At 41.0% G+C, this 72,089-nt stretch overlaps 2 protein-coding genes across 2 annotated transcripts; both read right to left on the minus strand.

Moving 5' to 3' along the window:
- Positions 1–757: 757 nt before the first annotated feature.
- Positions 758–38,238, minus strand: LOC135507516 (interphotoreceptor matrix proteoglycan 1-like). Its single transcript, XM_064927026.1, has 18 exons — positions 38,172–38,238; positions 35,393–35,614; positions 21,551–21,717; positions 21,392–21,426; positions 20,523–20,563; positions 20,389–20,438; positions 20,121–20,279; positions 18,982–19,040; positions 18,508–18,710; positions 16,525–18,432; positions 15,855–16,399; positions 15,413–15,499; positions 5,189–5,408; positions 4,469–4,679; positions 3,988–4,173; positions 3,686–3,875; positions 1,750–1,833; positions 758–841 (listed from the first exon to the last, which is right to left on the minus strand). The coding sequence occupies exons 1-18, from the start codon at positions 38,236–38,238 to the stop codon at positions 758–760; spliced, it is 4,518 nt and encodes a 1,505-aa protein (XP_064783098.1).
- Positions 38,239–66,103: 27,865 nt separating this feature from the next.
- On the minus strand, positions 66,104–67,258 carry LOC135507419 (5-hydroxytryptamine receptor 1D-like). Its single transcript, XM_064926961.1, has one exon. The coding sequence runs from the start codon at positions 67,256–67,258 to the stop codon at positions 66,104–66,106; it is 1,155 nt and encodes a 384-aa protein (XP_064783033.1).
- Between the last annotated feature and the right edge of the window lie 4,831 nt (positions 67,259–72,089).

Below are 72,089 nucleotides of genomic sequence, written 5' to 3' on the forward strand. Positions count from 1 at the left end.
AGGGTGAATGGGCAAGACAAAATATTTAAGGGCCTTTGAACAGGGTATGGTAGTAGGTTCCAGGCGAGCCAGTTTGTGTCAAGAACTTCAACCCTGCTGGGTTTTTCATGCTCATTAGTTTCCTGTGTGTATCAAGAATGGTCCACAACCCAAAGGACATTCAGCCAACTTGAGACAACTGCGGGAAGCATTGGAGTCAACATGGGCCAGCATCCCTACGGATTGCCTTCGACACCTTGAAGAGTCCATGCCCCGATGAATTGAGGCTGTTCTGATGGCAAAAAGGAGTGGGTGCAACTCAATGTTAGGAAGATACTCTGTGTATAAATAGATGGGTATACCTTAACACAACCTTCTAGTCCAGCATGTAATATCCACATGCCGTCTGCAATATGCATCCAATCCTAGGTACACTTCTCCATGTATGCAGTAATTCCAGTTACATCCAATTCCAGGTACACTTCTCCATGTAATGTATGCAGTAATTCCAGTAACATCCAATTCCATGTACACTTCTCCATGTAATGTATGCGGTAATTCCAGTAACATCCAATCCTAGGTACACTTCTCCATGTAATGTATGCAGTAATTCCAGTAACATCCAATCCTAGGTACACTTCTCTATGTAATGTATGCAGTAATTCCAGTAATTGATGAGTCCACTGCCATGACGTGAATTTCCAAGAGACAAGATATATTTTGAGTATACCGCTCAAGTTCAAAGCAACCAATAATCTTGGTGCCAAGAAATTAGCCATCAAAGAACAGTTACCTCAAAGCATTCGTTTTCTGATGCCCTTAACAGGCAACAGGTTCGGTACTCATTCGGTGGTCGCCACGTCTGAAAAGTGGACAAGTGGAAAAAAAGGTATATCAAATGTTATTTCACGTCAGAAATTGCACGTAACATTTGTAATCATAATGACACATGAAATATACCCTAAACAGTAGTAAATTATATAAATATAACGCAATTAAAATAGTTAAACAGTACATACTTACCGGTATGTCATTATTAACACCCACTTTAAGACAGATTCATAAGTGCTAAATGTTGTGAAATTATCCCTTAATGACTTTCAAGCTGCTGATTATAGCGTCCAGATTAATTACATATTATTTAACTATATTACAAACAATACATGTTATGAATGTTTATAGGTTATCTTGCACACAATCATTTGAATAATTTCATTTTTGCATGCAGTGATATTGCAATTATCATGTTTATTCCTATTAATAAGTAATTATGCTCACGTTAGATGGACAATGTCACTGCCAGTGATTTACATTGACGTTTTCTAAATCATAATCATGCTCAACAGCATTAGAAACTATGATTTGGTTAAGTAGTAAATCAGAATCAACCTTATCAACTGATGTCTTACCTTCTAATGCTTTGAAATGCTTTTCCTAGAAAGTATTTAATACAATATATAAACATATTGGACAACTGAGGTCTACGCAGGGTTGGGGAGTAACTGATTACATTCAATGTGATTACAAAACAAAACAGTTGCTGAAATCAGTTGTGTTGCCAGAAAAAAATATTGTAATCAGATTAGATCATTTTGAAAAATGATATGATTGCTTCTTGGATTACTTTTACGTTAATGGTTACAATTTTGGACAAGGTAGTAAGTAACTGCAATGGATTACATTTAGAATTTAACCTACCCAACCCTGCGTCTACCCTTAGACAATATGATACATTCAAACTGAGCCCAAGATCAGAATTGTTGCCCCTACCTCGTTGTGTGGTATACAGTGATGGAAATCGACCATTTCAGAGACTAGCTTGTCGGGTCTGGTTGTGTAGAGCTGTCTGGGGATCTGGGGAAAAGTGTCAGATAAACACAGCTTTACACTGTTCATGGGTCACAAGGAACACACTAGAAGCGTATTAAAGGGGTATGCAGGCATGCGTTTGTCACTAAATATAATTTCAAGGGAAGAAATCATTGAGGGTGAAGGTTGGGTAATATTAGTGCTCCAGGGAAGATCGTGAGTTTCACTGGACAGCTACAAGGTTCTATTACTCATTCACCAGCATGATTTGACATGGAGTATCCTGTTGACAGTCATCTACTGTAATAGTCTTCAAATGTCTGACCTCAAATTAACCAAGGATCTTTTGAGGTACAGTGCCTTGCGAAAGTATTCGGCCCCCTTGAACTTTGCGACCTTTTGCCACATTTCAGGCTTCAAACATAAAGATATAAAACTGTATTTTTTTGTGAAGAATCAACAATAAGTGGGACACAATCATGAAGTGGAACGACATTTATTGGATATTGGCTGCATCTCTGATCAGTCTTCTCCTTGTATGAGCTGAAAGTTTAGAGGGACGGCCAGGTCTTGGTAGGTTTGCAGTGGTCTAATACTCCTTCCATTTCAATATTATCGCTTGCACAGTGCTCCTTGGGATGTTTAAAGCTTGGGAAATCTTTTTGTATCCAAATCCGGCTTTAAACTTCTTCACAACAGTATCTCGGACCTGCCTGGTGTGTTCCTTGTTCTTCATGATGCTCTCTGCGCTTTTACCGGACCTCTGAGACTATCACAGTGCAGGTGCATTTATACGGAGACTTGATTACACACAGGTGGATTGTATTTATCATCATTAGTCATTTAGGTCAACATTGGATCATTCAGAGATCCTCACTGAACTTCTGGAGAGAGTTTGCTGCACTGAAAGTAAAGGGGCTGAATAATTTTGCACGCCCAATTTTTCAGTTTTTGATTTGTTAAAAAAGTTTGAAATATCCAATAAATGTCGTTCCACTTCATGATTGTGTCCCACTTGTTGTTGATTCTTCACAAAAAAATACAGTTTTATATCTTTATGTTTGAAGCCTGAAATGTGGCAAAAGGTCGCAATGTTCAAGGGGGCCGAATACTTTCGCAAGGCATGGATGTTGATCACGACTCACCACAATGAATCTCTACAGAAAATCACTTTAATACAATATATATATATATATATATATATTATCTGGTCAATTATGTGCAGGGGAATTTAAATACACTCACATTATCATTGAGGGTTCATCCAATTTCATGGATACTGAATAATGAGGATACTATAAAATGGGTTTAGGGTATGAAAGTATACCTCTCTGTACTATGGAGTAGAAACGCGTTCCTTCAGAATTTGTTGAAGGAACTAACCAAAGAAAAAAATGAGCTCAGAAGAGCTGATCATTCGAAGTAAAAGCAAGGAGAGCTTCTTTGGCGATTCAAAAATAAAGATTTAATGAAGAAAAGTACTGTGATTTACCTGTGGTGCATTTTTGAAAAAGAACAGAACAGATAATATTAGAAATACTCAGAACGCACCATGTTTCAGCCGACTGGTCTTCCTCAGGCAATGCATTGTCCTCTCTGAGTGTTTTAAGCCTTTGTTATATGATCTGTTCTGGAAGTTTTTAAGATGTACCACAGAACCTATGTAAGTACTTTACTTCATTAAAGTTTTACTTTTAATCACAAAGAAGCTGTAGTTTTTATTGTTTTGTCAGCCCTGTTTTTATTGTTTTGCCAGGATAGAAGGTTGTTTCTTGTGAATCGAAATGATTATTTGTCATAATTGGAATTAGTAAACATTAGGTGATGTTTGCATACGGTTTGGATTAGTGGTATTAGTTTGTTTAGAATATGGGGCCAATTGAGCTATACAGATTACCTCAATACTTAGATGTATATTTTCAATAGCGCGAAAAGCTTCTTGCTCTGATGTTTGAGAAGAACCAGCACCACTACTCGAGGGTGCTGGTGTACTTATGCTGGATACTTGAGTCAAGATGCCATCGTCATTTTCAAAAACAGGGTTCACTCTCAATGTGTTCTCAAAGGCATAGGGAGCAATTGTATGCCTATAACACAAAGGAGATAACAAGATCGTAACAACCAAGCTATAAAACAACAACTAGCTATTGTAGCAAAACTCTAAAACAATTAAAAAGGTTTTAAAAAAGGCCTGCTTACACCAAAGTCACAGTCTTTCGGTTCCCGAAACATTTCTTGTTTATGAATACCAAGATGCCTATGATGGCACAAACCAAGGTGAGGCTTCCCACCAGGCAGGCTATGAAAATGGCTGGATCTACAGGCAGTGACACCAGCTCATTGCAGCGCACTCCATGATAGTGCCAGTATTTCCCTACAGGACATCTAAAATGTTCGAGAGAAAACAGGATTAGTGTCAACCCCATTGGCTATAGTTTCTTCTACCTCAGTAAAAAAAAGTATATCTCAAAGTATATCTCAATATGTCAAAAATGCCTTTCAGATTCAACAAAGCCCGAGGGCACGTGCTGGAGCATTGTTGAACCCGAAGAGCTCTTGAAGAATTTCATAGATCTTTTTTTAGTGCAAGACAACATCAAGAGGAGCTATGTTGCTAGTGTTTCAGTTGGTGGAAAGTGAGGACCATAGCTTTCTGCTTGGCCGGTTAGCTCGTGGCTACCTGCAGGTGGCTCCATGACCCTGGATGATGTCACAAAGGCCCCCGTTGAAGCAGTATTCTTCCTCCAAGTTACAAATGCTCTGGCAGGGCAGACCGTCCGTAGTGCTGTAGCCAGGGTCACACAAACACTCAGCCTCCTGGGTCCAACTGTTTACCACACATTGGGAGAACTCATTGCAGGCCAAGAACTTGCAGGGATCTGCTTGGTCAGCTGAAATGAGTAAGAGGATAATTCATAAGCATTAATGAAATGCTGTTCACCTCTCTCTCTCCCCGATTTGTTCCTTCATTGTCCTCGCATGCAAAGGAGAAATGGTCCTATGTTATCCGAGATCGTTGGGGTGTCCATACCCCACATTGAAGTTGAAATGAAACGGTTAAGGTTAGGGTTTAGGGTAGGGACGTCCCAAGGATCCCGGATAGCACTGACCAAGGAGAAACTGGAGGGCACGTTGATTGATGTGAATAAAGGTGTCTGTTTTAAATAAGGTGCAGGTAATGAGGTTTTTGCCAGGGAAGTGCTTGTGAGACTAGAGAGTAATGATTTTTGACATCATCTGCAGAGGACAACGCAGTTATGCTGCTGTGGCATTCTTTTGGCCTTTCCAGATTGAGCATTCTAGAAGTATAATTAATCCTCCGGGCCCCCATCATTTAGATAGGAGCTGTTCCTGTCTATGACAGTGAGAACATTCTGAGGTCAATATAGAGATTGCTTACCAGGTTCTATGTCCAGGTAGCGACTGTCAATCTCAATGTCTAGTCGTTTGGATGCAGCGTTGCAGAAGTCTTCTAGCACACAGTGAACGGCCTGTGTCAGGTTATGTGGCACATCCTTTTCTACTTTCATCTTGCTGTTCACCACAACACTACCATTCCTGAAGTTGAGGATTTCCAATTGCTTAAATCCTGTCAAATTAGATTGCAGATATGGGAGAAGCTGGAAAAGAGGGGAGATTAACTAAATTAATGGGTATATTGCACACATTTGATGCTTCAGCACTTCCCTTTCATTCACATGTGGGATTCCACTCTCACGGTAATTTGACTAGTAATTCTGTTGACATTCAAAACTATCTGATTTGATTCTCTTTTAGCTTTAAGGGGGAAATGGTATTGGTTGGCATGGTAGCCCTCAAGACATCATTATGGCAAACACCATTTAAATTAGAAAACTATGTAATGGCCATTGTTATGGTAATTTGGGACAGAGTACGCCAATTTGGCATACAGTATTTTACATGAAAGTCATCTTAAAAGCATCACCAATGCCATCCCCATGAAGGACTAGTGAATTAATATGGGTATAAGAATTCAAATGAAGAGATTTGAATTCAAATGAATGTTTTATCCCATATTTCTCTCTCTTCTCACTATGAGTTTGGAGTCATTTAAACAGAAGTGCAAATTTTTTTACTGCTAAAATGTATGCATACATAATCTCATTCATTACAATAAAACCGTGCAAATTACAGGCTTGAAATTATCAACATTACTAAATGTAGCACAAAACCATGCATTAGTTAGTATCCCTTCTGTAAGAAGTTAGTTAGTTCCAAGTTAAAAGAGAAAAGGTTAAAATGTAAGAAACCGATAAGGCCAGGCCATTGAGACCTGTACGACGACAAATCTGTCAACAAAAATCTGTCCATGAAACAAATACAAAAACCAACAATACAACCGTTTTCAAATCCACCAGAACAATCTTCAAATCTGTCAAATTCTCTATTCTAGCCATATCTATGGCATCTCTCCATTTACCGAGTCCATTGAAAGTTTCTGATTGGCAATTATAAAAATGACCTTGACTGCCAGCAAGAATAATAGACTGAGCATCACTATTATAGCTGCTCGCTCGTCTTCAATAGTAAGGTACCTGCATTTAGACAAGCGAGAACTACAGGAAAACCAAATACTGTGAGAAGGAAACATGATGGTGCTTTAACACAGCTGTTCAATGCCTGTATACCAAGAGTTAAGAGGCATTATGGAGCTGTATCTGATTGGGTTACTTCACTTATCACCAGGGCCAGGTCACTATGGCTGAGTCTACACAGGCAGCTCAATTCTGATCTTTTTATCTCACTAATTTGTCTTTTGACCAATCAGATCAGCTCTGAAAAAGATCTGATGTGAAAAGATATGATGCGATTGGTCAAAAGACCAATTAGTGTGAAAAAAAAATATCAGAATTGGGCTGCCTGTCTAAACACAGCCTATGGGCCTCATACAACCTCATTCACCTCGCAGAGCACCATGCTCCATACTGTAGTAAGGCCCCCAGCAAACGTGCTGCTAGCAAGGGTATTGCTTAGGTACATCCATGTGTCTCAGCATTTCAAATCCAACAAGTTCGCAAACCTCACTGTGCTGTAGTCTTAACACCCTGCTTTGCACAAACTAGGTGCGTATAGCAATAATCTTTCAATGTTCATTTGAGTGAATAACAGAATACTTTTTACAGTACATTATGTCATCAAAATGCAGTTTTTCTTAATATTGAGTTAATTAAATTGTGTACACAAACCTCCAGGATGCATGACAAACTCGCTTAAACTTGTCTAGATGTTACACGTGTATCTACTGGTTCTTTTTTGGATGTCCTGGTGAAACCACCCTACCATATTCTCAATTATAGAAAATGTTTTGCAGTTAACATTTTCTAATCAAACAAATGGGTAGTATTTTTTTTATGAAGTTACTTAAACCTCCATTACCAATGTTAATGGTTGCTACACAAACCAGTAGAGACAGGAGTAAAATAAGTAGTATGACAATGGGGGCTCTAGGATACATCACAAATGGGGTACGACGTTTAACAGAAATTGATTTTTCGTTTAAATGGGCCTGAACTGGAACTACCTAATGAAATTAGTCAGAACTTGCCATAACTGGCATTTACATTGACTGACCAAGTGTTGCTTTCTATTGAAATAATTAAAACATTTGTTGACCTTTGTCTTGCTAGCCCATTTAAAGGACAGTCAAGCTATTATGAAAACATACAGTAGTAACTATACTTACAAAACTATTGTGAATACTTACCAATTCAAACTTCTGACCACATTCGTTTTTGGCAGAAAACATTCTTTTGCAGAATAATTGGACACACTGGTTAATGTTGAATCCCTGGTGTGGGCAACCACTTAAAATTGGAGATGGAGTATGGATGTTTTTATTAGATATGTAGCTGATTAAAATGACAAGACGTCTGGTTAACTTTAATGGATGCAGCTGTGTAACTACCTTTTTATCAAATTATAAAATAACTTAGTGAATTAACTGACTTGCCTAGTTAAATTGAATTAAATATTCTAAAAGTAATGCAGCAGAAGTTCACAATTTTCTAATAGATAAATCCAGGAATTGTCATGCATTTTGTCCTGCACCGCAACATTGCAATACATTAAATGTAGTGTGCCTTTAATAGTAGAAAGTGTTTCTGACACAAGTTTGTTCTATAGTATTCCAAACTTTTGTGCTGTGAATTTCGCTACACCCACAATAACATCTGCTAATCATGTGTATATGACCAATACAATTTGATTTGGTTTGATTTGAATTAGTATGAGCTGACAGGCTTATGTTTTTATGTATTTTATATCACAATATCAAGTAAACCTTACATAAACAACATGTTCCATTTCAAGACTGCACCAGTAGATTTCTGCCCTCCAGTACTCCCGCTTCCGTTCTACTCTGCAGTGTCTGGATCCCTGTTAGTAAGAGCAGGCAATCCAATTTGTATTGATATCCATCCCATGTTAAAGCCTGAGGACGTTACATAACACAAAGTTAAGGCACTTCTGTGGAATTCAAGAACATTTCCCACTACCAAACTCAAGTAGGGCAAGTTGGACAAGATTCATAACATTAGCTGCAATTGCAATTGGTATGAATTCAGATATCTAAAAGAAAGCAGTGTTTATCTTCGTTGGGCTTAAGTGATTATGGTTTGTACTTGAGGAGGCAGGGCTGTCCCAAATAGCAATGGTAATGCTGAACGTAAACAATGTGATGACGTACCAATTCCTTACGACCTATTTGTATTGGGAGGAAAGCTTGTTCTCTCTTGTGCTCTTGAACCGATTGTATCACCCATGCTATTAGCTGTAATCCTGCCTATATCCTGTAAAGACGTACCTGAAATCTCATACTGTACATGTACGGTTGAAGTCGGAAGTTTACATACACTTAGGTTGGAGTCATTAAAACTTGTTTTTCAACCACTCCAAAAATGTCTTGTTAACAAAACATAGTTTTGGCAGGTCGGTTAGGACATCTACTTTGTGCATGACACAAGTCATTTTTCCAACAATTGTTTACAGACAGACTATTTCACTTATAATTCACTGTATCACAATTCCAGTGGGTCAGAAGTTTACATACACTAAGTTGACTGTGCCTTTAAACAGCTTGGAAAATTCCAGAAAAATATGGCTTTAGAAGCTTCTGATAGGCTATTTGACATACTTTGAGTCAATTGGAGGTGTACTTGAGGATGCATTTCAATGCCTACCTTCAAACTCAGTGCCTCTATGCTTGACAACATGGGAAAATCAAAAGAAATCAGCCTCAGAACAAGTCTGGTTAATTCTTGGGAGCAATTTCCAAATGCCTGAAGGTACCATGTTCATCTGTATAAACAATAGTATGCAAGTATAAACCACCATGGGACCACGCAGCCGTCATACTGCTCAGGAAGGAGACACTTTCTGTCTCCAAGAGATGAGCGTACTTTGGTGTGAAAAGTGCAAATCAATCCCAGAACAACAGCAAAGGACCTTGTGAAGATGCTGGAGGAAACAGGTACTAAAGTATCTATATCCACAGTAAAACGAGTCCTATATCGACACAACCTGAAAGGATGCTCATCAAGGAAGAAGACACTGCTCCAAAACCGCCATAAAAAAGCCAGACTACGGTTTGCAACTGCACATGGGGAAAAAGATCATACTTTTTGGAGAAATGTCTCTGGTTGGATTACACAAAAATAGAACTGTTTGGCCATAATGACCATCATTATGTTTGGAGGAAAAAGGGGGATGCTTGCAAGCCGAAGAACACCATCCCAGCTGTGAAGCACAGGGGGTGGCAGCATCATGTTGTGGGGGTGCTTTGCTGCAGGAGGGACTGGTGCACTTCACAAAATAGATGTTATCATGAGGCAGGAAAATGATGTGAATATATTGAAGCAACATTTCAAGACATCAGTCAGGAAGTTAAAGCTTGGTCGCAAATGGGTCTTCCAAATGGACAATGACCCCAAGCATACTTGGCAAAATGGCTTAAGGACAACAAAGTCAAGGTATTGGAGTGGCCATCACAAAGCCCTGACCTTAATCCTATAGAAAATGTGTGGCAGAACTGAAAAAGCGTGTGCGAGCAAGGAGGCCAACAAACCTGACTCAGTTACACCAGCTCTGTCAGGAGGAATGGGCCAAAATTCACTCAACTTATTGTGGAAAGCTTGTGGAAGGCTACCCAAAACATTTGACCCAATTTAAACAATTTAAAGGCAATGCTACCAAATACTAATTGAGTGTATGTAAACTTCTGACCCACTTGGAATGTGATGAAAGAAATAGAAGCTGAACTAAATCATTTTCTCTACTATTATTCCGACATGTCACATTCTTAAAGTAAAGTGGTGATCCTGACTGACCTAAGACAAATCATTTTTACTAGGATTAAATGTCAGAAATTGTGAAAAACTGAGTTAAATGTATTTGGCTAAGGTGTATGTAAACTTCTGACTTCAACCGTATATTCGTGCACACAAAAACACAATTGACTTATGTTGAACTAGGCTGATTGAGACCACTAAAAAGTACTCTTGTAAGATGTGTGTGGTGCCTGTGCTAACCAGCATTACCTAAAGGCTCTTACTCAGTGATAAAACACCCTGAAGGTAACATTGTCTATAGTAGTCTATTGGGTTCTATGATTCAGACCAACCCGGGGCTGTCCACATACAATTAGCAATGAGGGAGTTTGGCGAGTCTCACCCCACAACTGTACAAAAGACTTTCCTGCTTTAGCAATATCAACTTCTTATTCAGTTTATCCACTTCTACAGTCATACTCACACACGCGGACACATAAGTAGCCAACATATGAAAATAATATTTTAATGTGGCTTGTGTTTTTTTAATAACTACCCAAAATTACCAAACATTCCTTTACCACAATGCCTCTTTCAAAGGTATGTAGCAAGCTAAAGCAAGCATGCACACTGGTCAGAATTTAATACAAACATTGTGATGCATATTGAGAACAAAAGGCTACAGAGCACAATATCAAAATGATTCCAAGCACATTTCTAAGCTGTCCACAATAGTTGGATGTTCCTAAAAAAACAAACAATGGATGTAAATAATTGTCTCACTGTGGTTTTTAAAGACTTAAACCTGGATATTGATAACAACATCTTATCTCTCGTCTTCTTGCGTAAGTGATAAGAGAGCACAATACACTGCTGCCCATATGGACATAATGCCACCCATATGGACATAATGCTACCCATATGGACATACTCCTACCCATATGGACATACTGCTACCCATATGGACATAATGCTACCCATATGGACATAATGCTACCCATATGGACATACTGCTACCCATATGGACATACTGCTACCCATATGGACATACTGCTACCCATATGGACATACTCCTACCCATATGGACATACTGCTACCCATATGGTCATACTGCTACCCGTATGGACATAATGCCACCCAAATGGACATACTGCTGCCCATATGGACATAATGTTGCCCATATGGACATACTGCTACCCTTATGGACATAATGCCACCCATATGGACAAACTGCTACCCGTATGGACATACTGCTACCCGTATGGACATACTGCTACCCATATGGACATACTGCTGCCCATATGGACATAATGCTGCCCATATGGACATACTGCTACCCGTATGGACATAATGCCACCCATATGGACATACTGCTACCCATATGGACATACTGCTGCCCATATGGACATACAGGGCAATCCACGTTTTGTTATGTTACAGCCTTATTCTAAAATGTATAAAATAATGTTTTTTTTTCCTCATCAGTCTACACACAATACTCCATAATGACATAGCCAAAACAGGTTTTTAGAAATGTTTGCAAATGTATTACAAATAAAGGACAGAAATAGCTTATTTACATAAGTATTCAGACCCTTTGCTATGAGACTCGAAATTGTGATCAGGTCCTGTTTCCATTGATCATCCTTGAGATGTTTCTACAATGGATTGGAATCCACCTGTGGTAAATTCAATTGATTGGACATGATTTGGAAAGATGCACACCTGTCTATATAAGGTCGAACAGTTGACATTGCATGTCAGAACAAAAAACAATCCATGAGGTCGAAGGAATTGTCTGTAGAGCTCCGAGACAGGATTATGTAGAGGCACAGATCTGGGGAAGTGTACTAAAAAACGTCTGCAGTGGGCCTCCCAGGTGGCACAGTGGCACCACCAGAGACTCTGGGTTCGCGCCCAGGCTCTGTCGTAACCGGCCGCGACCGGGAGGTCCGTGGGGCAACGCACAATTGGCATAGCGTCGTCTGGGTTAGGGAGGGCTTGGCCGGTAGGGATGTCCTTGTCTCATCGCGCACCAGCGACTCCTGTGGCGGGCCGGGTGCAGTGTGCGTCAGCCTAGGTTGCCAGGTGCACGGGGGTTTCCTCCGACACATTGGTGCGGCTGGCTTCCGGGTTGGATGCGCGCTGTGTTAAGAAGCAGTGCGGCTTGGTCTGGTTGTGTATCTGAGGACGCATGACTTTCAACTTTGTCTCTCCCGAGCCCGTACGGGAGTTGTAGCGATGAGACACGATAGTAGCTACTAACAATTGGATACCACAAAATTGGGGAGAAGAAGGGGGTAAAAATTCAACAACAAAAAAATGTCTGCAGCTTTGAAGGTCCACAAGAACACAGTGGCCTCCATCATTCTTAAATTGAATAAGTTTGGAACCACCAAGACTCTTCCTAGAACTCTAGAGCTCTGTCAGAGTGACCATCGGGTTCTTGGTCACCTCCCTGACCAAGGCCCTTCTCCCCCAATTGCTCAGTTTGGCAGGTTAACCTTCTCCCCAGTCGGAGGCCCTGTTCGCTCTAGAAACGGGTGGCCAAACTGAGCAATTGGGGGAGAAGGGCCTTGCTCGGGGAGGTGACCAAGAACCTGATGGTCACTCTGATGGTCACTCTGACAGAGCTCTAGAGTTTCTCTTTGGAGATGGGAGAAACTTCCAGAAGGACAACCATCTCTGCAGCATTCTACCAATCAGGCCTTTATGGTAGAGTGGCCAGATGGAAGCCACGCCTCAGGAAAAGACACACGACAGCCTGCTTGGAGTTTACCAAAATGCACCTAAAGGACTCTCAGACAATGAGAAACAAAATTGAACTATTTGGCCAGAATGGTGCTAGGAAACCTAGCACCATCCCAACGGTGAACGATGGTTGTTGGCAGCATCATGCTGTGGGGATGTTTTTGGGGGATGTTTTTCAGCTGCAGGGACTGGGAGACTAGTCAGTATCGAGGGAAAGATGAACAGAGCAAAGTACAGAGAGATCCTTGATGAAAATCCATTTCTAGGGCGCACAGGGCCTCCGACTGGGGAGAAGGTTAACCATCCAACAAGACAACGACCTTAAGCAAACAGCCAAGACAACGCAGAAGTGGCTTCAGGACAAATCTCTGAATGTCCTTGAATGGCCCAGCCAGAGTGCGGACTTGAACCCAATCAAACATCTCTGAAGAGACTTGAAAATAGCTCTGCAGCGATACTCCCTATCCAACCAGACAGAACTTGAGAGGATCTTCAGAAAATAATGGGAGAAACTCCCCAAATACAGGTGTGCCAAGCTTGCAACATCATACCCAAGAAGACTTGAGGCAGTTATCGCTGCCAATGGTGCTTCAATAAAGTAACTGAGTAAAGGGTCTGAATACTTATGTAAATGTAATATTTCCATTTTTTTTAATACATTTGCAAAAATGTCTAAAAACTGTTTTTGCTTTGTCATTATGTGGTATTGTGTGTAGATTGATGAGTGATTTTTTTAAATGCATTTTAGAATAAGGCTGTAACGTAACAAAATGTGTAAAAAGTCAAGGGGTCTGAAAACTTTACAAATGCACTGTATACCTATACACCATTTCATACCTGAAACAGCTATTCTTAGCTTTGTTTACCTTATTACACTTTGGCAAATCTTGGTGGACAGACTTACAAATTCTATACACATCCGTAGACATGGTTTAACAAATCCGTAGACATGGTTTAACAAACCTCATTGCCATTAGCTAGCTCTTATCACCATATGAGACCCAGATATACCAAAACTTGAGCCGAATGCACAGAATTAAGGCAAATGTCACTGTCTTAGACAAAACCAACAACATAGAACAAAAAAATAGTTGAAAGACTCAGACGAACAGATATGAAAGAAATCGTTATATCTTTACATTGATTACTAAAAGTACATTTCAGAAACTGCAGGTATAGTACCAGTCAAAAGTTTGAACACACTTAATCATTCAAGGGTCTTTCTTTATTTTTACTATTTTCTACATTGTAGAATAATAGTGAAGACATGTGTACTGGGTCATTGTCCTGTTGAAAAACAAATGATAGTCCCAGAAAGCGCAAACCAGATGGGGTGGCGTATCGCTGCAGAATGCTGTGGTAGCCATGCTGGTTAAGTGTGCCTTGAATTCTTAATAAATTACAGACAGTGTCACTAGCAAATCACCATCATACCTCCTCCTCCATGCTTTATGGTGGGAACCACACATGCGGAGATCATCCGTTCACCTACTCTGCGTCTCACAAAGACACGGCGTTTGTAACCAAAAATCTCAAATTTGGATTTCCACAGGTCTAATGTCCATTCAAGCAATTATTAAGAATTCAAGGTTTCTTGGCTATAGCAAGTCTCTTCTTATTATTGGTGTCCTTGAGTAGTGGTTTCTTTGCAGCAACTCGACCATAAAGCCCTGATTCACGCAGTCTCCTCTGAACAGTTGCTGTTTTGATGTGTCTGTTACTTGAACTCTCTGAAGCATTTATTTGGTTTGCAATATGAGGTGCAGTTAACTCTAATGTAATTCTGGGTCTTCTTTTCCTGTGGCTGTCCTCATGATAGCTAGTTTCATCATAGCTGATAGCTAGTTTCATCATAGCGCTTGATGGTTTTTTCAACTGCACTTGAAGAAACTTTCAAAGTTCTTGACATTTTCCACATTGACTGACCTTCATGTCGTTATAATGGTCTGTTGTTTCTCTTAACTTATTTGAGCTGTTCTTGCCGTAATATGGACTTGGTCTTTTACCAACTAAGGCTATCTTCTGTATACCACCCCTACCTTGTCACAACACAACTGATTGTCTCAAACGCATTAAGGAGGAAAGACATTCCACAAATTAATATTTAACAAGACCCACCTGTTTATTGAAATGCATTCCAGGTGACTACCTCATGAAGCTGGTTGAGAAAATGCCAAGACTTTGCATAGTTGTCATCAAGGCAAAGGGTCGCTATATATAGATTAGTTTAACGCTTGTTTGGTTACTACATGATTCCATAAGTGTTATTTTATAGTTTTGATGTCTTCACTGTTATTCTACAATGTAGAAAATAATAAATATAAAGCAAAACCCTTGAATGAGTTAGTGTTTCCAAACTTTTGACTGGTACTGTATGTATCATTTAGCCAAACACCGTTGACAAATGAGTCAGTGGTTGTAGAGATGTTAATTTTTGTCAAGTGCTACTCGCAGGCAAATGTTAGTCAATGAAAGCAAATTCTAAGATAGATTCTAATACATGTTTGAGATATGTACAAAACATTTAGAAAATAAATAGGCCATGCTCTCTCTGAGACATGAAAGAAATAGTTCCAATATGGAAATACCGGTATTGAAGCTAACGTCCTCTGTCTCCCAGTCCCAGATTTACTGGCTCCAGGATTTGGCGAGTCTCTGGGCTCAGAGAACTGGTTCTAAGTAAAACAAAATGTAGCCAGTTTTTTATATGGACAGGTCTTCTGATGAACTCTGAGAACTCTACCCCAATGTACTTGGCTGTTAACATATAGCACCAGTATGGATTAATTAATTCATTAATGAATTAATGTAATCAGGCTTACATCATCACTTGTCTAGTTTAAAAAATAGCCCCTACTCACTTGGGGCTACTTAAATGTTCACTTCACTTCAAACATCCAACTTCAAACATTGCTTAATGCACAATTAGCTTATCAAACAGTTTGAAACAAGAGCTTGCAGCTAAAAATACAGGTATGACAACAAGGCATGCAGAGAGATAATATCGAGCACAAATATGTGTTTACCTACCAGCTGAAGAAAGGTATTCTCCAATGACCTGTACTCAGGAGAGCTTTTGTTGAACAGGTCCTCTGAAAACATCATGTTAGTGACTCGCAAACTAAAGAACACCACCATTTCTTTGGCTTTTCCAGTACTGGCCATTAAAGGAGTGTTCATGTGTGTGAGTGCTGGGGATGCGGTGGACTCAAATGGGCCTTCTAATCCACTGCCAAACTCGTCCAGCGTATTGGCGGCTTCTGTACCGTCCTCTACCTTTTCTACATCCTCCTGTATGTCCGAGTCATTAGAGATATCCACGTCCGTCTCAAGTGGTTCCTCATCTTGGAGAGTGTCCCATCCTTCTGAAGGTCCAGGGGGAATATTTGCTGAGAGGACTTCCTCAGGCTCTGCTTGGATGACATCATCCTCAGATAAAGGCATGTTTGGTGATTGTGTAACAGTGGTGAATGTTTCGATGGATGCAGGTTCTACGTGTAGAGATGCTGTAGTGGTGATCATTTGATTGTCTCCGTCTGGTTGCTCCCCTAAAGCCGCCTCAGTAGTTGTGGGTCCTTTCGAAATAAAATCAAAAATATCAGAAAATGACATACAAATCCATTTCAATCAAAAAGATTGAAATTGAAATCAAAAAATGCTTCCATAAATTTTACCACTTGGTTTATAAGCAGAACATTACCTTCATCTTCCTTAGGTTCAACAGTTGGGAGGGTCTCCTCAGCATCTTCCTCAGGGGGGAAGAGAGTAATCATTTTGGTGGTAGGCTGTTCTGTAACAGCCGTTCTTGTAACTGGTGGCCAAACCCAAAGGTAGTCCTCTGTCGCATCCACAGTCTTCTCTATATCAATCGTCTGCTCTGTAGCATCCACTAGAGACTGCTCTACCTCAATCGTCTTCTCTGTAGAATCCACTGCAGGCTCCTCTACATCAAGCGTCCTCTCTGTAGCCTCTACCTCAGATGTCTCTTGTATAACATCCACTGCAGACTCCTCTACATCAAGTGTCCCCTCTGTAGCCTCTACCTCAGATGTCTCTTCTTTAACATCCACTGCAGACTCCTCTACATCAAGTGTCCCCTCTGTAGCCTCTACCTCAGATGTCTCTTCTTTAACATCCACAGCAGGCTCCTTTACCTCAATCGTCTCCTCTGTAATATCCAGCGGCTCCTCTACCTCAATTGTCTCCTCTGTAACATCCACTGGAGGTTCCTCTACTTTAAACGTCTCCTCTGTAACATCCACTGCAGTCTCCTCTACATCAAGCGTCCTCTCTGTAACATCCACTGCAGGCTCCTCTACCTCAGTCGTCTCCTCTGTAACATCCACTGCAGGCTCCTCTACCTCAATCGTCTCCTCTGTAACATCCACTTCAGGCTCCTCTACCTCAATCGTCTCCTCTGTATCATCCACAGCAGGCTCCTCTACATCAAGTGTCCCCTCTGTAGCCTCTACCTCAGATGTCTCTTCTTTAACATCCACAGCAGGCTCCTTTACCTCAATCGTCTCCTCTGTAATATCCAGCGGCTCCTCTGCCTCAATTGTCTCCTCTGTAACATCCACTGGAGGTTCCTCTACTTTAAACGTCTCCTCTGTAACATCCACTGCAGTCTCCTCTATATCAAGCGTCCTCTCTGTAACATCCACTGCAGGCTCCTCTACCTCAATCGTCTCCTCTGTAACATCCACTGCAGGCTCCTCTACCTCAGTCGTCTCCTCTGTAACATCCACTGCAGGCTCCTCTACCTCAATCGTCTCCTCTGTAACATCCACTTCAGGCTCCTCTACCTCAATCGTCTCCTCTGTATCATCCACTGCAGGCTCCTCTACCTCAGTCGTCTCCTCTGTAACATCCACTGCAGGCTCCTCTACCTCAATCGTCTCCTCTGTAACATCCACTTCAGGCTCCTCTACCTCAATCGTCTCCTCTGTAACATCCACTGCAGGCTCCTCTACCTCAATCGTCTCCTCTGTAACATCCACTTCAGGCTCCTCTACCTCAATTGTCTCCTCTGTAACATCCACTGCAGGCTCCTCTACGTCAAGCGTCCTCTCTGTAGCCTCTACCTCAATTGTCTCCTCTGTAACATCCACTGCAGGCTCCTCTACGTCAAGCGTCCTCTCTGTAGCCTCTACCTCAGTCGTCTCCTCTGTAACATCCACTGCAGGCTCCTCTACCTCAATCGTCTCCTCTGTAACATCCACTTCAGGCTCCTCTATCTCAAGCATCTCCTCTGTAGCCTCTGCCTCAAGCATCTCATCTGTAGCCTCTGCCTCAAGCATCTCATCTGTAGCCGCAACTGGAGGCAACTCTACTTCTTCTGAGGGAGGACTCTCACTAAGTTCCTCTTGGGGAGAATTGGGAGTTACTTCAATGGCAGGGGAGGCAGTGGTAGCCTCAGTGAGGAGAACAGTAACTGAGTCACCTAAAGGCACAACAGTAAGTTCCTCGGGTGTGTCTGTAAAATCTTTAAGAAATTCCTCTCCGACAGCAACAGTTGGTAAGAAACCTTCAGTGTGCCCAACAACCTCCTCTAGCATGGTCTCCAAGGTAGTCGCTTCCAACTCATTGCGTAGCGAAACTGTGGGATCTGAAGGGAAAACATAAAAGTTAGCGTTTTTTCAAGATTATATCCCAGTTGACCTGAGCTTTAAATGAAGCTTACCAGGTTCAAAACTGAGTGTTTGTATGTCCACAGGCAGGGATGTCTCTTCGCTCAAGGCCTTGGAAACCAGATCCTTCAGTCTGTGCCCGTTTGTGTAAACAACTGTCCCTGTGCCTGGTTCTAGAGTGGTTTTAGATTCTGTGTCATGGTCTTCTCCATTCGTCTCAAACACCACAGCATAGCGGACTGACACATCATCAGATCTGTCAACAAAGCAGAGCTTATATTAGGGAAATAGTATGTATTTCTGACAGCTTTTATTATCTAAGCATTTTAGCAACTATAGCAAATGCCAAAGTTTGAGGGACCTCTGACTAATGGAACACTGTTTTATTATTCCTTTGCTAATGAGACAGCATTACTCTGCGCAGAGAGTGTGTATGTCTAATGGAGCCTGTTCAATAGAATGAAAGATTTGGCTGACTTGTTAGTACTTTCACAGTTCCTTGAACAACCTACCTAAATTCAACCAACCGAAATCCCAAAACACGAAGATCTTTATACCCAGGAAGTTTGTCAAAAACGGGAACCATCTGTGGAGAAAATACATTTTATGGTTATGTTTAGGTAACACATCTTTCTTCGATTCATGCAGCGTTCTCTCTGGGGAAATAACAATTGTAAGCAAAATAACATCACACGAATGGAAGAGATATAGCCAATACAGAAAAATAACTTTCATTATATTATGGCTCTCTCACTGTAGGATCATCTATGTGCCGTCAACAGACTTGCATTTTCTTTGGGAATCATTCATGAGCTTTACTTACACACTTGATCTTTCTGGAGTTACAAATCCAACTCCGTCTTTTGATGTTGCCCAATACACTGCTTGATTTACCCTTATCGTAAGCTTCTTAAAAATCACAAGCTCATTTGCTCAAAAGTTCATTTTGGGCTCCCGAGTGGTGCAGTGGTCTAAGACACTCAGTGCTAGAGGCGTCACTACAGACCCTGGTTTTGTTCCAGGCTGTATCAAAATCGGCCATGATTGGGAGTCCCAGGGGTCCGTGCACAATTTGCCCAGCGTCGTCAACTGACTCGCCTAGTTAATTAAAGGTTGATATTAGAGATTCCAGACTAGGAAAAGGCATAAATAGTCATTCACAAATGTTGTATGCCTGCAAAATACATTTGCAATCCTTTCGATACTGTTTTTGCTGAAGGAGCTTGTGATTATCTCAAATCACTGCTCACGTTTTCCTCTGTGCCTATGAAAATCAATATGCAATGAGGCTTCTTAAGGATTGTCCCACACAAGGCATACCTAATTATGTGGCCAACAATCAGTTCTTCAATCAAAAAAAGTATTACCTTAAGAATGTGATTTAAAAAATAAGAAAATAATCCTTTAGAGTCAAATTCTTACATGTGTGAATGTCTTAGTAATTTATCACACCAGGTTTCAAACCTGAGTCATCTGGGGGACTCAATACCTATGTTAGCCCACTGAGTAGAAGCCTAGGCATTGGCTCTGGGAGCTAAAATGAGTCAACAGGCCTCAGTCAAGTTTAGTCATTGTGTAGTTCACTAAACCCATCACTGCAATAAAGGCTTATGTACTTGTTCATACTTAAGACTTTTCAAGAACATTTCCTCCCTGTTTGCCTCACCGTATCGTGGAGATTGCGTGTGATGTCATGGTACTGGGGAGCTGCAGGGTCTCTCAGAAGAAGTTCACTGTAGCCAGGGTCAGCTATGGTGACACTGAACTCCACTATCTGCTCCTCAATAACCGCCTCATCTGGTACAATGTTTGGAATCTCTGTTATCTGTGGAAAACAAATGTCATTTTCAACGGCCATCATTGAAACCATCAGCATTCATTGAAGACTATAAAGCCAAGGCAAGGTAGCTCTCGGAAAATATGATTTATCTTACGTCCCCTGCTTCATTCGGAATGGTAAACAGTTCTGATGGAGTTTTCGAGCCTACAAAGAAAGCATTGTGCATTAATTCCAGAATGTTGTATTATTACATTTAACACACTGTATGGATGAATGTGGAGTACTTACATTTCTCAATCTCAGTTCCTTCAGCTGTTGGTACTTCACCGCTGGAAATCAAGAATAGATGTTTTACAACATTTACAATCAAACTAAAATGTACAAAAGGTCAAAAGGGGGTTTCTTGCTCTCTAGGCCTTGGTCCAGAATCTACCATGATAATCCTGTCGCCCAAGTTGTTTGGGCTGAGATGCACAGAGAAGGTGGGTCAGGTCAGAGTTGTATGTCAACTCAGGCCACCAGATGTACAGGCTCCAGGCAGTTTAGAGAGCTGAGGAGGGTTATTTGAGTTTACCTGTTTTTGCCTTCTACCAATTACGGTAAATCAAATCAAATTGTATTTGTCACTTGCGCCAAATGCAACAAGTATAGATAGACCTTACCTTGAAATGCTTACTTACAAACCCTAAACCAACAATGTTGAGTTTTGTTTTTAAGTAAAAAAATATTTGAAAAATAAATAAATAAAATAAAACCATATAAATAAAAATAACACAATAAAATAACAATAATTATCCTTGCCGCAACAGTGTGTTTTTTTTTGTCATGATTACGTTTTACTACTATTTAAACCTTTCTGAACAATTGTTTACAGAAGCTTGTCTAGTCTCTGGAGATTGCTAGCATTTTAGAACTTTGTAGTGAAATCTAAAATAACAATGGGGTATGAAACATTGATTTTACATTTTTTTAACATCTATTTTGTTTTCAAACACCATATTCAATTAGAATACAATTGCTTAAAAAAAGGTAGTCAGTTGAAAATTCATGCCGGAAGGGTGTTGAGCATTAGTTTGAATTAAACATTGTAGGCCTACTTTTTGTGATATCTCTAAATAACATCTAACATTTCTCCAACCTTTTCTCTACCTACCTACCTTTCTTTCTGGATCTTCTCCTGTTCAGCAACTCTCTAAAAAACAAACCGACACCCACATTTTAAATATAGAATAACATATCTCCATCACTGTTATTATCCCTCAATGTTACTCTTGTTACTATGATGCATGGGAATGCATGAAGGTTTTAATACTCACTCTGGCCACCATGTCAATGTGTTCCTGGGTACTACTGAAGTTCCTGGCCACCTCATCCAGACAGAGAGAGCCATGCTGGCAGGCGTTTGTCCAGTGTTTGTACTCCTCGGAGTTAGGAACCCTGTCCAAGAAGATACGGAAGGCCTCCCATATCGCTTCCTGACAAACTAAAAGTATAGTCAAACATATCAGAACAGCTGAATAAAGACCTGTATGAGAACAATTCTTATCATATAGACTAAATGGCAAGTCAATATTTCACATCTCATTATCATATACGTGTAAGACGAGACTCGACAATGGAATCATTATGGCCTAGGTTTGGACAAACTATTTTGTCACATACCGTTAATATGATTGAACAGCTTTGAATAATGTATCAGTTAAATGTCACTTCATAATGTGGGAATGAAATGTACTCGTCCCTAATGGTCTGGAATGTTTGAAATCACAAAAAGCCCTAAAGCTTTTGTTGTATTCATTTATGTTATGAGGAGCAACAACCACTTGAATTATCAAATATGTTTATGCCTTCAAGACATTCTCTTGCATTTTCATTTCATAAAGTGAAGTTATTATTTCCATGAGATATTCACTGTTTGAATACCCTCACCTCAATCTCACTCCATCCCTGAATTTAGCCAGTCACTCAACAGAATCTATGCATGAAATCTGCAAATGCATGACTTTCCGAGGGCTTATGAGAGGATTTCAGTGAACATCTACAGTACCAGTCAAAAGTTTGGAAACACCAACTCATTCAAGGGTTTTTCTTTATTTTTACTCATCACATAGTAGAATAGTAGTGAAGACATTAAAACTACGTAATAACACATATGGAATCATGTAGTAACTAAAAAAGGGTTCAACAAATCAAAATACATTGTACATTTCAGATTCTTCAAAGCAGCCTCCCTTTGCCTTGATGACAGCTTTGCACACTCTTGGCATTCTCTCAACCAGCTTTATGAGGAATGCTTTTCCAACAGTCTTAAAGAGTTCCCGCATATGCTGAGCACTTGTTGAAAGTGTTCAAGTGTGCCTTGAATTCTAAATTCTAAATAAATGACTGATAGTATCACCAGCAAAGCACCACCACACTATCACACCCCCTCCTCCATGCTTCACAGTGGAAACCACACATGGGGAGATCATCAGTTCATTGTGTCTCACAAAGACACGGCGGTTGGAACCAAATATCTCAAATTTGGACTCATCAGACCAAAGGACAGATTTCCACAGATCAAATGTTCATTGCTTTTGTTTCTTGGCTCTAGCAAATCTCTTTTTGTTATTGGTGTCCTTTAGTAGTGGTTTCTTTGCAGCAATTCGACCATGAAGGTCTGATTCACAGTCTCCTCTGAAAAGTTGATATTGAGATGTGTCTGTAACTTGAACTCTACGAAGAACTTATTTGGGCTGTAATCTGAGGTGCAGTTAACTCAATAAACGTATCCTCTGAAGCAGAGGTACCTCTGGGTCTTCCTTTCCTGCATCTGTTTATGCACACTAGGTAAGACCTGGGCGGCCATCCCCTATTTTGGTTAGCGCGCCAGGTGGTGATAAAGGTTAGGTTAGAAGTGGGAAGGCAGGCAAGGTAGGAGAGGGGATTCCTTAACTTTGTTCCATCCAGCCCCTTTTCCCCACATCACCGTGTGTTAGGAATAATACATTCCCTGTAAACTGTATTTTTCTCTGCCTCGGTCGTCCTTCCCCGCACCTATGATCACATACAATTTTTTCACTCCACGGGAGTTGAGATGTTACGGGGTGTTGCATTCCCTCCTCCAAGAGGTGTACGTAACATAATGGGGGCTCATCCGGGATTGTTAAATCCACAGGACCCCGCTGCTCTGAGCTTTCTGTAATTGGTGATTGGGTGTGGTGGTAAGGTTGTGAGTTTGGGTGACTTGTTCAGTTTATGTGTGTTCAGTAGGCTGCTGTGTACAAAATGGCTGCCTCAGCCATCCTCTGTTAATCGGTAGGTGGGGTTGCCTAGAGTAGACTTTGCGCCATAGCTGACCGTTATGGTCTTCGTCCCTGAGAAAGCCCTAAAGGCTGAGCTTTTGGTGCTAGTCAGGGAGGGTTTCGTGAGAACTAATTTTCTCGTTGAAAGATGAGGAGAGGGCGGCTTCAGGAGAGGAGACGGGAAGACATAACGATGCCAAGTCGGATGGCGCGGAGGAAGGGGTTGCTCGTACCCCCTTTACATTGTCCTGACTTGACCCTTTATCTTCTGCTTCGGTCATTCTGACAGGACCGCTAGGCTAAAGGTAAGGCTGACCCGTTTGGAAAGGGAGCTAAAGGATAAAGAGCGCGTTAGACAGCTGAAATTTGATTTAGAAATTAGGAAAATGGAAATAGAAGCCGACAAGGTGAGGATCCGACACCTGGAGCTAGACTCTGGCTCCAGTGTGACTCCACAACCTGCCCTTCATCAAGCCCACTTTGAAGTGAGTAAAAATATTGCTTTAGTCCCTCCATTTTGGGAGTCGGAAGTTGATTCCTATTTCTCTGATGGAACCAAAGCAAATGTGACCTCTTCACTGCGTTGGTCACTCAAGGTTTGGCTGCTACTGTTGTAATGTAAATTGTCTGGGAAAGCTCAGGAAGTAGTAGCCGCTCTCTCCCTGGAAGACAATTTACAGTACGATATAGTTAAAACAACCGTGTTGCGGGCCTATGAGTTAGTGCCTGAAGCTTGTAGGCAGCGCTTCAGGAACCACAAAAAAAACATACTTTTGTTGGGTTTGCTAGGGACAAAGAGTCTCTGTTTAATCGCGGGTGTTCAGCCAGCAAAGCTAAAACCTTTGCTGATATTCGGGAGTTGATGCTGTTGGAGGATTTTAAAAGCAACCTGCTTGATAGAATTGTAGTTCATTTAAATGAATAGAAAGTGGCGACATTGGCCCAGGCAGCAGTGTTGGCAGATGAGTACGCTCTGACACACAAGACTGTGTTTGGTGCACCTTGTTTTGAAGGCTGAATGATTACATCATCAGTGCCTCGTTCAGGTCGTTTTCCTCCAAAGACCCTAAGCCTTCGCACGAAATCCGTGAATGTTTTTACTGTCACCAAAAGGGTTATGTGATTGCGGACTGCCTGGTTTTGAAAAATAAACCGGAACAGTCCCTATCACCATCCCCTAAATTAAAAAGCGTGGATTTAGTCCAGTTTGTGGCTCTTCTGTTGGACCAACTTATTGATTCAGCATTTGGGAAACTGGATCCGATCTATGCTCCGTTTCCTTAACTGGAGAACAAGCTGATCAAAAGTCCATACAGATCTTACGAGACACCGGGGCGATGCAGTCATTGTTACTGATGCTTTACCCTGGTCCCCTGAAATATTGTGGCTCGCATGTCATATTACAGGGGATAGAGACAAAAAACATACCTGTACCATAACACTGAGTCCACTTAGTGTCAGACTTGGTATCAGGACGTTTCCGTGTTGGTGGAGTGTCTACACTGCCAGTAAAAGGAGTCACATTGCTACTAGGGAATGCTATCGCTGGTGGTAACGTGTCTCCTGTGTTAGAAGTAGTAGACAACCCAGAAATCAAAACTGCAGATGATAAATTGGTTCAAGCATTTCCCCATGTTTTTCTGGCTTGTGTGTTAACGAGGGCACAATCTCGCAAGCTGGGAGATGTGGTGGAGTTGTCTAGTTCCATTAATGAGCATATTGAGGTAGAAGACATTGCACCGAGTATGCCTTCTGCAAGGCCAACAGTTTCTACCCCCATAAAAACTAAGGCAGGGGAACAAAATTGCACCCCAATTAAATGACATTCTTGTGTCTGTCACCCCCGAGAAGTTGATTGAATGTCAAAAGGGAGACACCAGTCTTCGCAAATGTTTTGCTTTGGAAATTTCCATTGAGGAAGTAAAACTAGGGACACCTCCTACTTTATGAAAGCAGGAGTTTTGATGCTTAAATGGACAGCTCATAACACAGTTAATGACTGGAGTGAAGTGTTTCAAGTGTTTGTTCCTACACTGTTCCGACAGCAAGTGCTGTCACTCGCTCATGACCAGGCATGGTCCGGACATTTAGGGATCGTGAAGACTTATAACCGAGTCCTTTCTTCTGGCCAGATTTGAAGTCTGATGTTGTCCAATTTTTTAAAACATGTCATGTATGTCAACTCACTGGGAAAGTGAATCAAACAGTTCCTCTTCCGTCGCTCTGCCCGATTCCTGTGATGGGGGAACCGTTTGATTGAGTGATAACCGATTGTGTATGTCCGATCCCGAAAACCAGGTCAGGTAACCAGTTTTACAACAATAATGTGCAGTGCTACTCGATACCCAGAGACTATCCCTCTCTGTACAAAAACGGCTAAGCCTATGATGAAGGCACTAGTTACAGTTGAAGTCGGAAGTTTACATACACTTAGGTTGGAGTCATTAAAACTCATCTTTCACTCCCCAAATGTCTTGTTAACTTCTTCAATATAGGGGGCGCTCTTTTAATTTTTGGATAATTTTTTTTCCCGTTTTAAACAAGATATTTTGTCACGAAAAGATGCTCGACTATGCATATAATTGACAGCTTTGGAAAGAAAACACTCTGACGTTTCCAAAACTGCAAAGATATTGTCTGTGAGTGCCACAGAACTAATGCTACAGGCGAAACCAAGATGAAATTTCATACAGGAAATGCCCCAGATTTTAAATGCGCTGTGTTCCAATGTCTCCTTATATGGCTGTGAATGCGCCAGGAATGAGCCTACACTTTCTGTCGTTTCCCCAAGGTGTCTGCAACATTGTGACGTATTTGTAGGCATATCATTGGAAGATTGACCATAAGAGACTACATTTACCAGGTGTCCGCTTGGTGTCCTCCGTCGAAATTATTGCGCAATCTCCAGCTGCGTCCACTTTTCCATTTGGTTCAGAGGAGAAAGGCAACTGCCACGAATGATTTATCATCGAATAGATATGTGAAAAACACCTTGAGGATTGATTCTAAACAATGATTGCCATGTTTCTGTCGATATTATGGAGTTAATTTGGAAAAAAGTTTGGCGTTGTAATGACTGAATTTTCGGGGGGGTTTCTTAGCCAAACGTGATGAACAAAACGGAGCGATTTCTCCTACACAAATAATATTTTTGGAAAAACTGAACATTTGCTATCTAACTGAGAGTCTCCTCACTGAAAACATCCGAAGTTCTTCAAAGGTAAATGATTTTATTTGAATACTTTTCTTGTTTTTGTGAAAATGTTGCCTGCTGAATGCTAGGCTTAATGCTATGCTAGCTATCAATGCTTGTGTAGCTATGGTTGAAAGCATATTTCGAAAATCTGAGATGACAGTGTTGTTAACAAAAGGCTAAGCTTGTGAGCCAATATATTTATTTAATTTCATTTGCGATTTTTATGAATAGTTAACGTTGCGTTATGCTGATGAGCTTGAGGCTATGATTAGCTCCCGGATACGGGATTGCTCGACGCTAGAGGTTAACAAACTATAGTTTTGGCAAGTCGGTTAGGACATCTACTTTGTGCATGACACAAGTGATTTTTCCACAATTGTTTACAGAGATTATTTCACTTATAATTAACTGTATCACAATTCCAGTGGGTCAGAAGTTTACATACACTAAGTTGACTGTGCCTTTAAACAGCTTGGAAAATTCCATAAAATTATATCATGGCTTTAGAAGCTTCTGATAGGCTAATTGACATTGAGTCAAGTGGAGGTGTATCTGTGGATGTATTTCAAGGCCTACCTTCAAACTCAGTGCTTCTTTGCTTGACATCATGGGAAAATCAAAAGAAATCAGACCTCATAAAAGTGTAGACCTCCACAAGTCCGGTTCGACATTGGGAGCAATTTCCAAACGCCTGAAGGTACCACGTTCATCTGTACAAAAAACAGTATGCAAGTATAAACTCCATGGGACCACTCAGTCGTCATACCTTTCAGGAAGGAGATGCGTTCTGTCTCCTAGAGATGAACATACTTTGGTGCGAATAGTGCAAATCAATCCCAGAACAACAGCAAAGGACATTGTGAAGATGCTGAAAGAAATGGGTACAAAGTAGTCCTATATTGACATAACCTGAAAGGCCGCTCAGCAAGGAAGAAGCTACTGCTCCAAAACCGCCATACAAAAAGCCAGACTGCGGTTTGCAACTGCACATGGGGACCAAGATCGTACTTTTTGAAGAAATGTCCTCTGGTCTGATGAAACAAAAATAGAACTGTTTGACCATAATGACCATCATTATGTTTGAGGGAGAAAGGAGGAGGCTTGCAAGCCGAAGAACACCATCCCAGTCGTGAAGCACGGGGGTGGCAGCGTCATGTTGTGGTGGTGCTTTGCTGCAGGAGGGACTGGTGCACTTCACAAAATAGATGGAAAAATGTTGTGTAAATATTGAAACAACATCTCAAGACATTAGTCAGGAAGTTAAAGCTTGGTCGCAAATGGGTCTTCCAAATGGACAGTGACCCCAAGCATACTTCCAGTTGTGGCAAAATGGCTTAAGGACAACAAAGTCAAGGTATTGCAGTGGCCTTCACATTGGCCACGCCCTGACCTCAATCCTATAGAAAATTTGTGGGCAGAACTGAAAAGGCGTGTGCGAGCAAGGAGGCCTACAAACCTGACTCAGTTACACAAGCTCTGTCAATAGGAATGGGCCAAAATTAGCCCAACTCTTTGTGGGAAGCTTGTGGAAGGCTACGCGTAACATTTGACCCAAGTTTTAAACAATTTAAAAGCAATGCTACCAAATACTAATTGACTGTATGTAAACTGCTGACCCATAGTGAATGTGATGAGAAAAATAAAAGCTGAAATATATCATTCTCTCTACTGTTATTCTGACATTTCACAGTCTTAAAATAAAGTGGTGATCCTGACTGACCTAAGACAGGAATTTCTACTAGTATTAAATGTCAGGAAAATTGAAACACTGAGTTTAAATGTATTTGGCTAAGGTGTATGTAAACTTCCGACTTCAACTGTAAGTTCTTCTCTACGTTTGGACTCCCTAAAGTAATCCAAACTGATCAGGGAACCAACTTTGTGTCAAAACTTTTCTCATGTGTTAAAGACGCTGTGTATTTCCCATCAGGTCTCCGGTCCGTATCATCCGGAGAGTCAAAGGGCCCTTGAACGCTGACATCAGACACTTAAGGCGACGCTACGTAAGTATTGCATGGATGCCAGTACTGATTGGGATGAGGGTGTGCCATTTGTCCTATTTGCTATCAGGGAAACAATACAAGAATCCTTTGGGTTCAGCCCTGCTGACCTTGTGTTTGGACACACACCACGGGAGCCGCTAAAGGTTTTGAAGGCGCATATCCTATCTCCTACACCCAGTAGCGCCCAAAAAATGTGTTGGATTGTGTCAGTAAGTTGCGGGAGAGACTGCACGCCGCATGCGTGTTAGCCCAAAAGTCTTTCTCCTCGTCTCAAAAAACGCATGAAATGACATTATGATAAAGAGGCTATTGGCTGTTCTTTTGCACCAGGGGATCAAGTTTTAGTTTTGTTGCCATTCCCTGGCTCATCTCTGTTGGCATGCTTTTCTGGGCCATATCTTCTGGAATAGAAACTCAGTGACACCAATTATGTGATAAAGACCCCAGATCGTAGGCCTTCTTCCCATGTGTGCCATGTTAACATGCTGAAAGTGTATTAAATGAGTGACTCTCCAGACAGCTCCTCAGGTAAGCCAGTCCTGCCCGCCCTCTCCAGTGTGGCTGCGGTGGTGCAGAAGCCTGGCTGGGACTTAGATAAGGAGAACGGCTTGGAGTTACGCCATACGTTACAGCAGTGTGAACACTTATGTAATTCAGCGATGCTGAAAAAGTCACCCTCGCAAATGGAACATTTGGATAACAATCAAACTAATGATCTTATCCTATTGATAAATATTTTTCTCAATGTGTTTCAGGACATTCCAAGTCGCACATCCATCTTGGAACATGACGTGGATGTGGGGAACGCTGCTCCTGTACGTCAGCATCCGTACCGGGTTAACACTAAGAAAAGGGAGGTAATGAAAAGTGAGGTAGCTTATTTATTATAGAATAACATGGCAAACCCAGTAACAGCTCCTGAAGTTCCCCGTTTATTATCATTCCTAAGCCTGACGGCACGTCTCGCTTATGTACGGACTATCGTGGCGTAAATACCGTTACAAAGTCTGATTCTTTACCTTTACCTCGCTTAGATAACTGCACATTGATAGAATTGGCTCTGCTGCTTACATAAGTAAGTTCGATTTGCTTAAAGGTTATTGGCAGGTGCCTCTGACCTCTCGAGCTTCTGACATCTCGGCTTTCGTTACACCTGATAACTTAGTACAATATACTGTGATGCCCTTTGAAATGTGTAATGCAACTGCTACTTTTCAGCACCTAGATAACATTGTGTTTGCAAATGTGCAAAATTGTACTGCTTACCTTGTGGTGATTAATTCGTCTACTTGGTCTGATCATCTCGCCACCTTGAAAAGGGTGTTTCAGCGGTTGGAGAATGCTTCTTTAACCCCAAAGTGTGAGTTTGGGAAGGCTACTGTGACTTACTTAGAGAAGCAGGTGGGATGAGGTCAAGTGCGCCCAATAACTGACAAAGTGGAAACAATTGTTGCTTTTCCTGCTCCGACATCCCGCCGCCAGTTGCGCAGATTGCTGGGGATGGTAGGGTACTATCGTACGTTCTGTAAGAGTCCCAAAGTACCAATTATGTGGTCCCCGGAATGTAACTATGCTTTTGAGTCCGCCAAAGTCCTACTTTGTAGTGCCCTAGTGCTTGCCGCCCCCAACTTTGACAAGTTGGAGGTAGACGCTAGTGTAGTGGGGGTGGGTGCGCTTTTCTTGCAGGGAGATGAGGGAGTGGATCAGCCCGTCAGTTTCGTCTCCGGTAAGTTTAACTCGTGTCAGTCAAAGTACTCCACCATTGAGCAAGAGACTCTGGCTTTATTGCTGGCTTTACAGTTTTTGGGCTCCAGTGCCTTGCCTGTTCTGGTCTTCACGGACCATAACCCTTTAGTGTTTTTTGGGGGCAAATGTACAATTAGGAATGCATCCTTATGCGGTGGGCTCTGATTGTACAGGGATACAATTTATAAACTGTGTTTTTCTCTGCCTCGGTCGTCCTTCCCCGCACCTATGAACACATACATTTTTTTCTCCATGGGAGTTGAGATGTAGCGGGGTGTTGCGTTCCCTCCTCCAAAAGGCGTACGTAAAACAAGTCAAACTTCTCCCACATTGTAAAGTCTCAATCATAAATTAGAAGCCCACAATTATTTATTAAACTGTTAAATTTAGTGACTGCTTTATCTCTCTATGAAAGTAGGATAGAGTTCAGAGCCACTGTTTTTAGACTAGCTTAATCATCCCACTATCTGAAGGTGTCCCATGACTATTTACATTTGAGTCATTTGGCAGATGTTCCTATCCAGAGCGACTTACAGTTAGTGCACTATGAATGCTGTAAGGATGTACAGTGGGGAGAACAAGTATTTGATACTTGATACACTGCCGATTTTGCAGGTTTTCCCACTGACAAAGCATGTCGAGGTCTGTAGTTTTTATCATAGGTACACTTCAACTGTGAGAGAGGGAATCTACAAAAATCCAGAAAATCACATTGTGTGATTTTTAAGTAATTCATTTGCATTTTATTGCATGACATAAGTATTTGATACATCAGAAAAGCAGAACTTAATATTTGGTACAGAAACCTGACCAGGTTTGCACACACTGCAGCAGGGATTTTGCCCTAGCTGTGTTTTGGGTCGTTGTCATGCTGGAAGACCCAGCCATGACCCATCTTCAATGCTCTTACTGAGGGAAGGAGGTTGTTGGCCAAGATCTTGTGATACGTGGCCCCATCCATCCTCCCCTCAATATGGTGCAGTCATCCTGTGCCCTTTGCAGAAAAACATCCCCAAAGAATGATGTTTCCACCTCCATGCTTCATGGTTGGGATGGTGTTATGGGGTTGTACTCATCCTTCTTCTTCCTCCAAACACGGCGAGTGCAAATGAATTACTTAAAAATCATACAATGTGATTTTTTGGATATTGGTTTTAGATTCCGTCTCTCACGGTCGAAGTGTACCTATGATAAGATGTACAAACCTCTACATGCTTAATAAGTAGGAAAACATGCAAAATTGGCAGTGTATCAAATACTTCTTCTCCCCACTGTATGTGATATTTTCCTGTTCCCATTAGATCCACACCCTTAAACTCAGCAAAAAAAGAAATGGCCCTTTTTCAGGACCCTGTCTTTCAAAGATAATTTGTGAAAATCCAAATAACTTCACAGATCTTCATTCTAAAGGTTTTAAACACTGTTTTCCATGATTGTTCAATGAATCATAAACAATTAACCTCTCTAGCCTAGGAGCGGTATTTTCACGTCTGGATGAAAAGTGTGCCCAAAGTAAACTGCCTGCTACTCAGGCCCAGAAGCTAGGATATACATATCATTAGTCGATTTGGATAGAAACCACTCTGAAGTTTCTAAAACTGCTTGAAGGATCTCTGTAAGTATAACAGAACTTATTTGGCAGGTGAAACCCAGAGGACAAACCATCCAGGCAAAAAAGAATTTGAGGTCACTCTCTTTTCAATAGGCTTTCTATGTGGCTTTCTAATTGGCACTTGCTTGCAGTTCCTATCGCTTCCACTGGATGTCAACAGTCTTTAGAAATTGGTTCATGTTTTTCCTTTGAGAAATGAAGAAATAGGGCTGTTCAGAACGAGGGTTGAGTCTAGTGAACTGTTATGGTTGGGGCGCACGACCTGAAAGCTCGCTCCACTTTGTTTTTATCCGCTATTGAATGCAGTTTATGCCGTCTTAAATTTTATCGATTATTTAAAAATTTAATTTAACATTTAATTTTATCGAAAGTTGTTTGAAATGTTTGGAAGATTACAGGTAACTTATTAGATATGTTGTAGTCATGTTGCGTGAGTTGGAACCGGTGTTTTTTTTATAAAACTCGCCAAATAAATAGACATTTTGGAGATATAACGACGGAATTAATTGAACAAAAGGACCATTTGTGATGTTGATGGGACATATTAGAGTGCCAACAGAAGAAGCTCTTCAAAGGTAAGGCATGAGTTATATTGTTATTTCTGAGTTTTGTTTCGCGCCTGGCAGGATGAAATATGATTGTCTGTGTTTGTATGATGGGGTGCTGTCCTCAGATAATCGCATGGTTTGATTTCGCCGTAAAGCCTTTTTCAAATCTGACAACAAAAGGTTAAGCTTTATTTTGACTTATTGCATTTGTATTTTCAAGAATGTTAAATATTTACAATTCTGTAGTTTGAATTTGGCGCCATGCATATTCACTGGATGTTGGTCAGGTGGGACGGTAGCGTCCATCTAGCCGAGAGAGGTTAATGAACATGCACCTGTGGAATGGTCGTTAAGACACTAACAGCTTACAGACGGTAGGCAATTAAGGTCACAATTATGAAAACGTAGGACACTAAAGAGGCCTTTCTACTGACTCTGAATAACACCAAAAGAAAGATGCCCAGGCTCCCTGCTCATCTGTGTGAATGTGCCTTAGGCATGCTGCAAGGAGGCATGAGGACTGCAGATGTAGCCAGGGCAATAAATTGCAATGTCCATACTGTGAGAAGCCTAAGACAGCGCAACAGGGAGACAGGTTGGACAGCTGATTGTCCTCGCAGTGGCAGACCACGTGTAACAACACCTGCACAGGATTCATACATCCGAACATCACACCTGCGGGACAGGTACAGGATGGCAACAACAACTGCCCGAGTTACACCAGGAACGCACAATCCCTCCATCAGTGCTCAGACTGTCTGCAATAGGCTGAGAAAGGCTGGACTGAGGGATTGTAGGTCCTGGTTTTCCCGAGACATCACAGGCACCAACGGCGCTGGACCAGACAGGACTGGCAAAAAGTGCTCTTCTCTGATGAGTCTCAATTTTTTCTCACCAAGGGTGATGGTCGGAATCGTATTTATCGTCGAAAGAATGAGCGTTACACCGAGGCCTGTACTCTGGAGCAGGATCGATTTGGCGTTGGAGGGTCCGTCATGGTCTGGGGCGGTGTGTCACAGCATCATCGGACTGAGCTTGTTGTCATTGCAGGCAATCTCAACGCTGTGCGTTACAGGGAAGACATCCTCCTCCCTCATGTGGTACCCTTCCTGCAGGGTCATCCGCACATGAACCTTCAGCATGACAATGTTGATTTCCTGCAAGAAATTAATGTCAGTGTTCTGCCATGACCAGCGAAGATCCCGGATCTCAATCCCATTGAGCATGTCTGGGACCTGTTGGATCAGAGGGTGAGGTCTATGGCAATTTCCCCCCAGAAATGTCCGGGAACTTGCAGGTGCCTTGGTGGAAGAGTGGGGTAACATCTCACAGCAAGAACTGGCAAATCTGGTGCAGTCCCTGAGGAGGAGATGCACTGCAGTACCTCTCTGGGATATGTGGGACGAGTCCCAACTGGCCAAAAGCCAGAGAAAATGCAGAGCGCCAAATTCAAATAAATTACTATAAAAATCAAACTTTCATGAAATCACACATGTAAGATACCAAATTAAAGCTACACATGTTGTGAATCCTGCCAACATGTCACATTGTAAAAAGGCTTTTCGGTGAAAGTAAACGATGCTATTATCTTAGGATAGCACCTCCGTAAACAAAGAGAGAGAAGCATATTTCTACCCTGCAGGCGCGACACAAAACTCAGAAATAAAAATATAAATCATGCCTTACCTTTGATGAGCTTCTTCTGTTGGCACTCCATTATGTCCCATAAACATCACAAATGGTCCTTTTGTTCGATCAATTCCGTCGATATATATATCCAAAATGTACATTTATTTGGCGCATTTGATCCAGAAAAACACAGGTTCCAAATTGCACAACGTGACTACAAAATATCTCAAAAGTTACCTGTAAACTTTGCCAAAACATTTCAAACTACTTTTGTAATACAACTTTAGGTATTCTTTAAAGTAAATAATCAATCAAATTGAAGACAGGATGATCTGTGTTCAATACAGGATGAAAATAAACTGACGCTACCTTTCTGGTCACGTGCCTCTAACAAACAGTACACTTGAAGTGACCCTCGTTTTGAACAGGGCTACTTCTTCATTACACAAAGGAAAAACCTCAACCAATTTCTAAAGACTGGTGACATCCAGTGGAAGCGGTAGGAACTGCATGAAGGTCCCTTAGAAATCTGGATTCCCAATGAAAACCCATTGAAAAGAGAGTGAGCTCAAATTAAAAAAGAAAAAACAATGGTTTTTCCTCTGGGTTTCACCTGCTAAATAAGTTCTGTTATAGTCACAGACATGATTCAAACAGTTATATAATCTGAGTGTTTTCTATCCAAATCTACTAATAATATGCATATCTTATCTTCTGGGGATGAGTAGCAGGCAGTTGAATTTGGGCATGCATTTCATCCGGATGTGAAATACTGCCCCCTGTCACCAAGAAGTTAATGCACCTGGTGGCCACACCATATACTGACTGTTACTTTTGATCCCCCCCCCTTTGTTCAGGGACACGTTATTCCATTTCAGTTAGTTACATGTCTGTAGAAATTGTTCAGTTTGTCTCAGTTGTTGACTCTTATGTTTATACAAATATTTACACATGTATAGGTTTGCTGAAAATAAATGCAGTTGACAGTGAGAGGACTTTTCTTTTTTGCTGAGTTTATATGCCGTTTAGCAGACACTTTTATCCAACGTGACAGTACTGGGAGTGCATACATTTTTAACGCATGTGACCCCAGCAGGAATTGAACCCACAACCTTTGCGCCGCTAGCACCATGCCCTTACCTCTAAGTTTGTAGTAGGCCCGATGGTTGGAGATGACCTCCTTCATCTTCTCTTGAGGACATATTTTCACCCCCGTGGTGAAGAACGTCGACCTCTTCGTCCGTTGCCTGTCCAGGTCCTTTATCATTTTGACATTGGTGGTGTGTTTGACTGGTCTTAGACTCTCTAGGAAGTGTTTGTATTTGACATCTCGGATTCCAAACAAGTCTTGGACCTGTAGGTCTGCAAAAGACACATTAGAAATGGTTATCTTTAGCATCCCTCTTTGGCCAAATATGCCTAAATATAGTGTAGCCTAGCGGTTAGAGTGTTGTGCCGATAACCGAAAGGTCGCCGGATCGAATACCTAAGCCGAGAAGGTGAAAAATCGGTCTGTGCCCTTGAGCAAGGCACTTAACCCTAATTTTCTCAAGGGGTGCTGTACTACTATGGCTTACCCTGTAAAACAACACATTTCACTGCACGTAGCCGTGTATGTAACAATAAAAGTTTTTTTTGTCGTTTGCTATGTTTGTCTGGTTAAATATAGGTAAAAAAGAAACATGATGAAAAAAAACATGATGTATGCTGGTTTCTTTCCCAAACAGTATCTCAGGTCTAACCTGAACCGTATTAGACATATCCCCAATTGCTGAAATGCTATATATGACCTAGCTGGCTTTACTCTATTCAGGAAACACAAGATCTCCACTTCCCCCGTTTCACAGTCTCGTCCATCGCAGCAGGTAGTGCCAATGTGTTATGAAAGAAAATTAGGCCAGTGAATACAGTCACTCCATTCAAAGAGAGGCTTTGTTAAAGGGGAAGTGCAGTAAATAATGGATTTTCCTGTGTTTTATATATTTTTTCAATGAGGTTGGAATAATAGTGTATTATGAACTATTTGAAAAGACCGCCAAAAACGTCAGCTAGTTTTGCAGGCATGGGGTTTTGGCCTGTTTGGCGACATCACCAGGGGTTATAAGTTAATAGACCAATAACAAATAGTTTCAAACTTCTCTACCAGTAATAGCTTGTTTTCAGGTTAGATATTCCTCCCATTTGGCTTATCCACTCTGGTCCCTCATTCAGACCACTCTCAGACAGTCATAGCTAAATTCTTGCTTGAGAAATTGCTTTTTGCTAAGAAGCATTTGTGTTAATTTTTTGGTACTTAATTGTGTCCCAGAATGATTTGATTTTGAGATAAAAACGGTTGCATTTGACCTTTAAAGACATTAAGTCCCATGCGCAATGAGTTCCTAACAGAGGCTAGGGGCTTCATCTGACCTGCCTGCCATGTCTCGGGATTAGGCAGTAGAGGCCACAAAGAAATCAGTGTAAACGATATAAACACTTATACTTTGACCTCAGGGAGGTGGCCAAAATGTGCCTTGTTTGAGAGATTACCATGCATAAGCTCAGTAGAAGAGTTGGTCGGTAGACAGACACTGCTAATCCACTGCAATGGCAAGGCTGTTTGAAATGGTAATTCCCAAAACTAGCTTGTTTAGTCACAACATTATAGTTTGTGTCTCTCACTGTCCAGTATCCGGATATCCAGTTCCCATTGTCACAGAAACATTGGGTTAATTGAAGTGTGATATCATACACATACCAACCGTAATAAGGATCCATGTTTATTTTGATCAAAGGTGCCGCCGGTCCCAATTTGGCCCGTTACAGATAGATTTATGACAAGAATGTGATCCATTGTTTGTCTCAAGGTGGGACAATGCCCAATGCCAAGGTGGGACAATGCCCAATGCCCAATGCCCAATGCCCCCCCCCACCCCCACCCCCACCCACCACCACCACCGCCACAACCACCCAAACACTCAACCCCAACTGGACACTAATAAACTTCAACGTTCAAATGCAAGGTTCAGAATGGGGACCATTAGCCGCAAAACCCAGACTTATTGTCCAATTAGGGAACATTTTGAAAAACAAATAAGACACAATGTGAAATGTGCTCAGTGAGGAATGAGTATTCTGAAATGCACATAGGCTAGCATGACGGCTTGCAGGGGAAATGTCCCCTAATGCGGAGCACCACAGTGAGTGCCTCACAGAACAGAGCTACAAGGCAGAAAAGATTAGTGTCCAGAGCCACTGAGAACAGAATGCCTTTGTTTCTTTTGGGATAATGAACGGACCAAAGACACAATCCAGCCAAAATCTGGACCCAACAGAAGTCGGCTAATAGAAAAGTTTTGTAGAATTTTAGTTATTGTGTTCATAGGGATCAACTAGCTCAATGTAGCCAATAGTGACATGTATAAGATGGCCTAACAGTTTTCCCTCCAGGTTTATTACATTTTATAGGAATGTATATTCAAATCAATGCAAAACAAAACACATGGATTCAAGTTTGACAGGTAGGATGAGCTGATGCTGTATTTGCTGGCTAAAGCAGCTGTAAATGCTGTTGCCCTTGATTGAGTGTAGGTCGAAGTCAAGTGGTTCACACTGCTCTCTGTGGAAGTCCTCCTACGCAATGCAGCACGAAGGTAAAAAACTTTATCAAAATACACTTTGCTTTCAAGTTGGTTCCATTCAGTTCTGCAGTCTGAATAAACTTTTAATGAGAGATTTGCAAATAGTCAATTTGTCAAAATTGCCATACCATCACAATGGTTCTGCCTTCTGATCTGACCCATCAAGAATGTACTGTGTTCAAGCATGCACACTATATCTCCATCATTGTGAAAGAACACAACTGTATTTTCACTTCAATTACACTGTGAGACAGGAAACAAAACAACAAGCCAGACAGGTCCCTGGTGTGAGAGCTTACCTTTGATTCGAGGGGCTGCAAGTGTAAAAAGAAATAGGGTGAGGAACAGTCCCGTTCTCAAATGCATGATGAAATAGTTTAGGTCCTTTCAGAGCCAAAAAGTTTTCATTTGCAAACAAAAGGAAAGTCTCTGAAAACCTTTATCTCGAGTCCATGACGAAAAATGTATTGTCACTGTTGACAAAGTCTCTAGGCTCTAGAGCCAAAAGAGGGGTTGTTCACTATTGTCTTGGCTCCAGTTAGGTTTTAGCAGATGGAGTTAGAATCCTGGAGTTAGAATCCTGGTTTGATCGTTGAGTCAGTCAATGATCCCTGCAGACCTGGATGAAGGATTGAAAAAGGTGCCAAGGAGAGGGCTTGGAAAGGAACTCCAAGTTACTCCACTGTCGGTATAAGTATGACAATGGTGACGAGATTCAAAAAGCAAGCTCCATTTCGTAAATAATCTGTTTACCTTCTGCTCGCTCAGCGTAATCCCTCCCTGGCCACGTGGTGGTGGCCTAGCCTCATCCTGTTAGGGCCCTTATGGAGCCTCATCTGTCAGTCAGTCAACAGGGCCCATCGACTTACGGCCCTATAGTGGCCAGTCAGTGTCCCTGTCACCCTGATCCTCAGTCTCTCAGCTCCCAGACCAGGCTAGATTTTCTGTGCCGTTCACACAATGCTCACTCTGTTCAGGCTAGCTCAGACCAGATCCTCCTCGATGTGCCACATTTCCAGGCTGCCAAGCAAGGCTGCTGAGCTGTAGGATATTTTTTTTTAAGGAACCCAGTCTGGCTTTAAACGTACTCTTGAAAGTGGTAATACTAGAATTCACAAGATGCAATTTCGAAATTGGGTAGTGCATCATCAGTTCCTCTTGTCATGTTAGTCATTGCATACCTTTTAAAATTCCAAATCAACTAGCCCATGTCAGCTGTTTTTTATTTGGGTTATTTATCCCATAGATTTTGTTGTACTTTTTAGTCACTCAAATATCACGAGTACACGTTAGACATGGCAAAATGAATAGAATTGCAAGAACATTTGCCCTTGACAAAATGTGTAGAATTGCAGGAAATCCCAATGATGGAAGGGGGCCCCATGTGAAAAAGTTTGCGAACCCCTGGTCTACTGGACATCCACCTCCCAGACTGACACAATGTGCTTTATCCCTGCTCTGGGTAGGTGGCAGAGCTGCTCTGTTATTGTTGCTTCCTCCTCCCTCCTGTTAATGGGCTGGTGTGGACCTGAACCCTGAACTGTACTGTGGTGGTTTCCACTCAGCTCCCCAAGCCGACAAGAGGATTACCAGCCCTAGCCTGTTATAAAAATGTTACTGCCGTACATAAGCCTCTTCTGGACAAATCCATCCAGGGGAACACTGAACTTTGACCGTGAGGCGCTTTTGACTACTTGTGTTGCTTTTTAACTGTCAATAAGCCAATATTATATTAACCAATATTACAGCTACAAGACATTTTATAGAAGCTTCACATAATATGATTTACTTTTTTGTCAGGATATGCTTTGGGAAATTGCTACCAAAATGCAATTTCACAGATCTTACACATCTCACACAATTTGCAAATAAATTCATTAAAAATCCTACAATGTGATTTTTTAGATTATTTTTCTCATTTTGTCTGACATAGTTGAAGTGTACCTATAATGGAAATTACAGGCCTCTCTCATCTTTTTAAGTGGGAGAACTTGCACAATTGGTGGCTGACTAAATACTTTTCCCCCCAATGTATTTACCATTAACAATCAATTGTACGTGCTTTATTACATTTTTTTTATGTTGTCATTAGCAGATGCTCTTATCCAGAACAATTTACAGGAGCAGTTAGGGTTAAGTGCACATGACAGATGTTTCACCCATTCAATACATATCTTGCAACCATCCAATATACCATAGCATGTCAAGTTTAGTATAGTATATTGGCTTTAGTCTGAAATTAACTCTAAGTAAAAAGTAAAGAGATTAAAAATTGCTTTGGTAGAAAGCATGCTGAGTGTACTGGCAATCACCCTTACTGCCTGTGGGGTAAGCAGGCTCTAGCAGGTATCACCTAGTTAAAGTGATCATCTATGTTTGTGTGACAGTGGGATGAGAAAGCTCCAGGGGAGGCTCACTGTCCATCACAGAGGGTGAGTGATCAGCTACATTCAGCACAGTATTCACCCATTCACCCACTGGATTCACCCATTCATACACTGGATTCACCCATTCACACACTGGATTCACCCATTCACCTCACTGGATTCACCAATTCATCCACTGGATTCACCTATACACCCATTCACCTAACTGGATTCACCCATTAACCCCACTGGATTCACTTATTCCCCTCTCCTTTGGTAACATTTTGAGATAGAGATTAGGTTCATACAGTAGTTAAGAGACGGTTTAAGGTTAGCTTTAGTATTACTATTAAGGTGAAGGTTAAGGTTGTTGGGTTAGGGTCAAGGTTTGTTTGTGCCTAACCTAAAACCCTACACGGAGAAATGGACATGTTGGAATATGTAGGAAGACATGAAATGTCATAATGCCCATGAAAACAGAAGAGTTCATCCTCTTTCAGCTCTATACCAGGAACAGTAATAATTATGTTGTACAATAGAGACAAAACAGACACAAAGCACACCTGGTTGACTGAGCTGTAATGTTGAGCACTTTGAGATGTTACACTGTAGAGCAATGAATCCTTCCATGTCCTGCTTGTCCTCCTAACGGGACAATGACTTAAATCATTGCCCAATTAGAGGGGTCTGCTTTCTTTACGGCAGAGAGGAAGCATTACTCTGACCAGCTGCCAGAGGTGATTACTTTACCAGACTTGAGGCCATTTTGTGAGGCTGCTGCCACTATAATAAAGGAATGACTGACCACACTGCATATGAACCGCGTGTGTATGCGTGCGCACACATTTTCTGTGTAGAGAAACAGAGTTGATCATAGGAACGTGACTATACAGTGAATCTCTCATACTGATGCTTTGAAGCTGTTTCTTTCCCAATAAAGACCCTCTACTGCACTGCAAAAAAAATACATGATCTAAGGTAAGGATCTGTAAGGATCAGCTAAACATTAGCAGCTAAACATGGGAATGGATCCCAGGGAGAGATACTGTACCGTACCATACCAACATAGCTGGCATTAGTACTTTATCTTGTTTGTTGAAGTTAAACCTATTTCTCTACCATGAACCTTCTGGATAAGATGAGCTCTGCACTACCTCTTTGCTGGTTGTTAGTGCAGGTAGATGCGGCCGCTAGACTCCTCTGAGGTCTAATATTAGAGAGATGGACAGCGGCTTCTGTCGTAACTTTCCATTTTAAGACAATCCTTTCAGCTCCAATTAACAGGCTCCTCCAGTGAGGCCTGGCCACTCTGCTGAACCAGCACTAGTGAAAGCCGTAATGCGTCTCCTCATGCCACAGCCCAGCTCATCACCTAGTTCGGCCAGACATTGGATGTTCTCACCAGTAATCTTTGATGCTGCTCATAGTAGTTTCGCTCAATGTCTCATATATCAAATAAGGCAGCTGTTCAGCCAACATTGACACCATCCAATTTAACGGTTTGTTGACGTCCTGGGAACTTACCGACATTCCTTGAAATCCTTGTGGTAGAACACCTTTCAAGTATTTTCTGAAAAGAAGCATTTAAAAATAAGCCATGCAAGTGCTTTTTAAAAACAAGCCTTTAAAAAGAAGGCTTTAAAGTGCTTTGATGTGATGGTGCTATTTTGCTTCCATTGGTCCTGGGGCCCTTGTTAAGGTAAACGGCATCATGAACTTCACCCATTACCAGGACATTTTAGCCAAAAACTGGATGCCTTTGCCAGGGGACTGAAACTTGGCCGCAAGTGTATCTTCCAGCAAGACTACAATCCCAAGCACACATCAAAATTTACCACAAAATCAAAAATTTTCCACCCGATTCTCCGGATCTGAACCCATTTAAAACTGAAAACAATGGTTTGAACTGAAGAGGGCAGATTAATGATATCAATGATCTGTAAGGATTCTGTTTGGAGGAGCGGTCTAACATTTTAGATTAAGGCTCTGTGCCATTACCCTCGCAAGGTAAGGTATTGAAAGGTATTGAAAACAGTGGAGTCAATCATTTTTACCCCTTCTTTTTGAGATTTGTTTTCATTACTTGTTAAACAAAATATATTTCTCTGAGAAATTGTATGCATATAAAATAATATATAATTTCCCAATTTTTGAGCATACAGTATAACTCAGTATTTGAATTATTTATTTTATACAGTCATTTTTGCTCATCTTTATCAACGGTGTCAATAATTTTAGTCCCCATAATACATTGACCTAATACATAATACATTGATGTAAATTAGTACATAGACACAATATAGGCTTCTATGAGTACTTTTTGAAATGAAGCCTTTCAAGTAGTTTTTGAAATGAAGCCTTTCAAGTAGTTTTTGAAAATAAGTCTTTCAAGTGATTTTTGAAAAGAAGCCTTTCAAGTACTTTTTGTGGGCAATGTTCTATATATTTTAGGACTTATAGTGTATGGAGTGTTTTGCTTGGCAGACAAGAGTATTGGTTGACAGTAGATAAGTCTGTCTCCTTAAAGCTTTTACATAGCATGATTTTATTTGAAGCCATCTCAATATGTCTATCATGGTGAGAAATTATTATTTTTATGTTAATGGGTACAATAATCTCGGCCTACTTGCTACTGCCCCTTATTCCACATTCTGCAGTCATTACAGTGAATCATTCCACTACTCATTGCACTGGAGCCATTGATGATGGTCAGCGCTATAAGGTGTGCCCAGTGGCCACCAGAGGGCATAGTGTCAGTGTACGCTACAGTCTTTATAGTGGTCAGTGTGTACAGTAAACCTAGAGTTGTAGATTTGTTAATGGTGAACTAAGTTCCCTAGTTGCCTATACACCAGATATGGAGGATAAACAAATAACTCACAGAAATAAACCTTTTATAGTTTCTGATCCCTTACTTTTGAAATTGTGAAAAACCCATGACCCATATTGTATATGATTATTATTCTCTGAGTGTAACGACTGCTTGTGTAAAGCTTCATTGTTTCACGCTGCAGATTCAAAAGACAATGATTCCCCCCAATTGACCCACTGACTGCTTCCGACTCAGTCGATGAAACCTTTGAAGTTGATAAAGTCTTTGATCACATCAACACTAATAAAACATGAGAATTCACCATTAAGATCTTAATTAGGCACCCAAAAAAATCTGACTCTAGCCACCCAAGTCATAGACTGTTTTCTCTGCTACCGCACGGCAAGCAGTACCCAGAGCGCCAAGTCTAGGCACATAAGGCTCCTTAACAGTTTCTACCCCCCAAGCCATAAGATGGCTGAACAATGAAGGAAATGTCTACCCGGACTATTTGCATTGAAAGGCCACTATAGTGTCCTAAATTTTCATAACTGTGACCTTAATTGCCTGCCGTCTGTAAGCTGTTAGTGTCTTATATATATATATATATCCCATTTAGCAGACGCTTTTGTCCAAAGCGACTTACAAGTCGGCTGGGGCCACTACTTTTACATATGGGTGGTCCCAGCGGGAATCGAACCCACGACGCTTGGCGTTGCAAGTGCCATGCTCTACCGACTGAGCCACACAGGACCCGGTCTTAACGACCGTTCCACAGGTGCATGTTCATTAATTGTTTATGGTTCACTGAACAAGCATGGGAAATAGTGTTTAAACCCTTACAATGAATATCTATGAAGTTATTTGGATTTTTATGAATTGTCTTTGAAAGACAGGGTCCTGAAAAAGGAACGTTTCTTTTTTTGATGAGTATATACAGTACCAGTCAAAAGTTTGGACACACCTACTCATTCAAGAGTAGTTTCTTTTTACAATATTCTACATTCTAGAATAATAGTGACGACATCAACACTATGAAATAACACATATGAAGTCATGTAGTAACCAAAAAAGTGTTAAACAAATCAAAATATATTTGAGATTTGAGATTCTTCAAATAGCCACCCTTTGCCTTGATGGCAGCTTTGCACACTCTTTTTCTCAACCAGCTTCATGAGGTAGTCACCTGGAATACATTTTAGAAGATAGCCCTATTTGGTACAAGACCAAGTCCATATTATGGCAAGAACAGCTCAAATAAGCAAATAGAAACTACAGTCCATCATTACTTTAAGACATGAAGGTCAGTCAATCCAGATCATGTCAAGAACTTTGAAAGTTTCTTCAAGTGCAGTCGCAAAAACCATTAAGTGCTATGATGAAACTGGCTCTCATGAGGACTGTCACAGGAATGGAAGACACAGAGTTAACTCTGCTGCAGAGGATAAGTTCATTAGAGTTACCTGCCTCAGAAATTGCAGCCCAAATAAATGCTTCACAGAGTAACAGACAACAGTAATCTCACCATCAACTGTTCAGAGGAGACTGTGTGAATCAGGCCTTCATGGTCGAATTGCTGTAAAGAAACCACCACTAAAGGACACCAATAAGAAGAAGAAACACGAGCAATGGACATTAGAATGGTGGAAATGTGTCCTTTGGTCTGGAGTCCAAATTGGAGATTTTTGGTTCCAACCGTCGTGTCTTTGTGAATGGATGATTTCTGCATGTGTATTTCCAACTGTAAAGCATGGAGGAGGAGGCGTTATCGTGTGTGGGTGCTTTGCTGGTGACACTGTCAGTGATTTATTTAGAATTCAAGGCACACATAACCAGCATGGCTACCACAGCATTCTGCAGCAATACGCCATCCCATCTGGTTTGGACTTAGTGGGACTGTCATTTGTTTTTCAACAGGACAATGACCCAACACAACGCCAGGCTGTGGAAGGGCTATTTGACCAAGAAGGAGAGTGATGGAGTGCTGCATCAGATGACCTGGCCTCTACAATCCCCCAATCTCAACCAAATTAAGATAGTTTGGGATGAGTCGAACCGCAGAGTGAAGAAAAAGCAGCCAACAAGTGCTCAGCATATGTGGGAACTCCTTCTAGACTGTTGGAAAAGCATTCCATGTGAAGCTGGTTGAGAGAAAGCCAAGAGTGTGCAAAGCTGTCATCAAGGCATAGGGTGGCTACTTTGAAGAATCTCAAATGTTAAATATATTTTGCTTTGTTTAACACTTTTCTGGTTACTACATGATTCCATACGTGTTACTTCATAGTTTTGAAGTCTTCACTGTTATTCTACAATGTAGAAAATAGTAAAAATAAAGAAAAACCTTTGAATGAGTAGATGTTTTGACCGGTTGTGTATATATTAGTTTTTTTTGGGGGGGGGGGGTTATTATGGCATTAATACATGTCACATATCAGTTTGCAAACAATGTAAAAAACAATATATGTGTTTGAGTAAATAAAGCCTTACACAAACATGGTCTCTTTTTTGTTTTCTTGAGTAAGGCAGTTCCAAAATGCAGGGGTTTCAGCCTGCTGTCAATGAAGCATGATTTGTGCCACATTCAAAACAACTATTAACTTGGTGGACCACCTCGCCACTTTCCTGTTCAAGTGAGCCGAACACAACAATGTGAGTCCAAAAATGTATTGTATGCTGCTTCATAAATTATGTAATATGCCAGTGACATATGTATACTGTAGCTAAGAAAGTAATACTAAGTGTATGTTGTGTAGTAAGATGTTTACCCCTCTTAATTTGGCCTACTGTTCTGACTGTTCTACTGTAGCCTATCACCTGTTTTAGAGAAATGTAACCATTGAATATTGTAAGAGCTTTCATTGTCTGCTTATATGCCCCCTTTATTTACCTATGGTTCTGACTTGGTGTACAGGGAGAGCACTGCAAGAATGGCCCATGTTCTGAATTCTGACGCTTATCAAATAGTTATATTGACTAACATTACGTCCGTCCTAGCTCGCTCATTGTCTTAATCGAAATGACAGATTGCCTCTTATCCGCTTGTCGTCCCCTTATGCCATAGGTGTTTCATCTCAATTGTCATTAGAAACCACATTTGTTTAAGCAAGTCAGCTTAATCAGCTATGTTTTTTTAAAGGCAGTAAATGAGGCTGAATGAACTGTTTCGCTGCCAGACAAGGCTCCGCTGATAGCCAGGTGTATCTGTGGAAAGATGTCGGGACTGCTGTTGGGACTCTGCTGTTGAACCAGCTTTATGTAGGCCCTAACAGTTTGTGGGAACCGTCTGTCACCATTATAGTGCAATGACTGTATTGTTTAGTGTTGTGTTGTGTAGTGGCTTTGCTAGCATGCATTCCACTTCTTTTCTTTTTGCCCCACCAAGATATACAGGCTAAAATCGGCACTCTATGTACTCATTTACGTCAATGTATTATGTATCACATCAATGTATTATGGGGTCCAAAATTATTGACACCCTTGATAAAGATGAGCAAAAATGACTGTATAAAATAAATAATTCAAATAGTGAGTTATATTGTATGCTCAAAGAAATTGGGAAATTATATTATTTTATACGAATACAATTCTTCAGAGAAAAATGTTTTGTTTAACATGAAATGAAAACAAATTTCCAAAATGATTGACTCCACTGTTTACAATACCTTTCAATAGCTTACCTTGCGAGGGTAATGGCACTGAGCCTTAATCTAAAATGTTGGAGAACACATTGGGAAGGATCTTAGACCACTCCTCCATACTGAATCCTTCCAGATCCTTGATATCATTCAATTGCGCTTATGGACTGCCCTCTTCAATTCAAACCACTGTTTTCAGCTTTCATTGGGTTTCAGATTGGGCAAAATGTTGATTTTGTGATAACTGTTGATGTGTGCTAGAGGTTATTGTCTTGCCGGAAGATCCACTTGAGGCCAAGTTTCAGTCTCCTGGCAGAGGCATCCAGGTTTTTGGCAAAAAATGTCCTGGTATGGGGTGAAGTTGACCTTAACAAGGGCCCCAGGACCAGTGGAAGCTAAATTTCCCCATAACATCAAAGATCTGGCCCCTTATTTTGCAGAAGGTATGGGGTTCTTTTCTGCTTATGCGTTCTCATTTCAACGCCAAACCCACCACTGGTGTAAGTGGCCAAAGAGGTCTATTTTCATGTCATCAAACAAATGTAAACGCCTGGAGTTCGCGAAACAGCATTGGCACCTGGGTTGGAACCGGTGCTTTGGTCATATTACATAAAAAAGGTGTCAAAAATGTCAAGCCCCACTTGTATCTGCGTCAATAAGGTAACCTTGAGATGCAGCAGTTTCAATGAGCCATGTTGTGCTTTGTCAAGACTGTAGTCTGACGTCTCAAAACTCAGTGCCCCAGAGGGAACACTTCTGGTTTACCCAGGGGAGAAGCAATTAACCTTGATTAATACACTAATCATCCATATGCCCTGAAAATGTTCAGTATGAAAATTGTAAGCAATGGAAATTGCTTTGGATAAGGGCAGCTGCTATGAAAATGAGTAATATAATGTCTGTCACAGAGTTCTAGTTGACGTTGTAACATGTCCATCCACGTCGTCCCTATCTGGGCTGGCTGCATACACCTCCACTGAATACTGATGTCCAGGGTTGTTCGGTGGAAATGTAGGCTACTAAGACCCGGCCACTGTCTATGGCACTGAGAGAGAAGGACTTTGTGGGTGAATTGGGAAACAAACGTTTCTTGCAGCTGTCAGAGCTTAAACTGACCCATTTCATTTACAGGAGGAAAATAATCCTGCAGCAGGAGGTTTTGAAAATCTAAATAAATATTTTGAATCGCTGGCAGGGGGCAGATGGAAGCGGTGTTTGCTTACAACGCAGAACGGTACATACATTGTACCTTTACTGCAGATCCATCAGTTGAAGTAGCTTTAGACTTAGTGCAGGCTACAGCTTGTCTCGTGTGAATTCTTATGTGGGTTATAATAAATTGACATATTTGTAGGGGGGTAGATGTATTTTTTGTTAGGGAAAATCCATATATTTTTTGGGATCAATTGTTTTATTATTAGTTCAAGGCAAGCAATAGAATAAATGATTGGTGGCCTCAGTGCCTGTGGGGTCCCAACACGTATTGTATGCCAGAGTCGACAAGGGTTCGAATCCGGCCCACTGCCCTTTGTCTCCGCCTCCCGCTTTCTTCCCCGTCTTTCCAACACTCTTCTATCTCTTCAATGAAAGCAAAAAAAAAAAAGAAATTATTTATGAAAATCATTGGGCAAACAGTTAGATTGTGAGCACACATCCAACATAAAACATGATTAGTAATAATACAAGGTAATATAGGCTAAATTGATTCATGCACAGACCTACAGATGTAGGCTCTTAACTTGATCACACACTTTAGGCTGCTAAGTTATTAATTTACACTTTGAAATTTCAGACTTGATTGCCCGTACGAAAAATGTATCAACCCCTACAAAAATGTACATTAATTATAATCCACATAATATTTTACATTTCCTGTTGCTGCAGGATTATTTTCCTGCTGTAGCAAACTGGCTCAATTACGATTCTATGTCTGTAACGGGCAACAGTAGATGGTATGCTAACTGACTCCACGAATGAAAGAGAAAACAAACAAAGAAATAGAAAATAGACTCTATATGCTGTGATTCAGGTCAGAGATTTTGAGGTGGAAATTATAAACTTCAAAGGACTTTAAGCTGCAAATTCTTTGCAATTTTGCCCTTTCACATTTGATTCAAGCACTGAATGAGTGGAGTTCATGCATCAGAACGTAAAATATTTTCTTAATTTATATAGTCAATTGCATTTATTTCAATGTAAAATGAATAGTGTGATACTTTACACATCAAATAAAAGTGTCTCAGCTCAACCAAATAGTCTTTGGATAGGCTCAATTGCATAAACATCTTGACAGCTTTATGAAATTAAATATTAGAGCCTCACAGCAAGGACAACTTCAACTGCTGGCATCAAACTGAAAGTACAGTAGGCCTATGTTACTTTTGCCGTCGCATAACAGCTTAGCAATGGAAATCTCACGTATTGTAAGGGCCATCCTCACCAAAGACCATAACTACAGAGCATTCGGAAAGTACTCAGACCCCTTCCTCTTCTCCACATTTTGTTACATTACAGACTAATTCTAAAATTGATTAAATAAATAAAAATCCTCATCAATCTACACATTATACCCCATAATGTCAAAGCCAAAACAGGTTTTTAGAAATTTCTGCTAACTCAAATAGAAATACCTTGTTTACATACAGTACCAAACAAAAGTTTGAACACACCTACTCATTCAAGGGTTTTTCTTTATTTTTACTATTTTATACATTGTAGACTATTCGTGAAGACATCAAACTATGAAATAACACATATGGAATCATGTAGTAATAAAAAAGGGTTAAAGAAATAAAAATATATTTTGCCTTGATTTGTTGCAGCCCTCCATCACTCTCCTTCTTGGTCAAATAGCCATTACACAGCCTGGCATTGTGTTGGGTCATTGTCCTGTTGAAAAATGAATGATTGTCCCAATAAGCGCAAACCAGATGGGGTGGCGTATCGCTGCAGAATGTTGTGGTAGCACTGCTGGTTAAGTGTGCCTTGAATTCTAAATAAATCACAGACAGTGTCACCAGCAAAGCACCCCGACACCATCACACCTCCTCCTCCATGCTTCACGGTGGAAACCACACATGCGGAAATCATCCGTTCACCTACTCTGCTTCTCACAAAAACACGCCGGTTGAAACCAAAAATCTCACATTAGGACTCATCAGACCAAAGGACAGATTTCCACCAGTCTAATGTCCATTGCTTGTGTTTCTTAGCCCAAGCAAGACTCTTCTTCTTATTGGTGTCTTTTAGTAGTTGTTTCTTTGCAGGAATTTGACCATGAAGGCCTGATTCACACAGTCTCCTCTGAACAGTTTATGTTGAGATGTGTCTGTTACTTGAACTCTGTGAATAATTCATTTTAGCTGAAATTTCAGTGGCTGGTATCTCTAATGAACGTATCCTCTGCAGCAGAGGTAACTCTGGGTCTTCCTTTCCTGTGGTGGTCCTCATGAGAGCCAGTTTCACCATAGTGCTTGATGGTTTTTGCGACTGCACTTGAAGAAACTTTCAAAGTTCTTGACATTTTCTGGATTGACTGACCTTCATGTCTCTAAGTAATGATGGACTGTCATTTATTTTTGCTTATTTGAGCTGTTCTTGCCATAATATGGACTTGGTCTTGTACCAAATAGGGCTATCTACTGTATACCAGCCCTATCTTGTCACAGCACAACTGGTTGGTTCAAACTCATTAATAAGAAGGAAAGAAATTCCACAAAGTAACTTTTAACAAGGCACACCTGTTAATTGAAATGCATTCCAGGTGACTACCTCATGAAGCCGGTTGACCTTGTCCCCTGAACAAGGCAGTTAACCCACAGTTCCTAGGCTGTCATTGTAAATAAGAATTTATTCTTAACTGACTTGCCTAGTTAACTAAAGATTCAATAAAAAATTTGTTTTTTAAATTATCTGCAGATACTCTCAAGCTCTGTCAGGTTGGACGGGGAGCATTGCTGCACAGCTATTTTCAGGTCTCTCCAGAGATGTTCAATCGGGTTCAAGTCCGAGCTCTGACTGGGCGACTCAAGGACATTCAGAGTCTTGTCCCCAAGCCACTCCTGCATTGTCTTGGCTGTGTGCTTAGGATTGTTGTCCGGTTGGAAGGTAAAACCTTCACTCCAATCTGACGTCCTGAATGCTCTGGAATAGGTTTTATCAACGATCTCTCCGTACTTTTCACCATTCATCTTTCCCTCAATCCTGACAGGTCTCCCAGTCCCTGTGTGACCGATGTTAAATGGCTAGCTAGTTAGCGGTGGTGCACGCTAATAGCATTTCGATCGGTGACGTCACTCGCTCTGAGACCTTGAAGTAGTGGTACCCCTTGCTCTGCAAAAGCCGCGGCTTTTGTGGAGCGATGGATAACGATGCTTTGTGAGTGACTGTGGTTGATGTGTGCAGAGGGTCCCTGGTTCGAGCGAGGAGAGGGACGGAAGCTATACTGTTACACCTGCCACTGAAAAACATCCCATGATGCTGCCACCACCATATATATTTTATTTTGTTTATTTAACCTTTATTTAACTAGGCAAGTCAGTTAAGAACAAATTATTATTTACATTGACGGCCTACCCCGGCCAAACCCTAACCCAGACAATGCTGGGTCAAATGTGTGCCGCCCTATGGGACTCCCAATCACGGCCAGTTGTGATACAGCCTGGAATCGAACCAGGGTTTGTAGTGACACCTCTAGCACTGAGATGCAGTGCCTTTGACCACTGCGCCACCGCTGCACCACCCAGGAGAACGGGAGAAACTCCCAAATACAGGTGTGCCAAGCAGAATCAAGGCTGTAATTGCTGCCAAAGGTGCTTCAACAATTTCAGTTATTGTTTTTTTTTTATACATTTGAAAAAAATCTTAAAAACAGTTTTTGCTTTGCCATTATGAGGTATTGTGTTTAGATTTATGAGGGGGAAAAACAATTTAATCCATTTTAGAATAGGGCTATAATCTAACAAAATGTGGAAAAAGTCAAGGGGTCGGAATACTTTCCGAATGTACTGTAAATTGACAGATTATCCACAGCCTAACTATAAAACATGGCATCGCATCCACACTGTCAATCAACTGATGCCCCAAATGAGCTCATTAGCTCAGCCAGGGAAACGCAAACAGTAGCCTATAATCGGTTTTCACACCTTTAATTATGTGACAATGGATAGGCTGTATTTAAAATGTATTGGAATATATTCAAATAACAAGTGGCCTATTGCAACCATTGATTGCACTAGATTATTACCAGCTGATGTCTCGTTAAACCATCAATATGTTCTAAATTCACACGCACAGCTGATCTCAATTCCAGCCATTATTGGTCACCTCATTACCTCATTACCGCCTTCTGGTTGCAATTATCATCAGATCAACTTAGTCCTTTTTGAACAGACTAAGGACGATTTATCTATTTGAATACAAGTATTTCCTGGCTTACCACAGCAAATCTACTGTGGCAATTTACCCAACACTTTGTATGAATAGAAACAAATGTTGGTGTAGCCTACAGTTATTATTTTATTTGTTTTCCTATTTATGTTATCCATCAAATTTAACTGTATTTAAAATACAAGTGACTGGTATGGTCATTTATCAAGATCGGGGGTAAAATATACCTGGACTGTCCATATTTGAAATGTGTAACTAAGTCAAGTCAATTGGGGGGTTTGAGTTATTTTTGCCAGAAGGGTGACCTGGTAGATCTACATGTGTATGCTGAAGGCAGCGGTCCTAACCACTAGACCACCCCAGACCACAATTGAACAACATTTTGAAAGTTGATTCATAACCTTAGGTTCGCGAAAAACCTTAAGATGTCCTCTTTTTCAATAACATATACTGTAGATCTCAAAAATCATGGGCTGAGTCACTCTTTTTCATGCTCCATTGCAGTCCATTCCATAGGCTACCTCACTTTTCTCAATTTCATCTGGTCTTCACATTTGATATTATAGGCCTTTGTGCGCAGTTAGTTTTGATAGGCTACAGTAGGCTATAGTTCCATATATATCCATATCCTGTATATTTATTTTTTTTTTTTTTATTTCAACTTTATTTAACCAGGTATGCCAGTTGAGAACAAGTTCTCATTTACAACTGCAACCTGGCCAAGATAAAGCAAAGCAAGTACGAAAAAAACAGCAACACATAAGTTATACATTAACAAACGTACAGTCAATAACACAATAGAAACATCTATGTACAGTGTGTGCAAATGTAGAAGAGAAGGGAAGTAATAATATGGAGATGAGGTAGTTGGGTGTGCTATTTACAGATTGGCTGTGTACAGGCTGTGTACAGGTACAGTGATCGGTAAGAGTAGCAGGGTATCCTAGTGGTTAGGGCTTTGGACTAGTAACCGGAAGGTTGCAAGTTCAAACCCCCGAGCTGACAAGGTACAAATCTGTCATTCTGCCCCTGAACAGGCAGTTAACCCACTGTTCCTAGGCTGTCATTGAAAATAGGAATTTGTTCTTAACTGACTTGCCTAGTTAAATAAATAAAATCTCCTCTGACAGCTGATTCTTAAAGTTCGAGAGGGAGATATAAGGCTTCAGTGATTTTTGCAATTCGTTCCAGTCATTAGCGGCAGAGAACTGTAAGGAAAGGCGGAAAGTGTTGGCTTGCTGGAGCGCGTACTATGGGTGGGTGTTGCTATGCTGACCAGTGAGCTGAGATAAGGCGGGGCTTTACCAAGCAAAGACTTGTATATGACCTGGAGCCAGTGGGTTTGGTGACGAATATGTAGTGAGGGCCAGCCAACGAGAACATACAGGTCGCAGTGGTGGGTAATATATGGGGCTTTGGTGACAAAACGGATGGCGCTGTGATAGACTACATCCAGTTTGCTGGGTAGAGTGTTGGAGGCTATTTTGTAAATGACATCGCTGAAGTCAAGGATCGGTAGGATAGTCAGTTCTACGAGGGTTTTACGAGGTGTAGCCTACTGTACGGCTGCATTTCTGGTAGACTTGACACTTGTATGTCTTGTAGAGACCTATATCTATCTTGTGTTATTAAGGTTGTTGATATGTGTGGATGCATTTGAAATACCTTTATGTACATTTGAATGTTGCAGTAATAGGATCTATATGCCTACATTAGCAGTAGGAAATATATTCATATTTTGTCTGGTGCTTTAGCGATTGAGCGATCTAAATAGGGAGGATGATTTTGATAGCTGGCACTGGTCCGAATGTCTCGACTGCCCCTGCATGGAGAGAAAGAGAACTGCAGGTTTTCAGTAAATGTATTTCATTCATGATTTTGTGATTCGTAGGAAAATTTGATGTGATCAAATTAAGATTCTGGCATCTGTATGTGAACATTAGCAGCTATTACTTGTCGGACATGTTGCTTTGGTTTGGTAAACAAAAAGAGTCTCTTTTGCAGTAATGGGTCTAGCCTACTTCCTGAAAAAGACTACAAATTATTGGTGTTGATTGGCTGTCATAATGCCGACGCTCTCGTCTGCGTCCTCGTCCATGATATAAAGAGTTCACTCAAAAACTCATTCTGATTTTTTAATTGGAATGAGGCAGAAGACAATTATTTTTAGAGTGTTAAAACCCATGAGAAAAATTAAGTTATGTTTGCCTCAATAACAGTTATGCGGGGAGTCTCAGAAATTGTATATACCATCACAATTACACAGAAATTATGCTTAGCAATTTTACCATACTTTAATCTCCACATATTGGACTGAATCATATCTAATTGGCAGTGAGAATTGCACATTAAATATCTCTATGAGTATATGGCTAGTAAAGGATAGACAAGTCAGTTTGTGAAAAGGTCATGGCTGTGTTCAAGTTTGATATTCAGTGATGATGTAATCAGCCTACCTTTACACATCCTCTCAATCTACCCTGAACTAATTTACTATAGACATGCCAGTCTTTTCACAAGTTCTTATTTTTATGTAGTCTTCAAAGAAGGCTTTTTGGATCAGTGTGAAGCAAAGAAAACATATTTTGTTTTAAACAGAGCAGCTCTACGAAATCAGAACACCAGAACCCCTGCAGAGGGAGAAAAGTGCATCTAAATAATGTATTCTCTCGAAGATGGGGCAAAAACACAGTCTTCAACCTGACTTCCAAAACAGTATATCTCTGATGTCTCCTCATGTATGGTGTGCTAAAGAATGCAAACATAAACACTAAGTGCATTATCAACACTAAGTGCATTATAAACACTAAGTACATTATAAACACTAAGTACATTATAAACACTAAGTGCATTATAAACACTACGTGCATTCATGTTACATAATATGACCCCAAAATTAGGTTAACCTTCAAGCTGAAAAATTGCATCAATATCCCAAATAAGTTGAAGTGGTTTAAAGAGAGGGAATGCAAAAGGACAATAATTCTCCATAATAAGGCCAATCAAAACAGTGGGAGAGAGATTGAGCCCATTATACTGTACCTCTAAAGAGTTAGATGAATGGGTCTGACCAAGATAACATGATAATAGCTCTCATGGTAATTTTGGTGGCAGACTGTGTATAAAGAAATAGTCGAGCCTCCTAGTCTATCTGCCCCTGGTGATGGAGATATTAAACAGATGAAATCAACTCTGTCTGTAGAATAAATATTATTCAGAACTGTTGTGAACAACAACAAATGTTGCAAGCTATTTATGGTTGTATTTGATACGGTTGTAAAGAAGTAGCAAGGTACACAGTACCGCAAAGCCTTCAGCATCGTGAAAGGGCAACATTTCATTATATAAATAAACCTACCGGTATTTATATCCAAACATTTTTGTTGATAATAAAATCCAAGAGATTAATACGATTAATTTTAAATGTGGCCCAACTCTTTGCCCGTGGCAGTTCTTTGCTGCTGTGGTGAGCTGAGGTAAAAGGCTGTTTCAGTGCTGGGAGATGTGAGTGTGATTGATGCTGGCTAGCCCAGGAAATAAGAAGCTTTTTATATTCAAACATCTTGGTTTGTTGACAGTGAAATCCAAGAGATTAATAGGACATCTCTACACTAAATGTGGCCAAACTCATGCCCATGGCTGTTCCTTTAACTTTCCACCCTGGCTGGTAAGCAGAGGTACTCTAAAAGGTAGAGAAGTACCGTATTTCTGAGATGGGTGAATGTGGCACTGGTAACCCAGCAAAAATGGAGGCCATTTATCATGTTCCCCATAGGCAGGACTAATTTACCCAGCAGGCAGGGGGAGGCAGATGCCAGGCAGCTGACAGCCCATCAGGGCCATGGTTTTGGTTCTCTCCCAGAAGACAGAGATGCTCCGAGGCACTGAGGCTCGACGGCTTCAGACCAGCTTCAACCCACAGGGGAGCAGTACATAGCCTGAGAGAGGCATAAGGAGCATAGCTAACTGCTCTACTGTGTATCAGTACAGTATGGCTGTTGGCTACATGGCTGCATCAGTATAGACAACACTCTTAGCTATGCTCTTATGTGATGCTTTCATTCTCATTTAGCCTTCCTTCATCTCTCACAAGCTGCTGTTGAAGTTACATGTATTGTATGCAATACTCTAGGTAGGACAGGTGTTCAGGGTTGCTTGAGAGACATTCAGGGACCTGTTAGCTAGCTCCCTGAAGCATGACCTTGAATGGGGGACAGTCGACGGAAGTGGCATAATTTCTTAACCCGGAACTGAGCTAGCTAGTGGAAGAAATCTGGCCAATTGCCACTTAAAATTGTGAGTGCAGTCCGCGTTTTTTGGGTGGGTGAACCCCGAGGACGGCATATGTCCTCGGGACCTTTTTAAGCACCCGAAAACGACATGTGTTTCTAGTGACCAGCCTGGATTGCATGCCTGCATGTGTGTGTGTGTGTGTGTGTGTGTGTGTGTGTGTGTGTGTGTGTGTGTGTGTGTGTGTGTGTGTGTGTGTGTGTGTGTGTGTGTGTGTGTGTGTGTGTGTGTGTGGTTTTTAAGTGACATGTGTATCTAGTGACGCCTGGATTGTGTGCGTGTGTGTGTGTGTGTGTGTGTGTGTGTGTGTGTGTGTGTGTGTGTGTGTGTGTGTGTGTGTGTGTGTGTGTGTGTGTGTGTGTGTGTGTGTGTGGGGGGGGGGGGTTTTTAAGCGTGTGTTTCTAGTGACGTGGATTGCATGCCTGCGTGTGTGTGCGTGTGTGTGTGTGTGTGTGTGTGTGTGTGTGTGTGTGTGTGTGTGTGGGGGGGGGGGGAATGGGGACAGGAGAGTGGCAGCGTGACAGCAGAGAGTTGTAGCTTATCAAGCCATCGTACACTCAGCACACATTCAGTGAAATACACTTTTTCATCATGCTCAAATCTCAAATTGTGTCCAACGACTGCAATAATTTCTGCTATTTATCTAAACTGTAATGTCTTGACAATAACAGATACTTCATTTTGTGTCAAGTCAGTCGTGAACACATTTTTGGAGGAACGCCGGCTGATTGGTGAAGACTAGACTTTGGATTAAGTGTCACAAAGCATAACTGCACACGTCCATTATTGAAGCTGGAGTTGCAAGAAATCAGTTTACGACTGAACGTTTATTCAAAAAAACGACAAGTTCAATTTCTTGGTGTTACTGATGGCCTTGAACTCATTAATCAACACAGTGTAGCCTTCATCTCCAATGAAATATGTTAGTGCACTTATCTTCACATAAAGTATGAACATTTTGTTAGCTATGTTAGCTTGAATGAATGCAAGCGGCACTTGAGCGCTACACTCAAGGAAAGTTATAACCCAAAAGGGATTCCTTTTAAATGTTTTGATGTTTCAACAAAACACCAATTTATCCAAATACCAGTTGGAAGATATCAAACAGAGTGTACCCTTGTTTATTGAACAGATCCCCATCTGCATCTTAAAAGGGTACAATTACTTTTTGTCTGCCGATAATTATTCTCTAATAGCTTCCGTGACATTTGTGCTAATATCACAATGAGAGCATTCCTGGTTTAATACAATTCTTGGGGTTGATATCAAAAGGTTAATGGAAAATATGTGAATCGTCAGCGATGTGGAGAAAACGCTCATTTAAATTCCTCAATGCTCTTATTGATCCAAAATGTCATCATGGTCCAAGATTTGTTTGTCGTCTCTGGGGTGTTTTCATTCTAATGCAGTGCAGGATGAAATGTTATAAAAATGTTGCAGGGTACATACAATCATCAGTTAACAGAGAATTATCCTTAATCACCTCGAATCATTTTTTTAATTTTACTAGGCAAGTCAGTTAAGAACAAACTCTTATTTTCAATGATGGCCTAGGAACAGTGGGTTAACTGCCTGTTCAGGGGCAGAATGACAGATTTGTACCTTGTCAGCTCAGGGATTCAAACTTGCAACCTTTTGGTTACTAGTCCAACGCTCTAACCACTAGGCCACCCTGCCGCCCCAATGTCATATTGGGCTTTGTAAATGTTTACTCATTCAACGTGGCATCTATCATACAATCATTTCTGCTTATACAGCCATTATTTCCTTTCCTACAACAGTATTTTTCAATCCTGTGGACCTACAGAGACTTTGTCGTAGCCCAGGACTAACACACCTGATTAACTAATCATCTAGCCCTTTATTAGTTGAATGAAGTTTGTTAGTTCCAGGTTAAAACAGAAGCATCCCTTTTGGTCCTGAAGATCATGATTCAAAGAACTCTGTCCTGAACCACCAAACTTGAAAAAAAAATGTATTTAATTAGGCAAGTCAGTTTAGAACAAATTCTTATTTACAATGACGGCCTACCCCGGATGATGCTGGGCCAATTGTGCGCCGCCCTACGGGTCTCCCAATCACGAACCATATCCATTCACAGTACGTCTCACATACCATGCCATAGGAGAATGATACTGCATGTGCACTGTTGCAGAAAGGTGATCATTACTGCCTCAGAGAGAAATGTTCTGTTCTGTCAAAGAAATGTTCAGTCTGGGGCAGGGGGGAAGCTGTGAAGAGCTTCCCAGGACAGAAGCTGCATTCTAGGCTAAAAACAAGCCCAAGGCAGGGAGAATGTGGGGACAAGGCTGGACCGGTGCTGTGTGAACCAGGGCTGAAAGAGATTGAATGTGAAAGGGCACTCACCATGGGGGACAGCTGCAGTGCAAATTTCAGCACAGGGGCCACAGCTCCACTGACTGGGTCATATCCCAGGATTAGAGTGAGACATTCACACCAGAGAGCGTAGGCTATACATGATTTTTGCCAGTTGCCATTTTTGTCCCTGGACAGCAGTTGTAAAATAAACTGTAGAATATGATGTTTGAGGAGAAAAGTCTGCTTCACTTATTGAATGTGAACATTGAGAGGTTTGGGATATTTTGGGGCTCAACCATTCCTAATTATCTGGCTATAATACTGTAAAATATAATAATAATTGTAAACAAGGATTCAAATTTCAAAAGATAATGTAAGCTTTGTTAACACATATGCAGTAAAAGATTCCAACTGAGCACATGGATATTAAGTCAAAGGTTAAGATGGATCCTATGTAGGTGTTACGTTGGCATGAAGAGATTAAGGAGACAGACGCAGGAATGCATAATAAGGGGATTTATTAAGCCCCATATTACGGTGTGCCGTGTAAGGGCAGGGGTACGAAGACCAAACAAAAACATACACAAAACACAGGGTTGAAACCCAAACAAAATTCGAGGAGTACCTAGAATAAATACACACGCGCACAATGATTAACACACGAGACGAGACGCGTAATCATCTGCACAATCCACAAGGGAACGAAAGCCCAAAACACACAGCACGGGTACTCACACGCACCATTGGACATTGTAACAATAATCGACAGGACAATGGTACACCAAGGGCACACTTATACAATTACTAATCACTGGGAATAGGGGACAGGTGTAGGGTCAGTTGCCGTTGCCGAAGTTGCGTCGTCAGATGGACCCATTGTGGCGACATCGGACGGCCCAGTTGCAGCTGCCGAAGTTGCGGCAGCACCGGACGGACCAGTCGCAGCGTCGTCGGACAGGCCATTCCCACTGTCTCCCATAATGGTCGATTATTCATTTTAGGTTCTAGATAGCACATTTTTTTGAAGAGTGTATACAAAACAATAAGAACACCTTCCTGATATTGAGTTGCACCCACACCCCAATTTTGCCCTCAGAACAGCCTCAATTCGTTGGGGCATGGACTCTACAAAGTGTCAAAAGTGTTCCACAGGGATGCTGGTCCTTATTGACTCCAATGCTTCCCACAGTTGTGTCAAGTTGGCTGGTTGTCTTTTGGACCATTCATGATACACACAGAAAACTGTTGAGCGTGAAAAACCCAGCAACGGTGCAGTTCTTGAGACAAACCGGTGTGCTTGGCACCTACTGCCATGCCCCATTCAAAGGCACTTAAATCTTTTGTCTTGCCCATTTTTTTTTTTTACCTTTATTTTACTAGGCAAGTCAGTTAAGAACAAATTCTTAAAAAATGGCACACATTCACAATCCATGTCTCAACGCTTAAAAACCCTTATTTAACCTGTCCCCTCAACCTTATCAACACTGATTGAAGTGGATTTAACAAGTGACATCAATATTTTTAACTTGGCAAGTCAGTTAAAAACAAATTCTCATTCTCAAGTCAGTTAAGAACAAAATGACAGCCTAGGAATAGTGGGTTAGCTGCCTTGTTCAGGGGCAGAAGAAGATTTGTACCTTGTCAGCTCAGGGATTCAATCTTGCAACCTTTCGGTTACTAGTCCAACACTCTAACCACTAGGCTACCTGCCACCGCAATAAGGGATCATAGCTTTCACCTGGATTCACCTGGTCAGTCTATGTCATGGAAAAAGCAGGTTATTCTTAATGTTTTGTACTCTCAGCAGATATCATCGTCAAGAGCCAGGGTCATTTTCCATCTATTTGCTGTTGATTAAATGGTTATGCTATGCTCTAAACAATATATAGAGTTAATCTAAAATGTAAAAGAAATGGTGAGCTATAAGATAAACAAATGGTGAAATGCACCGGAGCGTTCTCAGCCATATCGTTTACATATTGGACCATAATGTTTTATTTGTTGTGTTTTCCAAGCCCAACAAAGTGCCTCCGAGTAGGGTTATGAGGTGTGGCTCTACCATGAGGCACGTAGACAACACTAATGAATGAGAAAGAAAGCCTGAAATCACACCAGCAGTCCATTTTCACTATTTGGTTGCGAGAGAAACCAAATTTGGGTTTTTAGTGTGGTATCTGGTTTCTCCTGGATAGAAAATGGAAAGAAATAAGCCCATGATTGGAGTCTCAGCAGCTATTGACGCTGTGTAGTAGATGTGCTTTTCTCTTGCAAGATGATAGCTATTGACTACTCTTGTGATTTATGTGACTTAATGGTGGTCCCAAACAAGTCACAAATAGCTATTTTGATGTCCTATGAATCATTCCACAGAGCATTATGTCTAGAACATTGTTTTGTTTCTGTGACTTTCATGTGATGTCATTTCTTTTGTCGTTCTCTGTCATTGCCATTTGGAGATTACGTGTATCATTTGTCCACATTATAAAACCAGTATTCCCTGCTTTAAAGGCGCAATCTGTGATTGCGACATCTATTTTTGGACTTGTAAATTCATGATATATACCCACTTGTTCTTAAAGAATATAACTTATAAATGCCCAATCATTCCAAAATATCAGTTTGCTTTATTATATTGTTTGTAAACAAAGTGATTGTAAACAAACACTTTATAGCCTTACAACATGGTTGAAAATGTATTTGTTATTTCATGGATGGTCAGTCCTTGCATCCATAGCTCTGTCTATAATTTTGAGAGTGGTTACAATTTCTCCTGCCCCCATCCCTCAGCTATTTACCATATCAGTGCCGGGGGCGTTCGCTTGGTTATTGTTTGAACAGCAGATTGCCCCTTTAATGTCATGGGTAAATTATTTACTAGTTTTAGTCAATGGTTATTAGAGCCAGAAGTTAATTTTTGACAACAATAGCTTTGCAAGGCAACAGTAGCTTTGCAAGGCCATTGTGGGGTGATGAATGCCTACGCCTCAGAGGACAAAGAGGGTGTAACAATTAACTGTTAATATAGCTGCATACAAGATAAGAATATTTTATGGCTTCATTTCACCCCTCGTCCTTATTGATCATTCCACCGTAACCTATATGACTAGTTTTCTATCGAAGCACTGAACCAGAACACTGAGCTATAGAACATAAATTATAACATAAAGCTGTAAGGTATTAGCATTGGCTGTCAATAACAATGTGATGTACTATGTTACTTAAAAAACTAAGTATAACATGTCTTTAAACCTTCCATCTTACTTAACAACGAGACTAGTGCATCAGAGCTTTACCCTACGCTATCTAGGTCAACTATCATCCCTACTCAGTTTCTGAGCTTTGTGACAAACATGTTCCCCTTAAGATATCATTTGGTTGAATTAATATTCGTTCCGAATATATTCCTCGGGTGTAAAATGGGCATGATTTTCCAAACACAAAGGCGCTGGTTTTGCATTCCTCCCCAACCCTAACCAATCTTAACCAATCACATTTATCACCTAATCACATTTGTTTCTGCTCTTGTTAAGTCAGAGCTTTCTGCAGTGATTCGGGAGATTGAGTTGAAACACGAATGGAGACGACAGCCGAAGAGAATCCATGGCCTCAGGCCTTGTAAGTCATCCTATTCATGTCACATCCTTGGCAATACAAACATGCTCCTGGTTGTACTGCCCAGAGACGTATCTATTTGAACAGCTGTGACCCACTCCTGTTGATGTCATTGCCAGCCCAGCAGAAAAATGTATTCTGATTTCCAATTTCTAAAGGGCACACTACATTTTGCATGGCACATCATTATAATGTTAGCCCACAGTTCGCCCAACCCACCTTATTGTATTGGCAGGCAACCACATGCCCATTTATTCAACCTGAAATCATTACAACTTCACCCACATAATGTAGATCCATATGAACTTCTCATTGACAACGTAAACCCTATGGGAAAACATTTGCCTTGAACCATAGGGGGAAATATTTGCATTTAGTGCTTATCCTCCCAGGACATGTTCATCGGTCATGCGTGATGAGCCTGGTGAAAATCCACGTGTGCGCTGCTGTGCTGCTCTGCTCTGGTGCTCTGCTGTGCTGCTACGCTCTGCTGCGCCGCTCTGGAGCTCCGCTCTGCTGCTCCGCTCTGCTGCTCCGCTCTGCTGCGCTGCTCTGCTGTGTGTTTGGCTATTGGTGCATGACAGAGGAGACACAAGTGGAGCACATCCACTGACAATGGTGCTGCTCTGCACTGTAGAAAATCAAGTGTAAGAGGTCAGAGGTCAAGGGATGGCAAGGTGCGGCGGGTGATAGCGGCGTTTGTGTGTTTGCATGACTGTGATCACCACATCAAATGGTGCACTCAGATGGTGGACTCTACACTGTAATAACACCATATGATACTTCAAATTTGTAGATTCCTTTCTCTAATAAATGTTTCTCTCATGGAACAGTATTTCATTGCAGAAGCTTTTATTTTACAGCATAATGCAAAAAAATGATTTCCAAATATGTATGGCAAGCCTTAGGCCTTATTGTAGAACACAATGTTTCACAAATCAATGCCAAGAGGTTTGATTAATTGTCTGTATCTTGATATGGTTCTCTTATGTAATTCAAGACAGTATATGATTTTGTAGCTGATGCTAGCCAGAACAAACAGAGACATGTGTGCACTTAAATGTATCAACATACAGTTCAAATACGCCAACACATACAGACATACACTGTTAAACACCACATGTTTGTTCAGTAAAATTGAATGTGTTCATCAGCTGTCATGTCTATTGGGTAAATATCACCCACAATAAAACCAGTCTGGGTCTGTGTTTGACATTCAGGTTATATGAATCCTGGCTTTCTTCCTTGAAACCCTAATAAAAGATTTCCTCACCCAGTCAAGCAATTAACTTTGTGACTATCCCAGGAATTCAGCTTTGACAGGCTCATTTAAAAGTTCTAAAGAACCTTGGTCGCCTTGTAACTCAAGACTTGTTCATGAGCCAAGGTTGAGCATCAGTTGATCTATAACAGGTATTCCCAAACTGTACCCCCAGGGGTACGTGCAATGCCGTCGGGGTTACGCCAAATAAAAATGTGATTCACATTTTTAAAAATAAATCGCATTTTCAAACAGTCCATTTATATTTTCCAACGGGGCTATACATTTGGGTGAGTTTTTTCTCTCTCACCTGAGTAGCCTCGTTTCACTGCCTAGAATAAAATTAAACCATCTTGTGTTTAGCGAAATAACAACACAATGTCAAATACAGGTAGCCGAGTCAAATAATTAACATCCAATCACATTAACAGTTACTCTCTCGTAGGAATTCCACTAACGGTCCGTGTGTAGCCAAACATAGCTTCTGCTCATGTTGGTATCTGTACTGATGGCGCAAAAGCCATGACAGGGAGACATAGTAGAGTGGTAACACGCGTGCAAACAGTTGCTCCCGACACCTCTTGGGTACACCGAGAGGCTCTTGCTGCCTGACACCTTGAAATACATTTAGGACACTACAGTGAAAAAGGTTAACTTTGTCCAAGTAAGGCCCCGGAACTCTCGTGTATGTTCTGCACTATGCAATGACATGGGCAGGTGCCATGTAAAGCTTTTACAACACTGGTTATCAAGGGACAAAATATTGACAAAGTTTTTTTTTTATTGAGAGAGAGCTTAAAGTTTTCTTTACTGACCATAATTTTCACTTGATGATAGCGAGTTTCTCACATGACTGGCCTATCTGCGTGATGTTTTTTCTCCCTAAATGATCTGAATCTAGGATTACAGGGACTCTCCGAAACTATATTCAATGTGCGGGACAAAATTGAGGCTATGATTAAGAAGTTGGAGCTCTTCTCTGTCTGCATTAGTAAGGACAACACACCGTTCTTTCCAGCATTGTATAATGTTTTGTGTGCAAATTAACTCAAGTTTACGGACAATGTCAAATGTGATATAGGGAAGCATCTGAGTGAGTTGGGTGCGCAATTACGCAGGTACTTTCCAGAAACGGATGACACAAACAACTGGATTTCATGCCCTGCCTCCAGTCCACTTACCGATATCTGAACAAGAGAGCCTCGTCGAAATTGCAACAAGCGGTTCTGTGAAAATTTAATTTAATCAGAAGCCAATGCCAGATTTCTGGATTGGGCTGCGCTCAGAGTATCCTGCTTTGGCAAATCGCGCTGTTAAGACACTGATGCCCTTTGCAACCACGTACCTATGTGATAGTGGATTCTCGACCCTCACTAGCATGTACACTAAATACAGGCACAGACTGTGTGTGGAAAATTATTTAAGACTGAGACTCTCTCCAATACAACCCAACATTGCAGAGTTATGTGCATAATTTCAAGCACACAATTCTCATTAACCTGTGGTGAGTTATTCACAATTTTCGATTAATAAATTAGGTTTTATATGTAAGATGGTTAAATAAAGAGATAAATGATTGATTATTATTATATTATTATTTGTGGCCTGGTCCTATAAGAGCACTTCGTCACTTCCCAGGAGCCGGCTGTAACAAAAACTCACACTCATTCTTATGTCTAATAAATGTATCTTGTTGTGTGTCTTTGGCAGGCTTACAATTATGGCAAGAAAAAAACTACATTTGAGAGTGAGCTGACGCTAGTATGTGTTTGGGCACCACTGATCTTTAACATGCTAAGAGTGAACCAATAGTCAACCAATACAGTTCGATCGTATCATAATCATTTCCATCACTTATCCTGATATAATAAATACAGTAACATCCCTTATTTCCATGTGACAGTTTTACAAAGAAAACAAAATGATAATTCGGCCTATGTACACACATGTGTATGCAAAACAAAAACAATGTACAATGTGCAGAAATAATGCTTTTAGCCCAGTCTGGTTTGGAGAGCTCTACGGCCTACTAATGGTGCAGCGGATATGAAATGCATTAGGGTCAGTCACCCTGGGAATAACGCGCAATGCGCCGCGCGCCAACATATTCCCCAAATTGGAGCCCTTGCAAAACACGAACAACAAATCTGAATTTTCCAACTGCGATTTTGTTCAGTTGTGTTCACAATCTATTATAATCGGATCAAGTATAGCTGTATTACATATTAAACCTGCATTTGAGGATTGCGCAACGTTGGCGAGTTCGTAAAAATGGAGGTCCCCAAAAGGTCATTATGCGCTTATCGCAAGCTTTAAACCCAACAATGCATGTATCAATATCAATGTACTACCTAAAATAACATAAGGTAGAACAAAAACACCCCAGAAATAGAAATAAGAAGAGCCCGAGAAGTGAGCTATATACAAGGTCAGTTCCAGTACCATATTTACAATGTGCAGAGATACTGGTATGATAAAGGTGTTCAATATTTTTCTTGTATTCTATAGAACAATAATGCAAACAAAATAGGGCACAGAAGACGTCTTTTCAGGATCTGCAACATCTGAAGCACAAGAGTTTATGGAAAGCTTTTTTAAAGTCGTCATTGGACATGGTATATATAATTGGATTGATTAACGAGTTGAGATAACCAAGCCAATTGAAAAAGTCAAACAACTCGGGGTAAAAACAAGTTTCACAGGTGGCCACCACCAGGGTGTAAATGAAAAAGGGTAACCAGCATATAATGTATGCGCCTAAAATTATTCCCAATGTTTTGGTCGCTTTCCTTTCCCGAGCGGCTGAGATTCTTTTTTTCTCCAAAAGTGCGTCAGACACGGTTACTTTCACTTGGTTCTCACTTGCCGAGGAACCCGTGTCACCGGAGTGGGTATCATGTCTTCCACACTGCAAAGGTGATGTCGATGCCACAGATCCAGGAGAGTTCGTGACCAGGCGCGCTGAAGTAAGTCTCTTCCCTACCTTTTTGGGTGACTGTTTCAAAATGATCTTACGGGCTTCCACATATATTCTTCCATAAAGCACGATAAGCAGCAAAGTGGGGATGTAGAATGCTCCAAACGTGGAGTAAATAGTGTAGAAAATGTGGTCCGTGTTGACATTACATTCAGTCAACTCCTCTGCCTTCACCTGGCGCCAGAAAAGCGGAGGTAGAGAGATGCAGATTGCGATGACCCAGGCAGTCGCGATCATCCCCGCCGCGCGCGATGGCGTGCGCTTTTTGGAATACTCAACCGCGTCTGTTATTGCCCAGTATCGATCCAAAGCGATTACGCATAAGTGAAGGATAGAAGCAGTGCAACATGTTATATCTGAGGATAACCAAATGTCACATGTAACTTGTCCCAATGTCCAGGTGTGACTCACCGTGTACAATACGCATATTGGCATCACCAAAATGGACACCAAGAGGTCGGTGACAGCTAGAGACGCTATAAGAAAGTTTGCTGGAGTGTGCAGTTTTTTCGACTGATAAATCGTTACAATGACAAATGCGTTGGATAAAGTAGTGGCGAGTGTGAAAACGAAGAGAATTACTGCCAAACTGGTTTGATAAGCAAGACTCTCTTCATTTTCCTTCAGCTCTGAAGATTTTGTCACATAGGTATCGTTGGTGAAATTCATTATTAGTCCATATAATGCAGGAGTTGGCTCGAGGTTACCTGTGGTGTTTTTCTCCATCACTGATTTATCACTTGAAACAGTGTGGTCAGTTCTTATATCGCCAAGTCTCCAAATTTTTCTTAATTAATTTCAATCAATCTAGTAAAATATTTTGGGAGAGGAAAGTATTTCTGTCCGTTTCTTCTTCATTTTCATTCATTGTAGAAACGACCCAATTATAATGTTGGATGTAAAATTGTTGATTTTGAAGTAAATATCCAGCATGTTATCTGGAAATGTATAGCAACATCTGTTCTCAATTAACAGTTTAGCTATCTAAACAAAACAAATGGTATATAGAAAGTTGATATCAAAATATATATCGATACCAATGAAAGAACAATGACTTGCAGACATCTGTCAAATGTTGCAACTGCTAGTTTCCCATTTGCATTGTAATCCTTCCCGCCTGGAATTGTCTTGCAGGCTACATCAGTCCTTCTCTAGTTGAATGGTGATGAGACCTCCACCCTTGGTTTTATATAGCTGATGCAGCTGCCTGCCTCTGACAGGCGTGACAGTAAACTTGCAGCTTGATCACAATGGTTCTACTGGAGAGGAGAGCACATCTCCACTGGGTCATAGTGCTCTGTTTTCTGCCTGTCAATATGAGTCATGGATTCCATTTATGTCATCAATATCCATGTTACAAGACATACATTGGACCTGAACAAAACATAAATATAGGCTATTAGAGATCAAAACAGTTCAACATATAGTAGACCCATCACTTCCTATGTCTGTGAAATCGTTGGCAACTCATGGTCTAAGTAAAATGCATTGTCAGAGTTATTGTAGACTCTACTGTATATTGCATTTAGACAATACATCAATCATTCATTTAATTTCCAACATGTACATTAGGCTACATTGGTGCTTGAGCTATCTTCCATGGTTGTGGTAATCTATTATGGATTGGGAGACTGCAGGGACATTTTTTATATATAAAAATGATTCATGTTCTCCAATGAAAGAGGAGAAGATTCCTCCACTAATGTGCACTGTAAAAAGTAATTAGTTCCGCTTACTCAATTTTTATGTCAACACTTTGCCTAAAACATTTGAGTAACCTAACTGTCGATACTTACAGTAATAAAGTGACATCACCACGGTTATTTTTTTAAGTTGTAAATACTTGTGTAATAATTTGCAAATAAATTCATTAAAAATCCTACAATGTGATTTTCTGGATTTTATTTCCTCATTTTGTCTGTCATAGTTGAAGTGTACCTATGATGAAAATTACACACCACTCTCATATTTTTAAGTGGGATAACTTGCACAATTGGTGGCTGACTAAATGCTTTTTTGTACCACTGGACATTGCAAAACATAATTATTTTCATGGTCTTTCCAGTGTCTGTCAGGACAGAAACTAGATAAAAAATATTGTTTGGCAAATTATACACATGCTGGTCATTTGCATATGTGCTGTACCTACTTAAGGACAGGTAGAGACCATCACTGACCAGCATTTATGATACTACACTGAACAAAAATATAAACACAAACATCAACAAGTTACAGCTCATACAAATCATTCAATTGAAATAAATTCATTAGGCCATAATCTATGGATTTCACCTGAATGGGAAAACAGATATGTATGCAGCCACAGATACCGTTAAAAAAATGGTAGGGACGTGGATCAGAAAACCAGCCATTTGCCTCATGCAAATATTGTCTATAGCTTATGCCTGTCCATACCATAACCCCACCGCCACCATGGAGCACTCTGTTCACAACATTGACATCAGAGAGCTATTCACCAACACAATGCCATATATGCTGTCTGCCATCTGCCCAGGAAAGTTGAAACCGGGATTCATCAGTGAAGGGCACATAAAAAGTTCTACAGCTGCACCATCGAGAGCATCCTGACTGGTTGCATCACCCCCTAGTATGGCAACTGCTCAGCATCTGAGGCGCTACAGGGGGTAGTGCGTACGGCCCAGTACATCACTAGTGCCACGCTTCCTGCCATCCAGGACCTATATAATAGGCGGTGTCAGAGGGAGGCCAAAAAATGGTCAAAGACTCCAGTCACCCAAGTCATAGACTGTTCTCTCTACTACCGCACAGCAAGCGGTACCGGAGCACCAAGTCTAGGACCAAAAGGCTCCTCAACAGCTTCTACCCCCAAGCCATAAGACTGCTGAACATTTAATCGAATGGCCACATGGACTATTTACATTGACTGGGCTAGGGGTGAGAGAGAGAGACAATCTGGGCAGGGGGTGATAGAGAGACATCCTGAGCTGGAGGTTAGAGAGGGACAACCTGAGCTGGGGGTGAGAGAGGGACAACCTGAGCTGGAGGTTAGAGAGGGACTGGGAGTAGCTGCGCTTGTTGTCAGATTGAAATTGTTGTTTTGATTGCTCACCATTGCACACACATATGAATGCTTTTCTGAGTGTTTTGGTCAGTTTCTCCATAATTCAAAATGTTAAGAGTAATAACAGTGATCAGGTTGGTAATAATAAACATGCCCCAGGGATCGCTGTGCCCTTTTAGAACTGATAAAATTGATTCATATTACAGTTTAGTTCTATTTGCTTAATCATTTGTGGAGACATAAAACACCATGCCAGGCAAAAAGAAAAGGTCTTGGAAGCAAACTATCCAGCATTAACCTTCTTTTGACATTTTCATATTACATTTCTTCCAATACGACATGGAGCTTTGGGCCTGCAACAAATATTTATAGTGCCTGTAATATATTTTTGATAGGGGGCATATCCAATTGACTGAGGCATAACTAATGGACTTTTCTTCTAAGTAAATATCTCCATAAATGACAGCTATCAGCTTTTAAATGATGGTTTAGGATGGATATTATTGACATATGGTATTTATTAAGATACATTATTGATATTTTTCACACGCCACTGCCTGTCAGTGCTGCAGATGAGGATCTGAAGATCAATTCCATCCAGCACATTTAGGACCCATGAATATGAATTATATAAATCAGTCATGCAACTGGAGAGATGAAGGACAGACTGTCCTTCATCACAGTAGATGTAGGCTCAATAGGCAGCAAGTAGCAATATTGTGTAGCAGACTTGGGTTCAAATAGTATGAGTTTTACTTCAAATTCTTTTTCTACACCTGATTGAGCTCGTTTGACACAATGGAACCAATGGAATAGTCCCAGAAGTGCAAACCTGTTACCACAACCACCTGGCACTCTAGGCAGGCTCAATCAAACGCTTAAAGTCAAACTTTGTTAATTGACATTTGTCGATTGAAGGCCAACTTTGAAGGATACTGGGTAGCCTCAAATGACAAAAGGATGGATTGATCTGCTCTTTCAAGCAGTTCTTTTTTAACAAGACCAATTTCTCTGTTCTCAGCTGTCTGTCAAGTGGGAAATAATTTTTCTGTTTCTTAACTTTTTGTTCAATGGTTCAGAGCTCATTTCGATTTCCTTTAGTCGAATCGCCTGTTCAAACTCTGGTTTGACATCTAACAAAACCAGATTTTATCGTGGCAAACTATCCAATGGGAACTTTTGGGGGTTTGTCCCTGGAAGACAAAGTGGTATCAAATAAATCATAGTTTGTCCGGCTTAGTTGTCACATTTCAATGAGGCACTTCAATGGGTTATCGATTCATAAGAGTATATACGCTGGCTCAGTGTGGAGAACTTAACGTTATATTCTTCACACTTGTTTGACTGTCTGCGGTGAGTCTTAACTGTCAATACAATGTAATAAACAGGGGTATTTGGATTATTGCCGACTCAGCGATGAGGTCATAGACGCCGATATCCAATCTTTCACAATTTTGTCTATAACGATCACTCTATATATATTGTCATGAGGACCTCTGCCCTTTTCATCAATATAATCTGGTGGTGGCAATTAAATGCTGCTTCCAGGCAATGTCAAGGTCAACTGACTGTAAATGGGAGCTAAATGCAGATGAATGAATTAAGCACCCTAATATTTATATGGTAGCACACTGTAGAAGAAGCACTGACACCCTTTCAAAGTGACATTATCTAAAGAGGTGCCTGTTTGGGTGGGAAACCATAGACTTACCGGTATTGTAGCCCCCTGGGAGACATGGCTATCCTGGAAAACATATTTAAACTCTCTTGATTGATTATGCTTGTTAGAGTTTCCCTGATTGAGGTTATGTCAGTAGCGTTTTTAGAAGAGGTTATGGCTTCAGGGAACTCGTGTGTGAGGTTCCGAGTGTTGTATTCTTCTCTCTATGAAGTTACTGTAGTACTTTACACTGTAGTACTTTACACTGTCGTTTGAACAAATTGGTTGCTGCCAGGATCAAATTGTAAATGTTATACCACATAAAATATGTTAATCTGTGACCAGATTGTGACTAATTCATGGAATCCATCCATAAAATAGATACATAATGTAAATCGATGTGATACATAACATATGCTTTCAATGTTTCCACCCCATGAAACTCCTACCATTTCTTATCCTGCTTTCAATCCTTCATCACATCAAATGCAAAACCCAGGGGTCCAGCCGGTGTCTGTACCTTGGACATGACAGAGCGCCCCTACAGACAAACGTCAATTGGATGTTGAGAGAGGGAACTTGTCTCGTCTTCATGGTCAAAGTGAAATGAGTCTGTCATTGCTTTGCCCTCAGGGTAGACTACGGGCACAACTGTTCCTCGGGTATCTCTTCCTACTCTGTGACTGAAAAGGTTGATGCGATCAATATTCTCCATAAGCATCTGAAAGATGAGATTTTAACCATTCGTCCCCACACCCGTGACAGACATGTTTCAATCTAAGGAGACTGGTGGGAGGATTTGCTTTCAGGAGAGAAAAGTCTTTTTTTTCTAAAAGGGGAGAATGCAGTAGATG

Source organism: Oncorhynchus masou, chromosome 21, assembly GCF_036934945.1.
Source record: "Oncorhynchus masou masou isolate Uvic2021 chromosome 21, UVic_Omas_1.1, whole genome shotgun sequence".
Taxonomy (NCBI): Eukaryota; Metazoa; Chordata; class Actinopteri; order Salmoniformes; family Salmonidae; genus Oncorhynchus; species Oncorhynchus masou.

Bases quoted from the DNA above. Each gene is read 5' to 3' on its own strand.
- LOC135507516 (XM_064927026.1), bottom strand. From the start codon at position 38,238: ATGCATTTGAGAACGGGACTGTTCCTCACCCTATTTCTTTTTACACTT. The intron at 21,427-21,550 runs GTGAGTATTAAA...TTTGTTTTTTAG, and splicing joins ACATTGACATGGTGGCCAGA to AGAGTTGCTGAACAGGAGAA. The intron at 18,433-18,507 runs GTAAGCTTCATT...TTTTCCCTTCAG, and splicing joins AACACTCAGTTTTGAACCTG to ATCCCACAGTTTCGCTACGC.
- LOC135507419 (XM_064926961.1), bottom strand. From the start codon at position 67,258: ATGGAGAAAAACACCACAGGTAACCTCGAGCCAACTCCTGCATTATAT.